The sequence below is a fragment of the Gossypium raimondii genome, chromosome 2 (genome assembly GCF_025698545.1).
Source record: "Gossypium raimondii isolate GPD5lz chromosome 2, ASM2569854v1, whole genome shotgun sequence".
Lineage (NCBI taxonomy): Eukaryota > Viridiplantae > Streptophyta > Magnoliopsida > Malvales > Malvaceae > Gossypium > Gossypium raimondii.
In genome coordinates, this window is record NC_068566.1 from 45,860,064 (window position 1) to 45,932,152 (window position 72,089).

The 72,089-nt window shown below is 31.1% G+C and overlaps 6 protein-coding genes, 1 non-coding gene and 1 pseudogene across 8 annotated transcripts; 6 read left to right on the forward strand and 2 right to left on the reverse strand.

Annotated features, from left to right (window-relative positions):
• The first annotated feature begins 3,706 nt into the window (after positions 1-3,706).
• Positions 3,707-5,572, forward strand: LOC105789161 (molybdenum cofactor sulfurase). Of its 2 annotated transcripts, XM_012616422.2 has the most exons (2): positions 3,707-4,006; positions 4,121-5,572. In XM_012616422.2, the coding sequence occupies exons 1-2, from the start codon at positions 3,854-3,856 to the stop codon at positions 5,471-5,473; spliced, it is 1,506 nt and encodes a 501-aa protein (XP_012471876.1). In that variant the 5' UTR covers positions 3,707-3,853; the 3' UTR covers positions 5,474-5,572. The 2 variants fall into 2 exon arrangements, with proteins under 2 accessions (XP_012471876.1, XP_012471875.1); XM_012616421.2 differs by having other exon boundaries at positions 3,714-5,572.
• A 992-nt stretch (positions 5,573-6,564) lies between these two features.
• Positions 6,565-9,291, reverse strand: LOC105789730 (G-type lectin S-receptor-like serine/threonine-protein kinase LECRK3; annotated as a pseudogene).
• Positions 9,292-11,292: 2,001 nt separating this feature from the next.
• On the forward strand, positions 11,293-11,364 carry TRNAH-GUG (transfer RNA histidin (anticodon GUG)). Its single transcript has one exon. It is a non-coding gene; the product is annotated as a tRNA-His (tRNA).
• An 11,774-nt stretch (positions 11,365-23,138) lies between these two features.
• On the forward strand, positions 23,139-26,820 carry LOC105789162 (hydroxymethylglutaryl-CoA synthase). The gene is made up of 12 exons (XM_012616423.2): positions 23,139-23,352; positions 23,861-23,967; positions 24,130-24,262; positions 24,570-24,713; positions 24,799-24,957; positions 25,183-25,256; positions 25,384-25,459; positions 25,564-25,619; positions 25,710-25,797; positions 25,882-26,022; positions 26,116-26,265; positions 26,367-26,820. Exons 1-12 carry the CDS (start codon positions 23,290-23,292, stop codon positions 26,571-26,573), a joined length of 1,398 nt encoding a protein of 465 aa, XP_012471877.1. The 5' UTR covers positions 23,139-23,289; the 3' UTR covers positions 26,574-26,820.
• A 5,178-nt stretch (positions 26,821-31,998) lies between these two features.
• Positions 31,999-33,905, reverse strand: LOC105789163 (bifunctional dTDP-4-dehydrorhamnose 3,5-epimerase/dTDP-4-dehydrorhamnose reductase). Its single transcript, XM_012616424.1, has 2 exons — positions 33,388-33,905; positions 31,999-32,757 (listed from the first exon to the last, which is right to left on the reverse strand). Exons 1-2 carry the CDS (start codon positions 33,835-33,837, stop codon positions 32,305-32,307), a joined length of 903 nt encoding a protein of 300 aa, XP_012471878.1. The 5' UTR covers positions 33,838-33,905; the 3' UTR covers positions 31,999-32,304.
• Positions 33,906-40,160: 6,255 nt separating this feature from the next.
• Positions 40,161-43,141, forward strand: LOC105789731 (putative disease resistance protein RGA4). Its single transcript, XM_052627651.1, has 2 exons — positions 40,161-40,769; positions 41,213-43,141. The coding sequence occupies exons 1-2, from the start codon at positions 40,468-40,470 to the stop codon at positions 42,588-42,590; spliced, it is 1,680 nt and encodes a 559-aa protein (XP_052483611.1). The 5' UTR covers positions 40,161-40,467; the 3' UTR covers positions 42,591-43,141.
• A 17,371-nt stretch (positions 43,142-60,512) lies between these two features.
• Positions 60,513-63,214, forward strand: LOC105789166 (putative disease resistance protein RGA3). Its single transcript, XM_012616429.2, has 3 exons — positions 60,513-60,673; positions 60,935-62,735; positions 63,008-63,214. The coding sequence occupies exon 2, from the start codon at positions 61,196-61,198 to the stop codon at positions 62,702-62,704; it is 1,509 nt and encodes a 502-aa protein (XP_012471883.2). The 5' UTR covers positions 60,513-60,673; positions 60,935-61,195; the 3' UTR covers positions 62,705-62,735; positions 63,008-63,214.
• Positions 63,215-68,021: 4,807 nt separating this feature from the next.
• LOC105789733 (putative disease resistance protein RGA3) lies at positions 68,022-71,135 on the forward strand. Its single transcript, XM_052627661.1, has 3 exons — positions 68,022-68,037; positions 68,142-70,718; positions 70,991-71,135. The coding sequence occupies exon 2, from the start codon at positions 68,153-68,155 to the stop codon at positions 70,685-70,687; it is 2,535 nt and encodes an 844-aa protein (XP_052483621.1). The 5' UTR covers positions 68,022-68,037; positions 68,142-68,152; the 3' UTR covers positions 70,688-70,718; positions 70,991-71,135.
• The last annotated feature ends 954 nt before the right edge of the window (positions 71,136-72,089 follow it).

A 72,089-nucleotide genomic window follows, 5' to 3' on the forward strand; every position in this document is an offset into this window, starting at 1 on the left:
GTACATATGGCAGTTGCAATTTGAAGAAACACTAAGAAAAAGCTGGCAACACATTATACCTTGCCTCATCTATAAACACTTCCGATTCAATCCAAGTTAAAGGAGTTTGTCAGTCAGACAATCTTTGCCATTATATTGAATATTGAAGACTATTTTAAATAAATATGTGATCATATTCGATTGTGATTCAACAAGCCTTTTTACTCGTATATATTGACTACTTGTTTAGGTTATATGGCCGAATGGAGAGAGCACTATCAGTTTTACTGTTTTAGAGGATTAACTCATTAGGTAAAAGCTTCACAGAAATTTTCAAACCCCATAAATAATGTTTTTATGTTGATTATTAGTGTGTGGGGATAAAAATAAATTTACGAGAAATTAATGTTATATCTTTTTTAAGGTTTTATTCGCCCGTGTGTAAAAGAGTTATTGACAAATAAACCTCGAAGATACAATGAACCCGAAGTTTTGCACTGACGAAAACAATCCACTAAGCATTGAGTGGAGCATATGGAATAATCTAAAAATATAAAAAAATAATGAAAGAACATATTTGACTCCTATTTATAAAAATTCTCATCTCTCTTAGTAGGAACACGACTATCTAAATAGATAGTCACATGTTTTAATAATAAACGCTATATATTTTGAAAATATTCCAACGATATGAGGTGTGCGAAACTATTCTTGATTCCAGGTTGAATGGAGGAAATACAACCATGGACCAACACAAGTCTTTTTCTTGGACCTTAGAGGCAAAAGCAATCACCCGAACCAATACGCAACACTACAGCTCAAACACACATAAATTTATAAATACAAAAACTTTATATTAGTCTATGGTGTATATGCTTTGGTCCTTTTCAATCTTTATTGCGTTGTTTTTACTTTCCAAACTTTTCGAGATTGTACAAATTGGAGAAGACCAAAAACTTTGGCATTGATACATAAAATATAAGTTTCAAACACGTAATAATTGATCAATTTTGAAACTTCACCATAAATCACATGACAACGTACGTAGTTTGGTGGAATTTGTGGTCTGGGTAGTTCTTGAGTTCAATTTTCGACAACCTTTTTAAATATTTTCTTGATAATCTTTTTAAATATCTGGGTCTAAATTGAAATACATATTTTTTACGGTTAAAAAAGAATTTTTTTTTATTTTATAAATCTTTAAGGGACTTCAAAATAAATAAACAATATTCATTTTGGGAGGACCAAAACCGCTAGCTGCTCCTTAAGTTCAAAATGACCATTTTCATTGTTACTGTTTCAGTTGTTAAAATTAGATTTGCTTCTCTAGGACTCGATCTTGGTATCAGCCCATAACGATCAAAGTTGAATTATGAACCTATTAATAAAGCAAATTCAATAAAGCAACAATTGGTACCATAAATAAGCGGCCATAAATTAGAGAGTCTTGACCAATTTGAAAGATCATTTAATGTAGTTGAAATAACTGGATTTTAGGTTGTTCGATTAAGTAAGGAAAATTCGATGGAATTTATACTCAATGCTATTATTATTTTTACTTTTTTCTTTCTTTTTATTATCTGAATATTTAGGAACTAAAACTATTCTAATGTTCTTTTTTGTCATGCATAAACTGAGCCAACAATTAGGATAAGCACGAAAATGAAAATAAAAACTTCTATGAATACGAGTACCCTATTACACAGGACTTGAATGGATGAAGAAGGGGGCTGATAAGAGCCCTAACCCCCTAAAATGAAAATTTGTTGCTTTAAAACCCAAATTCATAAAATCTTAAATTAATATGGTAAAATTATAGTTTGAACCCAAAAATATTAAAATTTCGATTTAACCATTTTGAAAATCATTAAATATAAGGTAAAATTATATTTTAATTTCATAAAAATATATAATTTGATGTTTAACCCAACAATTTTTCATGAATTTGCCCCTAGATGGTAAGTACAATAATGTAGCTACGTCGGTAAAAACCTCTTGGATCCAAAAAGGAAGTTGGAAATTTCTAAAGCAAAATCATGTACGATTGTAGAGGAAACCTCGTCCACAGTTTCCTATAGACTTAATTTAGAGAATATTCTTTGTACTTATTTAATACTTATATTATTATTGATATAACCATAAAAATTAGTTATTTTGACTAATTTGTGGTTTAAAAAACCGAAGTCAACTTCATAATTTGAGTCAATTTATACCAAACTAAAAATATTTTTAAAGACATAATAATAAATTAAGTCCTAAACATCTGATAATTTGACTTTTTTTTTTTAGCTAAATTTGGCCCTTAATGGTTTTTTAAAAAAAAAGTCAAATTTAGCTATCAACTTTTCAGAAAGACTTGAATTATTTTTCTAGCAAAAATACTGACTAAAATGTTAAAACCTTAAACATGATAGCCCGTTCGACGATTCACGTGTACTTTATTTTAATTTCTATGAATATTTTTATTTTTTTTGAATATTTTTATAATTTTAAAATTATTTATTGACGTGACATATAAGACAAATAATGCATGTTAGCATAAAATATACATAAATTTCCATGCAGGTTACCGTACAAGCATTTTTAAGATTTTAATGTTTAGTTAACATTTTCATTAAAAAATCAGTTTAACTCATTTTGAAAGGTTAATGGCTAAATTTAGCTTAAAAAGGATCAAATTAACAAAGGATATAAAATTGAGAATTAAATTTATCATTATGCCTTTTTAAATACAGTTATAAGATTAATATAACATTAATAATAATATAAGAGTCATATATTATACCAAATATAAGGACCAAATTATTAAATTAACTATAATAATTTAACAAAAACCCATAACTTAAACAATGTAAAAACTACTAAGACAGACTTGGGTGAAGAAGTCTTCGTTTAATATAAGTGAAAGAAAAATTGCCTATAATCGAGTGGTGGGGGCAAAGGGGCCATAATTGACCTTGACTTGTACAATAATCCAAAAGTAAAAAGGAAACAAGAGACCACTAATGTTAATAGAAAAAATATGCAACAAGTCATTCTTACTTTTCAAAATTTTGAAATTTAATTCTATTTTTAACAATTTAGTCCATCTACTTTTCATATTTTAAAATTCTAGCCCCTCAACTTTGTTGGTAATAAAAAAAGAATACTCACTTAACAGCTATGTAACTCAAAGATTGGCGTTATAACGAATCTGTATTTAACAAAATAATTTTTATAGTGTTAATAGTTATATCTAAATTTTGAAATCTAAAAAGTAGAAAGACTAAATTCTAAATTTATAAAAAACAAAGAAAATGAAGGTTTTTTGGGCCTCCATGAAAAAGCCGCCCATTTCCAAAATTTTCCCTTGCCTTTTTCTGCTTGTTGGCTTCTTCATCTTAAGAATCTTCATGAGAATTTTAAAGCAACTTTTGATCATTTTATTGAAATTAAAAACAAAAAGCAAAGTAAGAAAAGTTAATCACTTTCTTGTTGATTTAGAAAGCATGATGGAAATGCTTGACTTTGTATATATCACTATAATTACGTATTTTATCATTTTAATTTTAATTTCTTTTAACAGTTTGCCTTTAATCATTCCATATTATATATGTAAAAAGTTGTACAAAACCCCTTGTATCAATTATAAATTGTAAACAAAAACCCATGTTGGGGATTTTGGGTCAACGAGTAAATGAAGAATATTAAATTTACAAGAGGACAAATAGCATTGTAATCCATGGAAGACGAGGTCAATTCAATGGAGTAATGGTTGATGATGGGGTTTTTCAAAAAAAAAGAAAAACCTGTCCCAATGCTAATAATTGAAGACTTTATTTAGCATTTATGTTATACATAAACCAACAAAAAATATGAATTTATAGACCAAGAAATGCAATCACCTTGGATAAGAGAGGCCTCTAAAGCCTGTTGTTCATCTTCTGGTTGTTGTCCAAATCCCTTCCTTGGTTTTCCCCATTATGTTGAAGCTTCTTCTTCTTCTTCAAAACCCCAAAGTGCTGCTGCATCACGTTACCAATTCGAGGTTAGCACCACTTCTTCTCTCTACCCTCATTTCCATTTCACCAACCATGAATCTCTCCCTTCATATCATGAATCCTTTGCTTGTTTCAACAAAGTTTACCCTCACTATTCCCAGACGGATGAAGCTGATAAGATCCGAGCTAGTGAATACCCTCATTTGGATTCGAGTGTTGCTTGTTTTGATTACATTGGCCATGGTCTTTTCTCTTATTCTCAGCTTCAAGGGTCACCGTTTTTTGATATTTGTTGTAAGTCAATAAACTTGAATTCTCAGCTTTTATATGGTGAAGAAACTGAGTTTCAGTCTGGGATTAAGAAAAGGATTATGAGTTTTATGAATGTTTCAGAAACTGATTACACCATGGTTTTCACTGCTAATCAAGCTTCAGCTTTTAAGCTTTTGGTTGAATCTTATCCTTTTGGGTCTAATCAAAATCTTCTCACTGTTTATGATTATCAAAGTGAAGCTATTGATGTAATGATTGAGAGAGCCAAAAAGAGAGGAGCAAATTGCATGTCAGCTTGTTTTTCATGGCCTAATCTGAAAATTCAAACAGAGAAGTTAAGGAAGAAGATAATAAAAAAAAGAGGGTTATTTGTCATTCCACTTCAATCGAAGGTTACTGGGTCTAGATATTCATATACATGGTTGAGTTTAGCTCAAGAAAATGGATGGCATGTATTGCTTGATGCAACTGCATTAGGTGCTAAGGAAATGGAGACTTTAGGGCTTTCATTGTTTGACCCTGATTTCCTTATTTGTTCATTTTTCAAAGTTTTTGGTGAAAACCCATCCGGGTTTTGCTGCTTGTTCATCAAGAAATCCATTGGTTCATCTGTTTTGAAAGGTTCAACCACTAATGTTGGGATCGTGAGCCTTGTCCCGCCATTGAAGCTAGAAGCACCCAAAGGAAAGGCACCATTGCATGAAATTGAGGAAATAATAGATTCAAGAACCAGCAACACCCTACAATGCAAGGCCTTGGACCATGCAGATTCATTAGGTCTTGTACTAATAAGTAGCAGAACAAGGAGCTTGATTAACTGGCTGGTGAATGCATTGATGAGTCTCCAACATCCACATTCAGAAACTGGAATCCCTGCTGTCAAAATCTATGGTCCAAAAGTAATGTTTGACCGAGGTCCAGCAGTGGCTTTCAATGTATTTGATTGGAAAGGGGAAAGGATTGATCCTGCATTAGTGCAAAAACTGGCTGATAGGAACAATATTTCATTGAGCATTGGGTGTTTACAACACATCTGGTTCAGTGATAAACATGAAGAAATGAAGGAAAAAGATAAGTTTCAGCCTGGGATAGATGTTGTTACAGCTGCAATTGGGTACCTTACTAATTTTGAAGACATTTATAGGCTTTGGGTATTTGTTTCAAGGTTCTTGGATGCTGATTTTTTAGATAAAGAGAAATGGAGATATAAAGCTCTTAATCAAAGAACAATTGAAATTTAGTCCCAAAACTTGTTAATTCTTTCATTCTTTGTATATTATTGTCTGGTATGAAACCTTTGTTGTTTTACTCTTTTTTGGGGAAGCAAGGTTCTTTAATCACATCTTTATACCAGGAAAAAACAGAGAAATCCGTTAATGGATCCGACAAAATTGGCGTCAAAGCAATCACAATCCGCCATGAATGTCACTACTCTTTTTTTTTTCTTTTTTCTTTTTGAGGTAATTTTGAAATTATGAATCAGTTTTCATCTCAAATTTTTGTGTTATTCAAAAAATTTTATTTAAGTTATTAGGTTATTTAGTTTTTTTTTAAAGTTTAGCCAGTGAGTTTCAAACGACAATTCGATAATTGATATAATGAATCAATTTCCATTAATGAGTAAAAGAACATACATTAGATCTAAATTAATTTAACGATTAGTGTCGGAGATTAGAGATATAAGTTGTTTGAAATTTAATTGGTGCAGGCAGTGTGTAAACAGATAAAACCATATAACATCAATTTCAATAATCCAATGATTTAAATAAAATTTTTGAATAGTTTTATGATCAATTGTAATTTTTAATTAAATGACTAAAATAAAAACTTCCTCATAATTTAATAAATAATAATCTAATTTACGTATTACCTAAAAAAAAATATCCCATCCTTGTAAATCTAGCGAGTTGGTTACGCACGTCATGCTGACGTCATACTGATGTGTTTTAGGATTTATTAAAATATTTTTATACGTAAATTAAGTTTTATTTTATAAAATATTTTTATTTTTTATATAAAAATTTTAATAAAATTTTGTCGTAATTAAACTTAAATTTGAAATATTATGTGGATGAATTGATTTTTAAATTTTATATTAATTGTTAATAAATATATTTATTACATATTTATTTTCTATCGGTTATACTTTAATTTTCTTAAAATAATTTTGTATTTTTATGGGAACGTATCGATTAAAATGTAACGTATATATTGGATATTGGTTATATAGTTATTTTCTCTTTTAAAATATATATTATTGTATATTCAATTTTGATATGTTTGTGTATATCATTTTAACATTCACATCTTTCTCAGTTGGAAGGACATATTCTTATGCATTAAGATAAATTTTAAGTGTGCTTTGCTGGAAAGAAAAATGAGAAGAAATAAAATAGGACGAATGATCATTTTTCATCCTAATATGTAAAATAGGACGGATGATCATTTGTATTACTTTTTTCATCATAGGTCTCAAAGATGGATCTTCTTGAATACACCATATAGCAATCATCACAAATTTCTTAACCTTTTTCATATCTTTCATGGCTTCTTCATCCTTCTCCACTAAACAATGCAATGTTCTACTCTTATAACAATCATAAACCCAATCAGCCAATATCATCTCTTCTTCTTCCTCTACGTCTTGTTCGAAATTTTTTCGACAACAAATAACCTCCAGCAACAAAATACCAAAGCTATAAACATCGACTTTGATTGTAATAGCCATGTTTTTGAACCATTCTGGGGCAACATATCCTTTAGTTCCTCGTATTGCAGTTGTGGTTCTACTTTGATCGTTTTTCAAAAGCTTCGATAACCCGAAATCTGAAATTCGTGCTGAGAATGTGTCATCTAAAAGGATATTTTCCGGCTTGATATCACAATGTAGGATACGAGAGCTGCATATTGTTCATGCAAGTAACATAGCCCTTCTGCAATTCCTACAGCAATTCTTGTTCTTTCGTACCAGTTTGGCCTTGAATTTTCGAGCAAGAACTTTGCTAATGAACCATTAATTTCTCATGTATTCATAAACCAAGAGACGGTTCTGTCCTTCGTTGCAGTAACCGAGTAGATGTACTAAGTTTTTATGGTTTGTTCGTCCAATTGCTGTTACTTCGGCTTTGAATTCTTGCTCACCATGTCTCTCCATCTTGTCTAATTTCTTCACCGCAGCCGGTTCAGTGGCTAAATCTCCTTTATAAACCGTTCCGAATGCACCATGACCGAGTTCGTCCTTGAATCCATTCGTAGCTTTCTCTAGCTCGCTATAAGTGAAAGTTTCAAGATACAATGATGGCATGACCTTTTGGGATTGAACCATTGCTTGTTTCTTCTTTGATCGGTAAAACAACATTAAAGATGATAACAGTAAAAGCAAGTTTAGTAACATTGAGCCACCGACTAGAACTGATCCGACACGGATTAATGTTGATTGATCCTTGTTGCCATTTACGGATTTTTCAGATCCTGCAGAGTTGTCATTCTGTAATTTTAATAGAGCTTTCCCACCAACATCAGGATCAATTATCCCATTTGATAATGGAACTCTCTTTTTCTTACATTTCCCATGGCTAATGCACAAAAACAGTCACTTAAACAAGCTTGTCTGCACCAATCCTCTGTCACTCCTTCGAACTGTTCATACGATTTTGAATAGATTCGTTTGCTGCGAGCCCTCGTCGTCACAAAAACTGAAGTTCAGTCTACATCCCTTTCTAATATCATTAGGTTCTATGAAAGTGTAACCTGGTATGCATTGGCATATAGGTCTTTGTTCAGCATCACTCAACCTGCAATAACTGTTGTATCCACAAGCTCCGCCGCCATACCCTCAACGGATCCTCTTGCGGATATTTGATGGTTGGAAGGATAAAGCAGTCCATGCCTTTGGCCATCTCCCACCGCTTGTAGCGACAGTACTCTTCGGATACGCATATTGTCTCAACACACCATCGTAATCAACCGTGGCTCTCATGTAAAAGTCTTGTGTTGGCGTTGATTCTAATGCTGGAAACACCGTATTAAGTAAGGTGCCATTCCCTGCTGCAAGGTATATCGCGCCAGATTGGTTGAAGATCACTTGAAAGCCGGTACCTATTGAATCTTGGGTCAACCAGTAAGGTGCCACAGCATCATTAAACGGAAAGTTCGTGGTATATAGCAGAAGGTTCCCATCACGTTGCAGCATAAACTTGTACCGTCCACTTGAGTAATTCGTTTCCGTGTAGTGAGCAATGACTTGAGTGTCAAGTTTCATAGTCTGTGTTGGTAACAACGTATCGGTAGGATTCTCGAAACTCTGCCACAAAATCGTATTATCTTGACTCGCTAGCACCAAGTTCCCTGTGTCAAGCAAGGCTGCATATGAAATGCCAGTATCAGCCGAAATAGGACTCCAAATCTGCCTGCCTTTTTGATCCTTAACAACCAAGTTACCATCGGTTGTCAGTTCAACTATCGACCCTTTTTCGAGTGGATCGTTTCTATTGGCCGACCACACAACAGTTTTTCAGGTATTTTGTCGAACCATATTGATAGTAATAAGCCATCCATTCCGATTTTTCGAAAACCGACAGCAAAATCACCCGAACGTGATGCCCGCCATACTAAGTTATCATCTTGTGCGACAAAGGATAAACCCAAGCTTATCTTGCTATAGCTTTGAGCAGTGGTTGTGTATAATAGTAGCAGAAAGAACAGGAAAAAACAAAAAGGACATTGTAGTTTAAAATCAAAAGCCATGGATGGATAATAAAGAATCTGTAAATGAACATGAAGTCTCGTCCTACGCATGACCTGTTTATACTTTTAAATATGAACTTGAAACTTGGTTTCATTGACTTTATACAGGAAGAGCTACGTCCATATCTTCTCCAATGTCATCTACAGGCCGGCCTGAATGTGAAATTAATAAAAGAAATTGGAAACAAATATGGTTAGTCAAGGAAGTGACTTGCATTGCAGGCCATATGTATTAACTTTTTATAATTATAGTCTTGCTATAAATTTTTTTGATTTTAACTACAAAGAGATTCATGTTGGTGGTAGAGGCAGCAAAACATGCAGCCATCAGGAAATAGAAAGACCAAATTGGAAGTTGAACTATAAGCCAGGTTCAACATCCCAAAAAACACTAAATAATTAACTTGATATTATCCCGTTCTCAAACATGTGGCTGTAGTTTAGTGGTAAGAATTCCACGTTGTGGCCGTGGAGACCTGGGCTCGAATACCAGCAGCCACATTTGTTGAACCATTTTTGGAATGGACTGAAAAAATCAAGGAAAGGAAGTTCATCTCGTAGTTGGTTTTGCTATAATCTTATGAAGTTTTCAATTTTTAAATAAATAAATATTATAACTCAAATTTTAAATTCAAGATTCTAAACTCCACAATTGTTAATATTTATTTATAATTAATTAACATATAAATTTTTTTAAATAAAATTATTAGGATTTATTTATAAGTCCTCGTTGATATAAAGTTGAGGTTATTATGGTTTGTGGCAGTTCACTTGGTGAATAAAGAGTCACAGGTAATTAAAATTCGTGTTCATTGAGAGGATTAGAGTTGAGAGAGTGTGTGTATTCCATACTCCTTGAAACATAGGTAACTTATTAATGTCTTATCCTTGTAAGTATGGGTTATTATGTCAGGACAATGAATATATGATGTTGTAGGAATGCAAGTATTTTGTCCATGTTAGGCGTGTGGTCCTCACGATATAAGCTCGTGGGGCCTTGGCCTTGTGGGCATTCTTGTCTCATGAGAAAATTCTAGTTCGTGGTATTGACCAGTGAGGTCAACAAGACGTGAGACTAACTCGTTGAGTGTAGGTATAACAATTGTCTCATTTCGAACTGAAGTTATAAATTGACAATTTTATTATTATTTTAATTAAAAAATATTGAATACAAAGATTGAAGTTAAAAAATAATAATTATTAATTATGGGTAAAGTTACGTTTATTTAAAATTGATTTAATAAACAATTCTTAGGGGTTAGTAATTTTTTTACCAAACTTAAAAGGGATGAAAGTAGATATTCTTCAAATGATAGGGAGGTAAAAGTGAATTTTTAAAAGAACTTTGAAAAATTTGAATATTTTTCTATTGGGATAAATCTTAAAACTACACATGAATTTTGATATTATGTTCAAATTGATATCTGAACTTTGATTTGACGCAATTATACATATGTATAATTATTTATATTGGTTCAATGTATACATAAAACTTTAATTTTGATTCAATTGTACACATTTAAAGGAATAAATACATCAATTTATTTTATATTAGAGATATATAATTATTTATATTGCAATATGTATACTTAAAATGGTGTTATATCGATAATCGTGTTAGTAATTTGCGAAAATTGAATTAAATTAATACTTCATATATAAAATTGTACAAAATCAAAATTCATGTATAATATTGCACATTGAGCCAAAGTTCATGTGTAGTTTTGAGATTTATTTCTTTTCCTTTCTAAATATACTACAAAAGGTGTTAAATATTTTTAGGTATAATGATAAATTTAGTACTTAATATTTATATATTTTATCAATTTGACCCTTATTCTTTTTTAAGCTAAATTTGGCCATCAACTTTTTAAAGAGAGTCGAATTTGATTATCAACCTTTCAATAAGAGTCAATTGCTATTTTTAAAGGAAATATTGATTAAAACATTATATTTTTAAACATGGTAGCTCGGATGACAATTTCCATGTACTTCATGTTATTTTTAAAATATTTTTGAATATTTTATAATTTTAAATTATTTATTAGTGTGACATATAAAAAATTTGTGTCATGTCAAGAAAAAGTACGTATAGACTACTACACAGGTTGTCAAGCCAATATCATTAAAAAAATTAATGTTTTAGTTATCATTTCTGTTTAAAAAAGCGATTTGACTCTTTTTAAAAGGTTAATGATAAAATTTAGCTCAAAAAAGAATAATGGTCAAATTGGCTAAATTTATCATTTTGCCTTTTTCTTTCAAAGAACTTTGATTGATATTACTTATGACCCAATAACAAAGTATCAATCATGTGGCTGTAGTTTAGTGGTAAGAATTCCACGTTGTGGCCGTGGAGACCTGGGCTCGAATCCCAGCAGCCACAACTGTTTACTTTTTTCAGTGCATCTATGATTTACTTATGTAATTAGCCTTTATACCAACATTGCTCTTTCATTGAATTTATAATAACATTGCGGGTATGATTTAATTTTTTAAACTATTTTCCAAGTACAAAATATAGCCAATCATTGCAATACATAGAATAATAAGATCTCGACTAAAACTCAAACAATCATACATGCATACTTGTGAATAATGACACTTGAACTTTGGTACTCAAAACCAAGGTCTAAGCTTTTGGCAAATATGTCGAGATTTCATTTATAAATTTTTAACTTTATGATTACATTAATTAAATATCAAATTTCATTGAAATAAAAAATGATAATACATTTTAATCAATTATATTCACACACTTAACTTTCGAGATAAAATTATTTGGATACAAAAGACTTTAATGTAAGATTAATATATATTGCTGAATTTTCTTTCACTAGTTATCCAAATTGTCTTGAAAGCTACTTTGAGAAAATATCATAAGAAGTACCAAAATTGTAAATAAAATAATAATCAGTAAAGACATTGGGTCATTGTTGTTATTTTTAGAAGTTGCCATTTTTTCGCTACCTGCCACTAAATATATTTTGTTTTCATTGAGAAAAATAAATACATTTCTTTATTCATAATCAACTTATTGACACAAAAGGGAAAATAATGTTAAAATCGACAAAAAATAGCAGATCAAAGAACATGAAACACATGATGAAGCTCAACAGGAAAGATGAACGGATTAGAACATTGCCTTAACTCGCCTGAGTTATCGCGGTCAAAGAAGGAGAGGGCATCGACGCCGATGATGATGATGATCGTTTTTGGTTAAAAGTTTGAAGAGAAATTTTTGAATGTCGCCAAGTTTTGAATAGTTAAAGTTGAAAAATGTGTTACGAGATTAGAATTGGTAAGAAATTTTACACACACAAAAAAAAAATCATTTTATTGGAAAATAAGAAAAATATTTTCCGTAAAAGGCTTTACATGAAACAAAGCACAACCTAAGTTTTCTTAGCACTAAATTTTGTCTCTTTTATCACCCAATTATCTTGAATTTTTTTGTATTAGTTAGTTGGTGATAAAATAAGATAAAATTGAATAGTTGGATGGTCATTTTATAATTTTTCATAATTGGGTGACCAAAAAAAAATACTAATAGTTGAGCGATCATTTTATAACTTTGGGTTGTAAAAAATTTAATTAAATAACCTCTACTAAAATTTAAAATGTTATTTAATATAATTAGGAAAAAAAAAAGATGTTTAAAATGGCCCAAGAAGAGCATCAAGTGGGTTAGAGACAAATTCCAATTTCAAAGGCTACTTAAACATGAAGGGTCCTTAACTGGTTTAAGCATTTTAAGGCTACTTTAACTTGCATTGAAACCCCACATCCCAATTATTGCTCTCTTTTCAATTCTTCTATGATATTATTGGTTAAATTTTAGGGTTTAAACTTAAAATTTCAAACTTTTTTAATAATCTCATTATAGGTTATGATTATATCTGCTCTCTTTTTAACTATCCATAATCCTTCTCTAATCCATAAATAGGAGGATAATGCGCTTCAGAGCACTCAAACTCACGTCCTTCTGTATTGACAATAGTGTCTATACCAATCTAGCTAAGACTCCATCAATAAAAAATTTCTTAATTTTTAGATTTAAAAGTTTTAATCTAATTCGTGATATAATTTGTATTTATATCAAGATAGCTTATTGAATTCATAACAATTTTTTTAATGTGATTACATGATATATTCAAAGAGGTTGGTCCCTCCTTTCGTATTTTCTTCAGAAAATTTTGAACTTTTTTATTTTAAAAGTAATAAAATTTTACTTACTCTCCTATATTCATAATTTGATTCTTTTATCTTAGCTATTAATATGGTAAATTTTGATGAAAGATACTAATAATGGTAAAATTGGATTGGAGTTTTTAAAATTCTTTTAAGAATTTTACAAGTACAATTACATGTTCGAGCAACTACAAAATATAATCAAATCATTTCAACTCACAGACATGTGAAATATCGGAAATGATCCAAACTCTAACTCCAACTCCAACTCCAACATACATAATCGTTGATAGTAATACTTGAACTTAGGTACTCGAAACTCGAAGTCTCAACTTTTACCAGATATGTCAAGAATTCATTAACAAATAACTTTTCAAATGCATTAACTAAATACCAAATTATATTCAAACAATGCTACTTTTTGGTTAATCATTTTTCTTTTGAATACAAATAAATTATAATGTAAGATTAACATATATTGTTGATATTTTTCCTTTTCACTAGTTATCCATATTATCTTTGTTCTTACATCTTATTCAAGTAGTTTTGATCTTGCAAGCTACTTTGAGAAAATATCATACGTACCACATTGTAAATAAATGATAATCAGTCAATTGTTTTTAATTTTATAAATGATACTTTTTTCCCACCTACCACCAAATATATTTGGCTTTAATCGGGAAAAGGAAAATAATTTGAACCTGCTGGTTTGATGGTTTGAGTGTTCACTGTCTCAGATGTGGCCTGGGTTTAAGTCACGCTATTCATGTTGTTGTTAAGACTTTATCTTCTTCTTATAATTCACCAAAAAAATTATTTACCCGTTGACTTATTTGATCAATTATTTTCTTTTAATTAATTTAAATGGGTTGTTTCCCAAGATTTCAAAGTTTACCATAGCTAAAACGCCTAACAAGAAGGGCGGCTATAAAATTCATGAAAAAAGAATAAATAAATGCAAGATGGAGTAATTTAATTGGTTTAAGATTTTGTACCTCAATTTTATAATAAATGTGAGGTTACAGATAATTAAATCAGCAATTAGCCATTCGTATTATGAATTTCATATTTGATTATGACGTACAACTACAAATTTTGATATGATTTTTATAGAGAATGGACAGGTTGTCAAAATAATAACATATTTCTAGTCCCTGGTGTGGGCCGCTAGAATAATAATCCAATTTTTTTACACAATTGTCAAATTTCAGGTTTGGCCTAACTATTCTACAACTTGAGATTTTAATTTTAACATAATTTAGTCCCTCTATTTCTATAATGCCATTAGTTAATCTAAATATTTAATATTGTTAAATTTTCTTAACAACACTAATCTAGCAAGAAATATTTAATTATAATGAATTGAATAAGTATTTTCAACATTTTTATGACTACAATTTTTTTAATTTCAAAATTCAACACCACTGAGTTTAATAGAAAATTTTAAGTAAATCCAAAAATTAAAGGATTAAATTTCTAAAAGAAAAGTAATAGGACTATATTCCAAATGTAAGAAGCGAATGGAAACTTACTAATAATCAACTCAATACGAATTGAGAATATATCTTTTGACATTAGGTGTAATAGTCATAAACTTTGAAGACAAAACTATTAACGGAAATAACTACATATTCTAAAAAGATTAATCTTTATATACCGTAAAATTAAAATGGATTTTATAAAAATATATATATAACAACATGGGAATAAACCCTAATTTGTTGCGGATGGTTTAGGGATAAACTGAGTGAGTAGAATCGTAATACAAAATGTAATAATCACGTGATTGATGGACAGATTAGTTGGATTTGTTTCTGTCATATTGAAGCTTAGATCTGCAGCATGCCTTAACCTATAATAATAACACACAAAATAAGAGGATTTGGCCTTGAAAACCCAACCAAACTCTTTTGTCTGCTATTTACTTTTAGATGCCTTTCGATTCAATACATCTTTGGTCTGTTCTGCTATCTGGTTATGTGTTTTTAAAATTTTAAATTTAATTAATTGAAAAGAATGGTACAACTTATAAATATAGATGTTAGTGTACTAATATTATATATATAGTTATTTAACTCCTAATTAAAAATTAAAAATTATTAACTTAATTAACAATTCCAAATATTATAAATAATAAAAAATTTCAGAGTCATAATTAAAGCACTTTTACTATATTTGATGTACAATATAATTTTATTTAGCTTTTTCATAAAAATAATATAAAATAAATAAATAATAACGAAAATGAGATTGAGAAAATTTATTTACGAGAATCGACTGTTTGTTACAGTAACTGTTGGTGTCGCCGGTGTGCTACAATCATCCGGCAATCATTATTTTTTTTTTAAAAAAAATTTTTGGTGCCGTCACTGCGTCTGGTGGTAGCTATATGTACTTTTGAAAATAGCCGTAAAAATATGGGTATACATGGTGGGAGAAAAAAAAGAAAAAATTTTTTAATGGTGCCGTCAATGTGTCAAGTGGCACCACTTTGTTTTTTAAAAAATTGCTGTTAGCGAAAAAAAATAGAGAAACTGAAAAAAAAATTAGTGGTGTCTCCGAAGTGTCAGGTAGCACCGGTTTGAAAATCTCATCCTGCGACACTGCCAGGCGGCACTGCCTAGTATATTTACCCCTCCCTCGGTCAAAAATTTGTTTCTATTGAAGAGAAGAAGAAGAAAAAAAGAATTGTGTTTAGTAGAAGGGGAGAGAATAGAAAAAAAAAAACTAACACCTTGTTGCCGACATGATCAATCGGTCACAGGCTCCCTCCAATTAGTCTTTAATTTCTTTTAATCTTTTTTTTTCTCTTTCATGCGACTTTTTACCGGTGATGTTTAACACACTTGTGGCACCAATAAAAAAAAAATTTCATCTAAGTTTTTTTTTCTCTCTAACATGCATTCTTTTTTAAAAAAATTAACTAATCCTGCCTAACACATCGTGGCGCCATTAAGTTTTTTCCCCCCACCATGTATATCCATATTTTCACGAGTATTTTCAAAAGTATACACGTGTGCCACTTGACAAAGTGGTGACACAAAAAAATCATTTAAAAAAATGAATTATTGCCGGATGTTTGTGGGATGGTACCGCCGGTGTGTCAGGTGACATTGGTGATCATTGTAGCAAACAGCCATTCCTGTAAATAAATTTTCCCCAATCCCAATTTTTTAATTATTTATATTATTTTATAAAAAACCGTTTTACTTGGTATAATTAATACAAAAATCATTATTTAAAATTATAACTAATAAATACAATTAACATACATTAATTATTTTGACCATTTATATATATTGTTAATAAAAAATCCTAATCATTGTCAAAGCATTTGCATAAATTATAAAAAGATTGATATATTGTAAATTAATTCTTCGTTATTAATTTTTAATATTCAATAAATTGATAATAATAATTCATAGATAACATATAATTTTATATATGAGATATAAAGTTAGTAATTATATAAATAATTAAAATTTATTATTTAAACAAAATTCTTTTTACGTTTTGGTTAAAATATAATAATTTAAATATACTATATAAATTTAAACTTATCGATTTGAATTAAAAATGCTTAGGATTTTAATAAAAAGACATTACTATACTAATTTACATAGAAAAATATTAAGGGATACAAATATTTCTTTTCCTGTCGGCTTTAAGAAATTCTAGCGCTTCTCGTGGAAGGGCCTCAAACAATTGCAAAGGTTAATTTAGTTAAGTAGTCTTCGCTTTGATTGTGCTCTCTAAGAATATATCTTAATATCCACTGACTTTCTTTAGATAAAACACGATGAATTCTTCTGATGAGTAGAGTGTTTGATTTTGCATATGGATGTTTGTTGCAAATTATATTTTAATTGGATGCATTTACATGAGGATTGGCCTATCAATAAATTGAAGGAAAAAGAAAAGCACTATGTTCATTAATGATTCCGTCGGTGACTAATTGAATGAAGGCTCCATTCGCCTCAAAAAGTTAATGACATCTTAAATAAATTTGGTTAAGTAGTTATGAGTATAATCACTATATTCATTCATTCGTGGTAAAAGATGTATTATAACGCTCTAATCAACCCAATAAATTCCTAAATGATTCTTTTTAAAACATAATAAAGTTTTTATTATTACTTTTTTTTAACATTAATCTCGTTATAAATTCTCGTCATATTTGCTCGTTTTGATATAACGTATAGAACTACTCATGGCCCCTCCCCAACCCTTGAATATGAGGATAATGCGTTTCAGCACACTCAAATCTACGTCTTTTTGTACTGACAACAATATTAATACCAATCAAACTAAGAGTCAATCAGCTGCTATTATTTTCAGGATTTGATTAGGAATTTTTGCTACAGTTTGCTATTTTCTTACCTCTAAATGATTTGAGTTTTTCAAGTAAAATGATTTGGATTAACTAGAAAGGGAAATTAAAAGATAATGTGAGAATCCTTTACTTTCAACTATTATATACTTAAGGTCAAATATAGTTTAAATGTTTTCAAAATTTTGATTCGAGTTTTACCTTTATATTATTTCGTATTTACATATTTTCTGGTTTAATTATAAATATTTAGATTTGTTGAATATATGTATAGGATTTTATAATTTAGAATATTTGTCGGTCAATTAAAATTTTTAAATCTATAACTATTGATTATTCTAATACTTGTAATGAATAACATGATTGAGTATAAATTATTTATGCAATTCATGTTGCATAGATATATAACCTGATCTAAATAAATCCGACATATGTATTCGTTGGTTAAAATTAGGCGGTTTAAATTTTAATGTTATTAATAAATTAAATTCTAATTACTTCATTTCAAGGTTATTTGCTAGTAAGCAAAATAATTTCAACTACATTTCCTTTATTATAAAAAAATAAGAAGAGATTAATAACTTTAACAAATATATTAAATAAGATTAAATAAGAAGAGGTTAGCATCTTTGACTAATTTCTTAAAATTTATTTGTGATCTTTCTTTTGGTAATTTTAATTTTTAAACCCTTATTTTTACTTTATGTGTTTTTGCTAAAGAAATATATCAATTATTGTGGATATGACAATCCTTATTACTATCTATAAAACTTTATTTTCTTCTAAAACCAAAATTTCAACTATTTTTGCAAAATAGAAAAAAATACAAAAAGACTTAAAACGAAATTGAACAATCTCATTATAGTTTTGATTATATCTGTTTTTCTTCATACAATATCTAGAATTATCTATAATCCTTCCCAAACTCATAAATAGGAAGATAATGTGTTTTAATGTACTCAAACCTACGTTCTCCTGTATTAACAATAATGTCCATACTTCATATCAATCGATTTAAAACTCAATCGACAAAGATTTCCGAATCCATAGTCACGAGTTTCAATTATTTGCCTTCGCAGATATATCGCATATTCAAACAAATCTCAATTCTCAAGTCAAAGTCACCTACAATTTCCATTATTGAAAGTCTTCCACTTAGCACTATAGTGTGTTGTGATACACACGCCTTAACTTTGGCATAATGACATTTTTGGGCTTAAGTTTTATAAAAAAAATCATTTTAGTCTTTCATTAATTTTTCAACTCTTTTAGTCTTTAAATTTGTATTTTTTATCAAATCACCCAAAAATAGATGGAAAAATTAATGTTTGTTAACTTTGTTGATGTGACATACACGTGAATTGTCATGCGGATGGTATGTCAAAATTTAATTACTTTTAAAATTTAAAATATTTAAAATATTTTTAATAATTTTAATTTTTTAAAAAATTAATTAAATGCTGATATAGCATACACATGGACACATCAACAAATTTAAAATGTTAATTTTTCCATCAATTTTAGAATGATTTGACAAAAAACGCAAGCTAATAAATCATTATGCCCTTAACTTTCCATTATTATATTGCACTAAATTAGTTCAAAAATTTTCTTTTAAAATTTATTCAATAGAGTGATGAAGAATTTGTATGTAAATTTTATTAAACATATGTTTAATCCTTGAATATATGGTTTTAGTTCTTTTATTTAAAGATTATGTAAAAGTATAAAAACAAAAACACAATCAAAATAATATTAGTTATCATTTAAAAAAAGTATATTAATTTTTCTCAATTAAGTTGGTACTTAATTAACCCGAGACACTAATTCAATCAAAGTTTATAATAAGTATAGATACATAATCATGCAAACTGAATGAATTTAAAAATTTGTTTAAATTGCTAAAAATATATGTTTAAAATTGAGATCAAGTTTTACAAATACACTTTAAAAATAATATATATGTGAAATCTAATAATTATTTAGAGCTACATAAGAATAAATTTGAATAAGATTCATATATTATATATAAAATTTAAATCGAATATATTTAAATTGAGAATAACACACGTTTACATAAGCTAAGACTTAAATATAAAATCTTTGAGATTTCATTAACTTAATATTAAATTGGATAAAACTACCATGGAAGTCTTGTATTAGAAGCCAGATTTTATTATCTTCTTTATTAAAAAAAAATGGACAAATTAACCTATATACATTAGATCAAAGAGCAAACCGATCTTTTCTGTTAAAAATTTCATCCATTTGTACTATTAAAAACTGACGTGACTGATGAAATAACTAAACAGTGACACATGGCGTGCGACGCGTACCTAATGCTAATGTACTGAGACCAGTTGTTAACAACAGAAATTGGTGAAATTTTTAATAAAAGAACCAGTTTGCTCTTAGGTCTAACATACATGAACTAATTTACTCATTTTTAAGTTGGAGGAGCAAAATACAATTTAACTACTAATAAAAGATTTCTATAATAGAAGAATTCAAGAGGAAAGGAAGAAAAAAAAAGAATAAATCCTAAATCCCATAGAAAAAAAATAAAATAAAAATATGGTCAATTAATATTTTGTTCAACAAAATATGCTGAATTAGATCGTCATATGTTTGATTTTGTCGACGGCTTGCTGGACTTGAAGATAATCTATTTTTGATGCTTCCAAGTTTGGACTTTGAGACTGCGTATTTTACCAACCAAGTCAGCCGCCTTTGTTTTTCCCTCAAAGTTATACCATCCTCATCGTCTCTCTCTTAAACTTCTTCGCCATGCAATTTTTTTAATAATAATTATTAAATAATTATTAGAGTTATATGACTTAAATCTCGTTTGATCCGGTTTAAAAAATTCGAAATGTAACTCACATGTTAAAGAAATAAAATAGAGAGGCAAAATTGAGGATCCGTGAGAGACTGAAGGATCAAGGGCTGATACGGATCTTGCCGCACAAGTTGAATCCGCATAGGACTATATTTCTTTTATTAGACATTGATTATAACATGGTTGTTTAACCCTTAAAAACATGTGTAGTCAAAGACCTCTTGCGTTGTTGTTTTTCAACATTAGTGAATTTCTCTTCCTTTGATCGTGATTTTTCTCGATAAGAAATTTCCAAGTAAAATCTGCGTGTATATCTTTTTTTCTTATTGCGTTATGATCATTCCTACTGTCATTATCAATGTATAGTATAATAATATAAACTGTGTTAATTAAAAGCATATTTTTTTAATTATAACGTGAAACTATATATAATAATTGTAGGTGATATGCTGATCTTTGTAATTTAATAATTTTGAAACATCCAAGTTTTCATGTACTCTTTTCTTTTTATTTTAATTAATTAAAGTTTTAATTTCTCCTGCCAATTTGGAAAAAGATTAATATTGTTTCAATGAGAGTCAAATATATTATGCAATGATCAACATTGGTATGCTTATATAGTCATTTATATATGTGGTTGTGGAATTTCTTCCAGCCCCCCTATTCAACATATTAAATAATCAAAGCCAAAATCCAAAACAAGGTTTTGGATGTTAAGACTTCATTGTTTGTTTATTAGCTTTTTAATCCTTTACATTATATACATTTTACTTACGGAGTTTTAAGGTAATAATTTTATTATAAATTCTGATCATATCTGTTCTTCTTGACGCAATGCTTAGAACTAGTTATTGTCTCTCCTCAATCCATAAATAGGAAGATAATGTGCTTCACCACACTCGAATTCATATCCTCCTGCATTAACAACAATACCCAAACCAATCAAACTAACACTCAATCAATATTAAATCAAAATATATTAAAATAAATTTAAATACGAAATAAAGTGGCATATAGGAGAATTTGAATAAGGGACCATAATTCCCAAAATCTCTTCCTCTTTTCTTTTGGACTCGAGGGATCTTGACTTCCAAAATTTCTAAAATTTTAATTAAATCCATAAATTTTATTGAAATTATCATTAAGCCCTCAAATTTTTTTAAAAAATTCATTTAACTCTTAAAATTTTAATTAAGTCAAAATCCACCACAAAATTAAAGTTTGGTCAATTGAGTTACTAATAGATTAAGCAATATAATGATGTCATCACATGAGAAAATTCAAGATGAAATGTTAATCAAAAAGTACTAGTAATACTAGTTTAGTATTGAATGAAAATGTTGCCATTTATTATTTAATTAAAATAATGTATTTATTTACGATTTTATTTTTAAATTATTTATTTTCTATCATAGATTTTAGTCCAAAATTTATCGGAATAATGAAAAAAATCAGAAAGATTTTGTTTGAAAACAAAGCATAATGAAGAAGAATTTTTCTTCTTTTTATTTTTGGGTTTTTGAACGCTCTTAAAAATTTGGACTAAAACCTATAATAAAAGATAGTTTAGGTACTAAAATGAAAAATAAATTAGATACCAGAATTGGAAATCAGACATAATTCAAGGACTAAATCATGAATAAAACCTAAAATAATAAACATTTTAATTCTCAACACAAAATAATACTTAAAGAAACAAACAAAGCATATTTGTTATTATAATTTATCATGAAAAATAAAAAGCGATCAGTCCACGTGCAGTTTGACGTGCAGTTTGAAGCATAGTCACGTGCTGTCATGCTTGACCCAATTTTCCTAACTGCCCTCAACGGGGTCCTTCCTTTTCCCTTTTACATTAAAATAAAATTTATTAAATTGTAAAACATTCATTAATTTTAATTAACATGTTTAATAAAATTTTTCATTATTTTTAATATATTAAACGAAAGTATTTTTAAAAAAAATTTAAAATTATTTTTTTAAAACCCTAAATTTCAACACTCAACAGCTTAGTTTTGGGATGGGCCGTTCAACACTCAATAAAAAATTATTTATTTCTTAAAATAATTATTATAATGCTGTCAATTTTGAATGCCCACCAAAAATATATTTTCTTCTATATATTTCATCTGATTTACAAATTCAACCAATTTGGCTGTTATTTATTTATTTTACTATCCATCCATAAATAAATAAATGGGTTTTTTAAATATTATTATTTTAATAAGAGAAAACATTATTAATGCATATTAAATATATTAATTAATAACTTTTATGAGAACATGATTTTGGCCTTATTAATTATTTCATACTACATGATTTCCTATAAAAGATTTGGAATTAGATTAGAGTGGTTATTGTAATTAATTTTAAAATTTTTGATTTAAATCTCAACTTAAATTTATTTAACTAATTTAAAATTTATTTCACATTAAATTTTTCGAATCAAATTTAAATTCGGGTTTATTTTTGAGAAAAAATCAATCATGAAAAAAAGTAACTTTTAGGGTATAGATTCTTTTTTTTTTTTTTTTGATACAAACATATTTTTCCTTTATTTTTATTAAAATAAAAAATAAAAAAAGGGACAAAAAGACGATGAAAATGCTGGCAAAACCAGACAAACAAAAATCTAAAAAATACCATTTTCCAACCTGACATGATGGCAATCAAAGTAAATAATCAAAAGGGAAAGGGTAAAAAAGAGAAACACAATATCTTCCAACAGTGGCCAAAGGGGGAATAGTAATACGAATTCATGAAGTCTGCATTTGCCTATAAATTCCGGAAAACACCGCATCTGATTTCCCTCATCAACGGTTCTCTCTGCGAATTTCGGGGATCAAATACTCTTTCACAAAAAGGAGAGAATTTAAGTAATTAATTAACACAACTTTTTTTCGTTGTTGTTGAAAAAGCTCATCTTTTTTTTTTGATAGTTAGAGTGAGCAATGGCTAAGAATGTGGGAATTCTTGCTATGGATATCTACTTCCCTCCTACCTGTGTTCAACAGGTGAGACATCTCTTCCCTTTTTTTTCCTTTTAATTTCTTTGAGTTTTTGCGTTCTGGGTTTTGGTTGGGTAGCTGATTCAAGTGAGAAAAATGGGTCAAAGGTGGAATTTTTTTGGTTATTTATGGTGAATAAACTGATTGCCTCCAAATTTAATTTTCTTGGGTTTTTTTCTCTTGTTTCAAAATTTTTAATTTTATATCTGAAAAAGTTCATCTCATTTGAACTCTATAATTTGGTGAAGTCTAACTACAGTTAAAGTGTTATGTTTGATTCCTTACTGATTGATGTGAATATATGTACTAGCTTTATTCTTTACCTGGATCAATGGGTGTTAATTAGAATTTTCCCTACAAAAAAGTATTCTAGTTTTGCATGATCATATGGTTATGAATACTTGTTTTAGTTTATAGTAGAATGATGGCTTTTTATTTGATATGTTATTTATTCATAGATTAATGTAATATGAGATTAATTTTATGATATTCTTTTCTTTTTCCTATAAAACAGGAAGCATTGGAGGCTCATGATGGTGCTAGTAAGGGGAAATACACCATTGGACTTGGACAAGATTGCATGGCCTTTTGTACAGAAGTGGAAGATGTTATCTCTATGAGGTTACAAATTCTACATTTTATATCTACTCTTCTTATATGTTATTAGCATGACTTAATTCTGTTTTACAGTGTGTATATATAATGACTAAGATTTGCATTGTATGGATGGTTGAAATGAACACTTTCTTCGATTTTACTAATGGGGTTATGTTTGATCTGCAGTTTAACAGCTGTTACTTCACTCCTTGCAAAGTATAAGATTGATCCCAAACAAATTGGCCGTCTTGAAGTTGGTAGTGAGACTGTGATCGACAAGAGCAAGTCCATTAAGACCTTCTTGATGCAAATCTTTGAGGTACTCTTCCCCGATCATCACGATTTCTTATCTAGGATAGTTGTCCCTTGCTAGCTGCTAGCCATTATATGGGGTCATTTTGTCAATGGTGTTATATCTATCCGGTCGTTGTGACCTGAACTTTTTTCTTGGGAAAATCCATGGTCCAACCATGTTTTATTGCACCCATATCACTCGTAGATATCACCCTGTCCTGTTTGATTGCAGTTCTGTAAGGCGATTTTATTTCTTAGGACGAACTTTGGTGCAATTTATGGTCAAATGCATGTTCTTCACCTTATGCTCTTTTCTTTTGTTAAACAAGCAGAAATCTGGAAACACTGACATCGAAGGGGTTGACTCGACTAATGCATGCTATGGAGGGACTGCAGCTTTATTTAACTGTGTCAATTGGGTTGAAAGTAGTTCATGGGATGGACGATATGGTCTTGTTGTCTGTACTGACAGTGCGGTATGCTCGTTTCCTGTACTGTTACTGTGAAATTTCCCTATCTTTTTCTGGCTACGGTCTACAAGCGCTGGACTTTTGTTTTCAGGTCTATGCAGAAGGACCTGCCCGGCCTACTGGAGGAGCAGCAGCAATTGCTATGCTAATAGGGCCTGATGCTCCTATTGCTTTTGAAAGCAAATTACGTGGAAGTCATATGTCCCATGCCTACGACTTTTACAAGCCTAACCTTGCTAGTGAATATCCGGTAATGCAACTGAATTGCCCGTTAAGTTTTTCTACTTGTATGAGAAATAATTGTTCATATCATTGTCGTCATCAGAATTATGTATATGATGAAGTTCCCAGGACAAATTTCAAAAATGACTGTTTATAGCAATCATATAATTACATGATAATCAATTATGCTATTCTTGTTCGTTAAGAATTCTTGTTTCATTAAATGATTCTATCCATTGACATGCATGTCTAGGTTGTCGATGGGAAACTTTCTCAAACATGCTATCTCATGGCTCTCGATACTTGCTACAAATATTTCTGTCACAAGTAAGTCATTTTAGAAGTAATTGAAGTATTTTCTCTTTTTCCTTTTCAGCCGATATATTCTGTTTTCTTTATAAATGTGGAATTTAGACTAGTTATGCTCGGCTAAAGCCACTATGTGTCGCTGCAGGTATGAGAAACTAGAGGGCAAACAGTTCTCTCTTTCTGATGCTGCATACTTCGTATTCCATTCTCCGTATAACAAGGTAGCTAATTTGAGCGGTTATCGATAAATCAATAAATTTTCTTTCATTTAATAATGGGAATTTTGCAATATCTCTGATAACTTTGTCTGTTTCAACTGCTGCAGCTTGTGCAGAAAAGCTTTTCTCGTTTGTTGTTCAACGACTTCTTGAGGAATGCCAGGTTTTTTCCTTTTCTTTGACGAGTTCAAAGATTATACTTACCATATCATCTCTGTTCGGTGTTATTTACTCGGTTTACATAAATTTGTAGTTCTGTCGATGAAATTACCAAGGAAAAACTGGCTCCATTCTCAACTTTGACCGGTGACGAAAGCTACCAAAGCCGGGATCTTGAGAAGGTCTATTTTGAACTTTCATAACAATTCTAAGATTTGACATGATAGAACTTCATGCTGATACCGATCATTACCGTGCATTTGCAGGCATCCCAACAAGCTTCAAAGTGCCTTTATGATGCCAAGGTGCAACCAACTACCTTGATACCAAAGCAAGTTGGCAACATGTATACTGCATCTCTTTATGCTGCCTTTGCATCCCTTATTCACAACAAAAACAGTGAATTGGTAATTTATTGCATCTCTTTTCGAAAATAAAAATGAAAATCTTCAATCTCAGCTCTATTTCCATTCACATCTGATATATTTAATAACATGCAGGCAGGAAAGCGGGTGATTTTATTCTCTTACGGAAGTGGTTTAACTGCCACAATGTTTTCATTGCGATTCCATGAAGGTCAACACCCCTTTAGCCTATCGAACATTGTATCAGTGATGAATGTAGCCGGGAAATTGAAGTCAAGGCACGAGGTAAATCTTGCACTTCTGTTCTAGCCTGTATAAGAAGTACATGGTCATTATACCACCTTCATTGCCTGAGTTTTGGATTGTAACCGAGTTGTTTTCTGCAGTTTCCCCCTGAGAAGTTTGTTGAGACTATGAAGCTCATGGAGCATAGGTACGGAGCCAAGGATTTCGTGACAAGCAAAGACTGTAGCCTTTTGTCTCCCGGAACATACTACCTCACCGAAGTTGATTCCATGTACCGGAGATTCTACGCAAAGAAGGACGGGGACTTTGCTGCTTGCGATAATGGTTCCGTTGCCAACGGTCATTAGCGGACAGATTTATCATGCCCCCAATGCCATGAAGAAAGCATTTGTGTTAGATGTGTTTGTGAGTACCAAAATACTGGGTTCCTGTGAATGTTAAAAAAGCAAAAATAGTTTGATTCAGCATCAATTTCAGCTTAAATTTTCTTTTTTATTTTATTTTGTAATAAGTTATTTTTCTAGAGCCAGTTATGTTAAAACCCAAAGCTAGTTGGCAATCTCTTTGATGATAATATAAGATATTTTTATTTCAGCAGAGCTCCATAGTTGTAGGTTCAAGGGCTATATCTTGGTAATAAAAATATAGTGGTAATGTTTTTATGGGACCACTTAAGATTTCAGAATGAAAAAAAAAAATCAAGTGATTAAAACTCTGTAAAGGACTTTTCTGATACCATTCTGACACAACTCTGCAGATTTATTGGTGGAGAGTAGACCCTATCTGTGTTGTTGACAGCTGATGGTCACATGTTCATGGTCATCAAGGGGGACCCTCCACTTGTCATTCTTACACTTCCAACTCAGCTCCCATGCCATGTAAATTGTCTTAAACCAATGAAAAAAAACCGAATCCTCTCAGTATAATGAGAGTGCAATGTATCTTCAAAGAAAAGTGGGGTAATTCTATTCAAATTTTAGAAATGGCATTGTTGCGTTGAGGAAGAGGTTGCCATGAGCCTCCAAAAATTAATCTTTACAGGATACCTTAGTAAAAAAATTAAGTTAATTTTGTTCTCATAAATTTGATGATTATATCTCAATTTTGGTGGTGCATTTTAATATTTGAATATGAAAATTGTTTAATCATTAAACCCAACCATTAATACATGAAATAAAGCTTATTTATCCATCTCAGCCAATTAGCTCTTTCCATGTATAATATCATAATTGTCGGCCCAAATAGTTGTTGAGGCTAAGTTATATGCTTGGAAAAAATGGTTGAAATGGTTGGGAATATCATTTCATCAAATATTGCGATAATTAAGAGTGAATGTTCGATCGAATTGAGTTATATCAAATGAAATTGTTCGAGTGTAACACAATGTTGATTGAAACTATTCGTAATGGGTTGGCTATAGTAAGTAGTGTTGCTGAAGTCAGATAGATTCACGATTGGTGTTCCAAAAATTGGGAAGTTAAATTTCGACATATTCAATGAAATGTCAATAAAGTTGTTGATTGCATAGCTAAGACAGACGGAGGCGTAATTGAGCAGCTGATTATCCTGGAAGATCCTCCGCAGTATGTGAGATGCTGGCTTGAAGAAGATATTAGACAGTCTTCGGTGACTGATGATAATTTTCATTAGGACAAATGCTCGCTTAATTTTCTAAGCTTATGTTCAACAAAAAAAAATTGCACATGTCAAATTAAAATTTTGTTACAGTATAATTAATTTCATATTAGAGCACATAAATTTAAAACCATATATATTTGAAAATTTTTTCAAAGCGAAAAAAAAAGATACTTTAGTATATAAACTTGAATCATTAATTAACTTATTTAGGTCCCAAAATTATTATTTTAGAATATTTTAAATTTTAAATTTCTTTATATTTTTCAGATTTTTTAAAAAATTATAATTTTTTAAAATATAAATTTTAAATTTTAAAATTATTTTGATTTTGATTTTTCTAATTTTTGTTGAAAGAAAGATCAATTTGCTCATTTTCAAAATTGATAGGGACCAAAAGGATATTTATACCAATATGTTATTCAAATTGTAAAATTCAACTTGACTCGAACTCGAAACTCAGATTACTTATTCGAGTTTACTCAAATAACTCAATTTGATTAACTCAAAATTTGAATTTATTTTTATTTTTTTCTAATTGAATCGAGTTTTGCTTACTTCTAGCGATAACAAGAATAAAACAGGGACTTAAAAATTGTTTGCATAGTTCAGCTCCTCTAAATTTGTGAAGCCTAATTTAGTGAGAAATATTCACAATTTTTAACACTTACAATGACAATTTCCTCACTTTTACACCTTGAAGATTGATATAGCCATTAAATTTCCTCCTATGAACTTAGCATATAAAACCACAACATAATATATTTTACAATCACAATGCACTTATAAAAAATAAAGTTGCTCACTTGAACAGATTAAGTGTTTTATATTTCTGAATAATAACCTATATAAGTCTATCAATTATATAGAACATTTCAAGACTTGTTAATATAGGGGTAAGCAAAACTCAATTTGATTCGAAAAATCTTTTTTTTTTGAAATTTTGAGCTAATCGAATCAAGTTATTTGAATTATTCAAGTCAACTCGACTAAGTAATTCGAGTTTAGAGTTCGAATCGAGTTGATTTTTACAATTCAAATAACATATTGGTGTAAATACACTTTTGATCCCTATCAAGTTTGAAAATGAGCAAATTCGTCTCTCAACAAAAATTACAAAATAAATTTTAAAATTCAAAATATTTATAAAAAAATTCCAAAATTTATATTTTAAAATTTTATAAAAATTTCAAAAAGAAAACCTAAAAATATGTAAAGAAAGTAAAAATTAAAATTTTCTAGAATAATAATTTTGGGACCTAAATAAGTTAATTAATGATTCAATTTTATCAAACTATAAAGTTTTTTTTATCATTTTGCTTTGAAAAATTTCAAATATATTTGGTTTTAAATTTATATGCTATAACATGAGATTAGTTATCTTGTAATAAGATTTTAATTTGTCATGTTTAATTTTTTAATTTAACTCGAACAAATTCACTCAATTTGGTTCGACTCGACTCAAATTTCATTTCATTCAGCTAGACTTGAAAAAATTTAAAATCAAGTTAGGATGATAAAATAAGATTTGTCAACTCGATTCGAATGAACGTTCACCCCAATGCTAACAAAAGAAGACCTACCAAGCTGAATACAATATAATAATAACAAACAATATATATAAGGACTCTTGGCATCTAAGATATCAAAGTTCCAATCCAATATCTTCAATCCAAAGCAATTGATAAGTATGATCCAATGTGATCCGATCCCCCATAAATATTTCTTTAAATGATACGATTTTCATTGATGAGCTAGATACATTTCACAATGTCAACATAATCCAAAAATCGGTTCAAATAAATTGCCAATAACACAAATATAGGAACAATTTCCTTCATTCTTTCCATATTTTTCAACAATAATCACTAAATTTTAAATAAAAAAAGACTTTTGTTGCAATTGTTGGAGATGGTTACGATCGGTTTGGTAACGGGATGACAAGCTTTACGTTGGTTTTGATGGAGCCCCATGTTGTTGATACGAGAAGCTTTATCTTGACAAAAATCACTGCACTTTGATAAAATTTAATTGAGTCACATTGCCTGGAGGCCATTTAATGCTTTGGTGATGCCTAGCATAAATCTGTCGAAGTTTGGCTTATTAATTAAGGATTACATTGAAATCTGATTTTCTTCGTATTGGGATGCTAATAAGACGGTTCACTTCATGTTTAGGGTAGCTTAGTTATATACAAACCATCATGATTGGAACACTATTCCCTCTAATCTTGCCTTTGGTTTAGGTGTGCTGATATTTCTGCTACACAATGAGCAGCAGAAGTGAAAACAAGAGTCCCATTCAGATGAAAGGCATCAAAATCACTGACCCAATCACAGAAAACGAGGAAAATTGAGAACAGAAAAGAAACCCCAAAACAATATTACGAGGTTTTCAGCAAATGACAATAATTAATCATGATCCGATGAGTCTTTGACTTTGAAACAAAACATGCAATGAAACCCTATATAAATTCAAGTTTTCATGGAAACTCGACAGATCATAAGTCGCTGAGGATTAAGAGAAAACGAGTCACTATAGGACTCGGGCATCACGGGCAATAGGCGCAAACCTAATTTCTCAATATTTATAACCAGGTAGTTAGTATTATACCGGCAGACATATTATATTTGTACTGATATTAGTACGTACAACTACCAATATATTTGAGTGTACTATTTCAAATTTAAATATCAAATAATGAAATTAAATAAATTTAAATATAAAATACTCATCAATTATATAAAATATTCTTTAATAAGGTTTGCAAATACAATTCATCATTAAACAAATTCATAAATAAACAAGTAAAACATATTCCTCAATAAATCCAACGTAAATAAAAAATTATTTTACTTGTCTTGATTGGTAGATCATATTTCGATTGGTACAGTAAATCAATTGATACATACCGATACAATCAATACCAATCAAAATTTTTTAATCTGACTTTTGTATAGAATTTGTAAATTTTAATGATAATTTTGATAATATTTGTAGTTTAATTTGGTAAACTAATACAAAGTAGTATTTAGATAAAGTCGGATTCTCTATAACAACCACTCTTTGTAGCGACATTTTATTATAATAATTAAGTTTGTTGTAGAATTAATATTTTATGTTTTATTTTTGTTATCTATAACAACTTTTCATCTATAATAGTAACCACCATGTGAAGCACACTCTTTATTAAAATAGTTCTTTATAATAACCTCTTGTCACATGTTTTAGTAAAATTAATTTTATTTCTTAAGTTAAATAAAATAAATAAATTTTAGTTGAAATGCTATTTCAATAAGAATTTTAAAATTTATATAAAATATATAAACAATATTTTATTAAGTAAATATAATATTTAATAAATGAAATTATATTTATAAAATTTATTAAAGATTTGATCTAAATCTCACTAATTATTATTATTATTAATATATTATAATTTTTAGATTTGAAATTTTAAGAAAATTTAAATATGATCTAAATATTAAATATAGATGCTGTTATGGGTATATAACTACCTCTCTATAACATTCAAAAATTTGAGCGATAAAATATTAAATCAAATAATTGCATTATCTAATACAAATTTATTCTATAATGTCATCTTCAAAATTGAACTTATGTCCTCTCATTGAAAATACAATGTGTATTGAAATATGACTTTTGATGGTATTTAAATAACTGTTAAAATATGCCATATTATTTATAAATTTAGAATTTTATTTTTATTTTTATTTTAAGAATTCAATCATTTTACTTTTCAAGCTTCAAAATTCAAGTCCAATTGTAAACAATATTAAAATTATTTCATTAAATTTAAAAATCACATTCTAACCAAAATTAGAAAAATAAAGAGGCTACATTCTTAAAAATAAATTTGTGAAGAATATAAAGAATGATGGCATAGTTTAACCTTGAATAAATCTATAAATAGGCAATTTCCATAACCTTTTTGGAAAGTGGTTCTAGTTTATGGTATTAAATTGGGTATTTTGCAAACCCAATTTCAATTCAAAATGAAACTTTTTGACCAAAATATCTACCACATTAAGGTGTTGTGCTAAATGAAACAAGAAAAATAGAGTAAATTGAACATGAGCCAAAAGATGAAGCCAAGCAAAGGAGGCAAATACCAAATATAAAACTCAAAATGCATATTCATAACCAGATAAAACCATTTCCAACTGACTTATTCAAATGTTCATATATGAATACAACATTCAAATACAAAATACCAGCGATCTTTCGTGTCATCTGGGAAGAGGCATGCGTGCGTATTGGCCGAGGTTATCACCATCCATATCGACCCACACGAACCAAATTCATAAACAAGATGATAAAAAGAAGAGGAAATCAATGAATTCATAACCTAAAATCTCAAGCTCAAATAGTCTCACATAGTCTACCTTTGAAGACAAACTTTTTATCAGGCAAAGTAACTGATCAAGCTCCACCAGTCTTCTTATTCGGTTCGAATACATACTTAATAAGAGACTCTTTAATCGAAAGGAGCTCAGGGAATTCTGTCTTCAATTTGGTGGCATCGAGTTCGTTGTTGCTTCTCGGGGCTACGATAACTTTGGCCTGCTCCTCGAGATTGAAGTTCTTCCAGGTGAAGTTAGGGTCAATGTAGTCACGGTACATTTCTAATATCTCATTGTGACTGACCACTCCCGGGTTTGTAAAGTTCCAAATTCCGGTCAAGTTCCTCTTTCCCATCTCGATGGAAATCGGAAGAAGCTCATCGAGGATGGTCATCGAGTTAGGAATGTTAACCACTTTATCGTACCGAGTGATTTTTGTGATGAAGTTTCGGGGATTGGCTAAATCCGATGAAATAGGCATCCTAACTCGCAAGGTACATACATTTTCATAATTCTTGAGCAATTCCTCCACCTTTTTTTGAATCATTAACAAAGATCCCATTATTAGAACAAGAGCACAATTCAGATCTAAATACATTAAACTACAACAAAAGGAAGGCAAAGGTAAAAATACCATAAAGGCCCCTGTACTAAGAGTCGAGTTGCATTTTACCCCTTTACTCAAAAAATGACAAATTATTCCCTATATGTTAAATTAAAGAGCAAACTGATCTTTTTGTTAAATTAGTTTTTATGGTTAAAAACTGATCTTTACAATACAAATAGATGAAATTTTAACAAAAAAGACCAATTAGCTTTTGATCTTATTTACAAGGACTAATTTGCCCATTTTTCAAATAGCGGGGCAAAATGCAATGTAACTCTTTAGTATAGATTAATACAGGGCCTTGCAATGCAGATCCAAGTGAGATCAATACCGATAGATGCAATAAGCAAATATGAATACTTTGAATGTGAAAACAATGAAATTATCAATAAAGATTAGAACTTTCTTGCATTAAACAAACAAATCGATCAATCATAAACAAAACCCAACAACATTTCAATGAAATCACAAGATCTGAAAGGATACCCATATGAAAAAGAACAGATCAAATAAACAAATTATCAGATCTAATAACATAATTGAAGCTTTGCTTACCATAGCCTTGGTCTTAGAATAAAAGGAACCGGTGAAATTCGGAGTATCCTCTTCCTTAAACCCGAAACCCGTTCCGATCTGATGAGCCTCATCGTACTCAAAGATGCAACCTGTAGCATAATTAATCAAGATGAGGCCTTTGTCTCTGCAAACGTCAGCGAGGGTAAGGGTCCCGACCACATTGGTTCTGATGGTCTCCACCTTATGGGATTCGCACCAATCGACATTCGGACGACCGGTGACACCGGCGGCATTGAATACATGGGTCGGTTTCACGTTGGCTATGTCGGACTCAAGCGAAATCCGGTTCTCCAAACGGCCGGAGCCGTACTCGTAATCGATTCCCTGGGATTCGCAGAGTTTGCCTAATAAACCACCGATCCAACCAGTTCGACCGTAGATCAGGAACTTCAATGGTTTGTCCGATGAGCCATTAGCCGGAAACCCCATCACTTATTTAGAATTTTTTTTTTGAATTTTTGGGTTGAAAATGCAGGGTTTGAATTTGAGGGAGTGGGCACTTCACAGATATATATTTATATACACAGAAATGATGAGGCCATTAACTTTTTACTTAATTTTTCTCTTAGTTCCTGTACTCTTTATAATTTTAAAATTAGTCCTTCTTTTTTTCCAAAAATTTACTCCCTCCCTACGCTGCTTACTAATTTTCATTAAATTTAAATATGTATAGATTTTAAATTTTTTAAATAAGATATTTAAATTTAAAAAATCAATTAATAATTCTTTCGACCAATTGGGCGGATCGAATATCAAATCAGACTTTTATTGTTTTATAAATATAAAGAATTTTAGTTAAAATATACTCTAAATCAATTTTTTATTCCAAGTATTTAGTTTTTTATTTTTAAAATTTAAAATACAAATCTAATTATTAATTTTATTTTCGTTATTTCAAAATGTCATGTCAGTAAATTTAACAAAAATTTATTCCGTTACCAATTAAATATTCTATAAAATAAATAAATCAAATTCCTAAAAATAATAATAAATTAAATTTCAGATAATAAAACGAATTTTAGTATAAAATTGTAAAGCTCATCATGATTCATGAGCTTAAAAGTCGCTTCCACATTTGTGTTCTGTTATTGGTTTTTCTTAATGGAATAAAAATATCCTCTCTTTTTCTTTCAGAATATTTTTTAAGATTAATCCCATTATAAATTGTTATCATAATTACTATTTTTTATGTAATACCTAAAACTGTATATTTCTCTCCTCAACTTTTAAATAAAAAAAATAATGTGTTTCAACACACTTAAATTTAAGTCCTCCTACAATCGACAACAATATCAATATCAATCAAATTAAGACTCAATGATAATACACAAACTTTATTTATCACTTACTAATCATAATTAATTTATATAAAAGAAAAAGAAATACTAATATTTGAGTTGATATTTGCCTTTCTACCTCTATATTTTAATTTTAATTTTGTTTTCGTTTTCTTTTTCTTATTTTCTCTAATAAAGTTAATAATATGAGGTAAGGAGGACGTAATTTGTAATAATTTTAAATGTGATCATTACATCATGCATTATTAATAGAGTAAATTATATCATTAATCATTAAATTATAGGTAAGTTTTTATTTTAGTCACTTAAAAAAAGTTACAATTTTGTAATTAAATTATTCAAAAATTTTCATTTAAGTCACAGACGGTTAAAATTACTGCTATATGACTTTCTTTATTTGCATTGTCTACATAAATCAAAAGCTCTATTTCTCCTCCTCTTTTACAATTCAATTTTTTTCATGAACTTTAGAAGTCACGGATCTGTAAACCAAAATTGAAACAACTTTTTTCTTCAATTTCCGACACTGACCGTCAACTCAACTTAGATTTAAGGTATGTTCTTCTATATACTGATCATTGAATCATCCCTTAGAGCTCGGTCATGAAACTTTAAAAAGCAAAAACTTAACATCCCAATAATTTAAATAAAATTTTTTGAATAGTTCAGTGACTCAAATAAAATTTTTTGAATAATTTAATAACTAAATTATTAATTTTTTTAAAATTAAAAGATGAAAATAAAAATTTATCTATAATTTAGTGACTAATAATATAATTTACGATAAAAATTTAAGATCGAAGATTCATATTTTTGTTAGATTTCATATCGTACACAACAACAAAAAAAAAGGTCATATAGTTAATTAATAATATATGTATAGGTTGTTGGGTGTCGGCTTGGAATGGTGCCTTTTTTGTAGTTTTGTTTTGAAACCTGGTCTATAAAACATATGAAGACATCAGTGATCAGACACACATGTTCAATGTTGTTTCAGCCGTTGATCTCTTTGTGGTATATATGAGCTTAACTACTGCATGACACTGGAATATAACCCAATAGCGATCTCGACTGGGTCCAATTATGATTTTGAAGATTTGATTTTGTACTTTAATTTGATTTTGAGCTGAACTACTTTAATTGGGTTTAATTGCACCATATGTTTCTAAATTTTGACTTTTTTGAAATTAGTCCCTAAATTTTTTTTAAAAAAATTTAACTATTAATTTACACATCAAATCTCATATAACATAATTTAACTATTAATTGAAAAGCTTCTGAAAAATCTTGAAAATTTTAAAACAAAGATTTTTACCACATTCATTTTCATAGTTTTTTTAAAACATTTTATTTTAAATTATGTCGCATAAGATATGACGTCTAATTTAACAGTTAAATTAATGATTTTAACAATGGAAGGAACTTATTATATAATCTCGATAGTTTAGAGATGTAATTAGAATATTTTAAAATTTTGAGATTAATTTAAAATAAAAGTAATAATTTGGGATGTTTTGTGTAACATAATACAAATGTGAAAAAATTTTAAAATTTTAAAATATATAAAATTAAAATATAAATAGGCAAATTTCAAATCAAGGACAGAAGTGATGTAAAAACAATAGGTGGTTGAAAGAGCTTATACATAAAACAAGGCAGAGCAGGTTGAGTTGGGACCAGCACCTGCTTTTCAAATTCTTGGTGTAACTTATATATTTCATGCATATCATAAATATATTTAAGCCACCTTTTTAATATTTAGGTGAATTTGGTTAATCAGATTATGTTTGGTAATAGGGTTACAAGAATTTAAGATTACAAATGAAATACAAGATTATTTTATTCAGTTCATTTGACTGTAACGTAAGTGTTTGGTTAGCGGGATATAAAATTATCTAGAAGCACATTTTACTCAATTGTCATTATTATAGAATTGTTTTTAACAAGTTTAGTTCCTTTAATATTTTTTAGTCTCAATTTCTATAAATTTTGATAAATTATTACAATTCTTAATTTTATTACAATTTATATATTAATAAGTAAATATATTATGTTGAAATAAATTTATAAATCATAATTATAATAATTCATAAAAATAATTGCAATATCAACCGTAAATATGGTTATAACCATAATTAATATATTATTAAATAAAATAAAATAATTTTAATTTTAGTGTATGATATCTACTAGTTCAATATTAAGAAAAATATAATTAATATATACTTTTGAATAGTTTAATGACCAAATTGTAACTTTTTTAGTTAAGTAACCAAAATGAAAACTTACTCATAATTTAGTGACTAATGATGTAGTTTACTCTTATTTTTTATACAATATCTATTACTACTTATAATGCACCCAAATTTTGTTGGTTAAGGTGGAGGCCCTAAGTCTTACTTAAGTCTCACCGTACGCAATTACAATGTGTGAGTCTCCACACCACTTTATGCATGTGCCATGTGTGGGTTTTCTTCGACTATTTTCAGTTCTTTATCTGTTGTGCTTTGTACTAGATTGATTCTACATGCTATTGTAGTTGGTCGGATATGTATTTGTGCTTGTACTTACAATTTGTTCCTATGTTATGCTTGTAACTATACCTTCTCATATTAGTGAAACTTTCAAAAAAAATATTTAAATCAAAGGATAACATGTATTTAAGCGTGATTAAATTTACATCTTTCTACATATTACAATAATAACGATACAAATTAAACTAAAACTCAACCCGTGTGTATTTTTTTTTTACTTCGTATCTCTATGTTATTATATCTATTGTAAATAAAGATGTACTAATATAAAGCTCATAAATCATAAATTATATCATTATGTCTAGTAATGCTCAGTTAAAATTCCATTCTGGTTAAAGTTAGTACATACTGATTTGACAATTATAAAGAAAATATGTTTGAATTAGTACATAGACGTATTATGAAGGTCTTTGTATTAAAATTTAGATTATATTTTTATTTTATTAAAAAAATGGTCAAATTTTCCTTTGTACATAAGATCGAAGATCAAACTAGTATTTTTATAAAAAAATTCCATACATTTTTACTGTTAAGTGTTGATGTTGCTGATGGAACTAAATAGTGGCGCTTGGCATGCCACATATACCTTATACCAATATAGAGGGACTAATTCAAACAAAATGAATGGAAAATTTAACAGAAAAAATATATGGAACTTTTTATACATAGTAGAATGGATGAAATTTTGACGTAGAGAGACTAATTCAAACAATCAGATAATAAGTGAATAAAAATTTTAATAGAAATATCAATTTACTTTTTTTTATCTAGCTTACAAAAATCAATTTATTATTTTTTAATAAAAATAAATAAATTTGACTCTTAATATAAAAAATTTCACCATATTATTACGGGATTAATGATTACAAGATATAATTACATAGGATTAATTGAAAGGGCAAATTACAAAAAATAGTCACTTTTTTTTGCCTCAGATTACATTTTAGTCACTTATATTTGAAATGTTATGTTTTAGTCACTTACATTATCGTTTTGTTACGAAGTGGTTACTCTGCCGTTAAGCTCCTTTACCTCCCTAACGACAATCCCATGTGACAGTCCAAATGAGTTTTAAATGTCAACTTGAATGTCTAAGTGGGACGAGAATATGTTTTTAATTAAATAAATTTAATTAATTAAAAATTTTAAATTAATTACACCTTAAACTAAAGAAAAATTGTTAGTCTCCTTTTTCTTTTAGTTTTCTTTTTCATTTTGACTGGAAAATTATTCTCATCCCAGTTAGACATCCATTTTGACTGCCACATAGGATTGCTGTTAGAGAGGTAACGGAGCTTAACGGCAGATTGACCACTTCATAGCAAAAAGATAACGTAAATAACTAAAACGTAATATTTTAAATATAAATGACTAAAATATAATCTGAAACAAATAAAAGTGATTATTTTTATAATTTACACTGAAAGAATTGGCATCTTATAGCTTTATTTATTTAAATAGAGAGAAAGAGGGGCTCTTAAATGCAGTCCAAATCTGATAAATTATTATATGGTTTATTAGACAAGCTTGGGTTTTAGTCATGTGAAGTTTCATGGGAAAACGTGGCCTCCACAAATCACCACTTTTTGGGTTTAAATCTGAGGGCCTTTCATTAGAATATTAAAAAAATATTGTGCCCGAACTTTATGGTTTTCAAAGAAAGATTAGAGATTAATTTAGATTAAGAAAAAGTTTAAGTCTTAATGTGAAAATAATTATCAAGTTCTAAGACTAGTTTAGACAAAAAAAATTTAGACCTCAATCAAAAACTAGTTACCAAATTCAAACCCAAAAATGATTTAACCCTTACACTTTTAAAAATAGAATTAAAGTTAGAATATTAAAATAAAATTATTGAATGAAGTAATCCTAAACTTTTAAAAAACCACTTAATAAAGTTAATAAAGTAAAGATGAATCATACCTTAATTATATATAGAAAAACAAAACATGTGTTAATATTTAATTCAATTAATTTATTTCGTGATAGATTGGTCCCCGTACAATGAGTAAAATAATCAATATTAAAATTATGATGTTAAATGCTTCTTTTCACGTTTTACATATAAGATAAGATAATATATCTAGCTCTTGACTTTCATAATTTTATTCGATTTGACCCTTACTCTTTTATTTGGAGTAAATTAACTATTTATCTTTCATTGTCGACATAATATCATTTTGTTGCTACACCAACAAATAATTTAAAATTATGAAAAAACTTTTCAAAATAAATAAAAAACTTAAAATTTTCTTAAAAATAAAATAATTATAAAATTTTTATTATTTTCAATCAAAATCTATTTCCTTTTATAAAATAAAATTGAAAAGAATTTTTTAAAATTCCCAAACGTTATTAGAATTTAAAATTATAAACTTTTAGATTTATCATGTGTATGCCATGTTAACAATTAATTAATTTTTTTAAAGTTACACATAATTTTTATACTTTTTATTTTTAATATTTTATAATTTTTTGAAATTTTGAAATTTAAAAATAATTGATGATGTAATATCCACGTGGTAATCCATTGTATACTACGTTAGCAATTAATTAATTTTTAAAATTAAAAATATTTTTAATAATTTTATACTTTTATTTTTAATATTTTAAAATTTTAAAATTAAAAATAATTAATTGTTCACATGACATTCATGTGACAATTAATGTATATGTCACATATTGATGAAGTTAACTTTTCTATTCATTTTAAGGTGATTGAACAAAAAAATATAAATTTAAAGATTAAAAGAGGTAAAATTTAAAATAGAAGATTAATTGACTTTATTTTAAAGTTAAAAGATCAAATAAATTATTATGTCAAGATTTTAATTGAAGAATTTTAGGTAAGAATTTCTCGAATATAGTTTTATATTTATAGTTAAAATCTTAAAGTGTGTTCAAGCAGGAAAGCTTGATGAATAAAATCTTATAATTTCATGAATTCAGGGTTTTGTAATTTTAGGATGCCCCATCCTCGCCAATGAATAAATCCCTTACCCAACCATCACTTCAAACCTTAATTTCCACCAGAAGGAAACGTTAAGAACATATACTTCACAAACTCGCAATCTACGCTAGAAACACACACAACCCATATCATTCCTTTTTATCTTCCTACATATACCTTCAACAATGGCCCCATGTCCGCTTTTATTACCTTCTAATCCCAAAATTCATACCAAAAACAATAACCCATATTACTTCTATTCCTCCACCTAAAGAAAATGGCTCAATCCTTTGCATTCGGGATTACCGGAAAAGTATTGGAGAAACTAGGCAATGTTGCCTACGAAGGAATTTGCTCCGCATGGGGTGTTCGAAAGGAGTTCGAAAAGCTTAAAGACACGCTAGCTGCTATCAGAGCTGTGGTCCTGGATGCTGAACAACAACAGGCTCGTACCCAGGAGCTCAGTCTTTGGATACAAAGGTTCAAAGATGCTTGCTACGACGTGGAAGATTCGATAGACCAGTTCGAGATCGAAGCATTGAGGAGGCAAGTCCTGGAATGGGAAGTACCGGAAAGAAGGTACGCCATTTCTTTTCTGGCTCTAACCCTTTAGCATTTCGTTTTAGGATAGGCTATAAGATAAAAAAGGCAAACGAGAAGTTGAATGAGATTGCAGCTAACAAGGCCAAGTTTCATCTCACTCAAAAACATGAAACTAATGTCATACACCGTGAGGGGGAAACCTACTCCTTTGTTAAGACATCTAGTGTCATCGGTCGAGATGAAGCTACACAACACCTAATAAACTTCTTAATGAATCCAACTGATGGGGAAGATATCCCTGTCCTTCCCACAGTTGGGATCGGAGGTATTGGGAAAACTACCCTTGCCCAATTGGTGTTTAATGAGGAGAGAGTGAAGTCGCATTTTGAATTGGGAATCTGGGTGTGTGTTACAGAGGATTTTGACATCAAACAACCGATGATAAAAATTATTAAATCTGCCACTGGTATGAACTGCAGGGACATGAATAAGGAGGAATTACATAAAGTTTTACAAGATTGTTTGAATGGTAAAAGATTTTTGATGGTACTAGATGATGTCTGGAAGGACAAGAAGAAACGGAGTGAGCTGAAAGATTTGTTGTGTGGGGGAGCCCAAGGGAGTATAATAATTGTCACAACTCGTAGCCGCAAAGTGGCTACAATCACAGGCACAGTCTCTCCATATGATTTAGAGCATCTTTCTTATGAGAATTGTATGTCATTGTTTCTTAAACTTGCCTTTAAAGAAGGCGAAGAGAAACAGCATGTCAATCTTGTAAGAATAGGGGCAGGAATTGTTAAAAAATGCGAAGGGGTTGCTTTGGCCGTGAAGACTTTAGGCAGCCTACTCTGTTCAACAAGGGTACAACATGATTGGGAACTTGTGAGAGATAGTGAACTATGGAAGTTGAGACAGGAGGAAAATGACATCTTGCCTGCTTTAAAACTATGTTATGATCAATTGCCCTGGTATTTAAAGCAATGTTTTGCCTTCTGTTCAGTTTTTCCAAAAGCTTTTCAATTTAATGATCACTTTTTAATCTCGGTGTGGAAGGCAAATGGCTTTTTGCAATCACCCTACGAAAATGAAGAGCCAGAAGATATTGGGAATCGGTATATACAAGAGTTACTATCAAGATCTTTCTTCCAACAAGTTGAAGAGGAGCTTTGTAATTCAGTCTTCAAAATGCATGATTTAGTACATGATCTTGCATTATCAGTGGCGCAAAATGAGGTGAATTCATGTAACCATTATTCGACTGGGAATGTTCGACATTTATGGTTTGATCTATCAAAGCAAGATGCTTCCCAGTTGCCAAATAACTTGAGCCGTCTGCAATCACTTTTCTTATTAGATAGAGAAGGCAAGGCTGATAGCGAATCTCTTATTGCAGAAGTCATCTCAAGGTCTAAACATCTGAGGGTGTTAGATTTGGGTGACTGGAGTTTTGAGCATTTTCCAAACAATATATGTTATTTAAAGCAGTTGAGATTTTCGAACCTATCCTCCAATGGAAATATAAGAAGACTTCCAAATTTCATTTGCAATTTGCAGAGTTTGCAAACACTTCACCTTGGTGGATGTTGGGGAATTGAAGAGTTACCAAAAGACATAAGGTACCTGATTAGCCTTAGAGAATTAATGGTAACAACAAAACAGACGCGTTTGCAAGAGAATGGAATATCGTACCTAACTTCTCTTCGACTGTTGGGTTTTTGTAGTTGTGAAAATTTAGAAAAATTGTTTGAAGGCATTCAAAACCTAACAGCCCTTCGAATATTGTGTATCGAAGATTGCAAAAACTTGGTTTCATCGCCGCAAGGTTTAAAATACCTAACTACATTAGAAGTTTAGGTAATTTCCGATTGTGAAAAGCTAGATCTCACTGTTTTGGAGTTGGAACTTGAGAGGAAAGAAGGTGGTAGTCTCCGGAAACTGGCGATTTGAGGAGTGCCAAAGCTGGAGTCACTACCCCAATGGATTCTTCTAGGATCCACCAAAACTTTGCAGCACTTGTATATTATAGAATTGGAGAATCTCTCGACTTTACCAACTTGGTTCCAAGATCTCACATCCCTCAAAAGTCTTTACATTAAGGTTACAACACCTCACTGCACTCAAAAGGTTAATGATTGAGGAGTGTCCAAAATTAAGCAAAAAATGCACCGGTGAAGACTGGTCTAAATTTGCTCATGTCCCTGAGATATATTGTGACCAAATAGATGACAAATAGATAAGGTAAGTTACGTTTGGTACTCTGTTAAAGTCTTGTTCACGAGTCGATTTGTATCAGTAACAATGTTATACTAATTTGAGTGCTTCATGGCTTGTTGTGTCTCTTTTCTTTTCCTAACAGCATTAGGATATTATTTTGAATATAAAAACTTCAAATGTTTTTCCATTTATTTTGAATTTTCTTTTACTTATACTCTATTTATTTGATTTGGTCATCAACTTTGAACCGAATTTCTATAAAATTATAAGCCCAATAATTATAAACTAAACAATTGTAAATTAAAAAAAACGATTATATATGACATATAATAATTGCCGCAAGATTAATTAAAAACAACATATAAATATTAAGAAATTGGCAAAGAAATAATTAAAATAAAAAATAGGTGGATAAAGTACCATATTTGCATCTCTGCTACTTTCCCATTTCTACCACCAATTGATTCATGAAACGAAAGCAAAGTCAACTCCCCATATTTGCATTTATAGAATAAAATTGAGTTAGAGTTATCAATTAAACCGAATTTGAGTGATGTTCACGGAATTAATTAAAATTTTGATTAAGGCAAGTATAGTATAGTTATAGTGAGTAAAGATATCGTTCCTACAAAGACTAAAAGTACTAATAATTACTTTCTTTTATTATTTAACTAAATAATTAGAGTGATTGATTAAAATTAAAATTAACTAAATTAATTAACTAAAGAACACAACAAAGATCAAATCAGAAAATAATCGAGTAAACAATCAAGAAGCGAAACAATACCCAAGAAAGAATTCACCTAGATTTCATTTGTCATTATCAATCTAAATTACACAATTTCTTCACTTAGTAACTTGATCCATAGAAATATCTAAATTATGCTAATATCTTTTTCAAGAATAAGAGCAATTAACTTTAGATTGATTAAGTGAAATTTCTTTCTAACTAAAAATCTTTTTATTGCATTAACTCGTTTATGGATGCCCTATTAGATTTGACTCTAATCGGGTAGATTTATATCATCCTAATTTTAGGATTGCATACAACTCCACTTAATTACTCAAGATTTACTCTTAAATAGGATTTATTCCTCCTCTAATTTAAGCACATTAAATATGGATCAATAATCTAGAAATATTAAATCAAGAATTGATAAGCTATAAAAGTAACATATTTTAATCTCATTCTTAATGCGTTCTTGGATGATTAATTGTGTAAATTAGTGAATTTGATGCTCCTAATCCTTTAAATTCATGTTTCTATACTTGGAAGAGCACTTGGGAGTGGAAGGAGCAAAAAAGAGCCAAAATCGAATAAAGAGAGCTATTTTCAGGAACCACATGGCCTGAGCATTCCCACACGGGCTGGCCACACGCCCATGTGCCAGCCTGTGTCGATAACGCATCTTGCTTCCCAAATACGCGGGAAAACCCAATTTTTAGGCTTTTTGAGCATTCTAAAGTCTATAAATAACAATTAGAAGAAGTCTAAAGGGGGGAGGGAGAGAAGATTGAAGAAAGGACTTAAAGAACGCCATCAGAATCAACTCGGAAGCGGATCTCCTTCAAGATTGAAGATCTCCATTTCATTTCTTTAGAAGTTTTATTGGGTTTCTTTATGTCTTGTTGTTGTCCTAATTTTGAGATGTTTCTATTTAGAATTATGAACTAAATTCCCTAAATACCTAGGGAAGATGAACCCTATGATGAATCTTATTATTTGATTTCTGATTTACATGATAAATACTTGATTCTTATTCTAAATTTTGTGTGCTTATTTCGTGTTGTAATATTTTCAGGATATTAATTCATGTTTAATGTGCTTATTTCAGTGAAGCAAAAGTCCTTATTTAAGAGTAGATCTAGCATAATTGAGTGGAGTTGCATGCAATCCTAGAAATAGGACGATATTAATCTACCGGATTAGAGTCAAATCTAATAGGGGAATCCATAGATCGAGTTAATGCGATAATAGGGATTTTAATTAGAAAAGATTACAATTAATCAACCTAGAGTCAGTTGTTCTTACTCTCGAAAGAGATATTAACATAATTTAGGGATTTCTACGGATCAAGACACAAGTGAATAAATCAATTAAATTCAAATTCATAATAATAAGTGAAATCTAGGTGGATTCTTTCCTGGATATTGTTTATCTCATTGATATCTTCGATAATTTTCTTATTTTATTCTCTGTTGCTTTTTTAGTTAAATTAGTTTAGTAATTTTAGATTAAAAACAATCACTCCAAATTGTCGGCTAAATAATAGAAAAACGGTAATTACTAGTACTTTTAGTCCTCGTGGATACGATATTCCCTACTTACCTTAACTATACTATTGTTCGATAGGTGCGTTTGCCTTAGTCGTATTTATAGTTAGTTTAGTGACTATCAAGAATCAAACACATATAATTGAGAACAAGAAACTAATTATTTACTGCGTGAATTGAAAATCAAAAGAAAGAATACATTATAAGGTTCATCTCCCTAAGTATTTAGAAAATTAGTTCATGCTTGAAAATAAAAACATGCGAGACATAGTATAACCAAAAGAAATAAAGAAACTCATGATAATCTCCTAAGATACATTATGACAGTTTATTTCCTTTTTTTTATTTTTGTCATTTATACGTCTTAGAATATTCGAAAAACTTAAAAATTGTGTTTTTTTTCAAAGTTTGGTGTGCAATACCATGAAAATGAGATGACCCACCACATAACCGTGCGGCTAGGCCGTGTGGAAGGGGTCAGCCCCTGTGACTCCTATAGCTTGCTCCGATTTTTTGGATTTTGTTTGTTTTGCCCTCAAATGCTCTTCTAAATAAAAAAAAACATGAATTTAAAGGATTAGGAGTATAAAATTCACCACTAGCATCGAATAATCACCCAAAATCACATTAAAAATGATATTAAAACATGTTACTTTTAGCACTTATTATCAAGTTTAATAATACCTGAATTTAAAAATAAATAAAATGTAACACTTTAGAGGTTAAGTTAAATAATAGATCACGTGAAGGTATCACATCAATTAAAAATACAAAGTCATATATAAACTAATCACACATCGTTTAATTAAAAATCTCATAAAATTAGCTAGTTCATTGCTTAAGAAGTGAAATTCTTCCGTTCTATCTTTTGGGACCCAGTGGTTACATTAGTCAACCACGAGAGCACACTGACCCACGCGAAAACCATTGTTGTCTTCATGCTGAATTTCTTCATTAAGAGCATTCCAGGGAACACCCTCGAAAAAGGTTGAGGGTGAGATTGATGTTATGCAAAATCTAAATGGGGGTGTTTCCAAGGATGCTCATGTATTTCCAACTTTTCTAGGTTTTTGCATTCACACTCATTTATATCAACAAAATTTTGGATTGGGTAACTTAAATTGGATCTTTTTGAAGGTTTTTCACTTTTCGTTGAAGGTCTAGTAACCAATATTTTTGTTAGTTTTAATGAGTTTCTTTTTATGAGAGATTGCATGTTTCACCTCTGGTCATGGAGTGTTCATCTGCACCCTTATGCTGTTCATTAACGAGTTATTTTCAAATAGTTAGTTAAATTTAACTATTGATCTGATTCAAATTATTTTTTAATGAAATGAAAATACTGATTAAAACATTAAAGTTTTAACAATGTTGACATGATATTTATATGGTAGTTCACATGTACTTTACATCAATAAATAATTTAAAATTTATAAAAATATTCAATAATTATAAAATGTAAAATTCAAAATTCAAAAATAAAAAATTCATAAAATTTAGCATGAAGTACACGTGGATTGTCATGCGAACTAACATATTTAAAAATTTAACGATTTAGCTGGTATTTACATTAATATAACCTAGCAAATCAACCTTTTTTATAGGTTAATGGTAAAATTTGAATCTTTCTAAAAGCTTGTGGGCCAAATTTAGCTGAAAAAAGAATAATGATCAAATTGATAAAAGATTTAAACATTAAGGACTAAATTTTTCATTATGCCTATTTTTCATACAAATCATAAACTACCCTTAATCTTTTCGAACCCTTAAATTGAAAGATAATATGCGTTTAAAGGTGCTTGAACTTACGTTCTTTTGCATATTACAACAAAAACAATATCAATCAAATTAAGGTTCAATCGAGAAGATTCAATAATCTTTTACCCTTTGCTTATATAAAAAATTATTATTGACTTTTTATTTTACCATATCTATAAATTTATAACTCGAAAAATTCAGAACTGAAATCATTTTAATTTTCATATTCTTAATATAAAATTTTTCATTCACCAATAAAAACATTAAAAGAAGATAAATTTAAAATAGTGTGAGAAATTGGACTCAAAATTATAGTAATATATTATGGGTAAGTGGTCCAAGGAAATAAGTAATTATTTAAACTGTTCAAATCCCCAAATCTCTACATTCTATTAACTTGTATTTGTATTATTATTTAAGGATGAATTGATGTTACGGTGCAGCTTGAGATGGTGGCCGGTTGATAGCAAGGCATAGAGATGAAGCACCATTGCAGTAAATGGGAAGGGCTGAAAGGCATTCTGGCTTCTTCTTTTTTAAGCCTTGGACTTAAATTATACGTAATATATTGTGGCAAGTGATCCAAGGAAATAAGGAATTAGTTAAACGGTCCAAATCTCCCAATTTCTGCATTTAATCAATTATTATTTAAATTTCTGATTAAATTGATGTTGCGAGTTAATTAAGCAGCATCTTGATTAAACTTGATGGTGGTGGTATAGCTTGAGATGGTGGCCAGTGGTAGCAAGGCATAGAGATGAAGCAGCATTGCAATAATGGTGAAGGGCTGGAAGGCATTCTGCCCTTTTTATTTTATTTAAGTTTTTTTTATTCATTCGGACTTATTTTTTGAGCTATGAATAGTTTTTGGGCCAGTTTCATTTATTAAAATTAGTTTAGGTTTTTTTTTTAGGTTTAGGCTCGTATAATATAACCAAAACATAAAAATCAGTTTAACTAATTTTTTGGTCTATCTAATTTTCGGTTTACAGTCTAAAAGCGATTCTCACCTATTGGTGGCTTAAATGGTTATATATAGCTTACTCCGAACTGGTCTATCTGTTGATTTTTTTATTAAACCGATTCGATCAATTAATTTGATCCGATCCAGATCCGAAATTATTGAATTATACATCATCATTGAAGATAGTAAATAAACTGTAATTTAAATGGTAATAAAATCATATTTAAAACTTAATTTTGCAAATGAGATAAACTTTAAATATAATTAAAAATAAACTTTTTGTATTTTTTATATATATATATATATATATATATATATATATAGATATTTTTGTATAAAGTAGGCCATAATTCAAGCAGCAGTCATGATTCCCATAATTGACAATATTTTCTTGTGTAAAGCTTCAAGAACTGCCCTCGTTGGCATCACCTTGGAATCCGAAAATTATTACTAAAATTCATACAACAAACAATTACGATGGCTGAATCCTTTGCATTCGAGATGGCCGCAAAAGTATCGGAGAAACTAGGGAGTGCTGCCTACGAAAGAATTAGCTTGGCATGGGGTGCCCGAGAGGAGTTTGAAAAGCTTAAGCAGACCCTACCTGCTATCAGAGCAGTGGTCCTGGATGCTGAACAACAACAGGCTCGTAACCATGAGCTCACTCATTAGCTGAAAAAGTTCAAAGATGCTTGCTATGAAATGGAAGATTTGATAGACGAGTTCGAGATCCAAGCGTTGAGGAGGCAAGTCCTGGAACAGGGAAGCATTGGAAGCAAGGTACGCCGTTTCTTTTCTGGCTCAAACCCTTTGGCAATTCGCTTTAGGATGGGCAATAAGATAAAAAAGGCAAACGAGATGTTGAATGAGATTGCAGCTAAAACGGCCAAGTTTCATCTCACTGAAAAACATGAAATTAATGTCATACATCGTGAGAGGGAAACCTACTCCTTCGTTAAGACATCTAGTGTCATCGGTCGAGATGAAGCTAAACAACACATAGTAAACTTCTTAAGGGATCCAGTTGATGAGGAAGATATCCCTGTCCTTCCCATAGTTGGGATCGGAGGTATTGGGAAAACTACCCTTGCCCAATTAGTGTTTAATGAGGAGAGTTTGAAGTCGTATTTTGAATTGAGAATTTGGGTGTGTGTTACCGAGGATTTTGACATCAGACAATTGATGATAAAAATCATTAAATCTGCCACTGGCAGAGAGTGCAAGGACATGAATAAGGAGGAATTACATAAAGTTTTACAAGATTGTTTGAATGGAAAAAGATTTTTTATGGTGCTAGATGATGTATGGAACGAGGACAAGAAGAGATGGAGTGAGCTGAAAGATTTGTTGTTTGGGGGAGCCCAAGGGAGTAGAATCATTGTCACAACTCGTAGCCGCAAAGTGGCTACAATCATAGGCACAACACCTCAGTATGATTTAGAACATCTTTCTTGTGAGAATTGTCTATCATTGTTTCTTAAACTTGCCTTTAAAGAAGGTGAAGAGAAACAACATGACAATTGTTGACACCATTTTTTGGATGAAAACGGGGTCGACTTGGGTTTTGAAAATAAAAACGAAAAAAACGGGAGTCGCCACCAATCCTTTTTTATGAGGTGTGATTGGGTCACCTCGTAAAAGTGGTTGTTTTTAATAAACAGTTTGATTTTATTAAAATAACAAGTTTGGTCCACGAAATTCAGAAAAACGGGTTCGGGAGTCGGTTACGCACGAGGAAGGATTAGCACCCTCGATACGCCCAAAATTGGTACCTAGTTGATTACTTAATGTCTTAGTGTCGAAGATTGAGAAGTTTGAAGAATTTAAAAAAAAACGATCCTTGTATTAAAACATTGAAAACTTTCAGAAAAAGGGGCATATTTCACGTTATTCGAGAAAGAGAATCATATCCAGTGAGTTAGGACACAATGTCTCGAATTTTCGATACGCGAATGAATGCCAAAATTTTATTTATTTAAAAGATATTTTATTATCTCAGGTTTAGGAAAGGGATCGTGCCCAGTAAGTTAGGACACGATCTTTTCTTAATTCCGGAGATCATTTAAAAACTTGAATTTGAAAAGATTCGTATATTTAGATTTATTGTGAAAATCGAAACCCAGTAAGTTAGGGTACGATATTCTCGAATCTAAACACGAAATATTATTAATTCAAAACGAACTTGTTATATCAAATAAAATGAAATACGAAAATCGTAGGAAAAATACGAAAGCCAATAAAATCATAATGCATAAAACTGTAAGAATAATATGAACAATAGGAACAATATAATAAAAATCATACTTACAATAAAAAAAACAATACATATACAAATAAATTAAAATATTTATTCAAAATAATAAAGAAAATTAAATAAATAAGCAATAAATACAAAATAAAATAATAGTAAGGAATAGAAATATAATACACATATATATACGTATGTTGAAATTATAAAGTATAAAAATACATATAAGCAGGTATTAATGTGTTTACGAAAATGAAAATATGGATATATACATATATATATACAATTTAAAAAATAGAAAAATATATAAGTACATATAAGTTGTAAAAATAGGTACGTACGTATATATATAGATTATAAAAGGTGGGTATATATATAGGTATGTATTTAAGTTAATATATATATATATATATATATATATATATATATATAAGTATGTATGTATACATACAAATATAAAAAGTTACAGGAATATATATGTACATAGAGCATAAAGTATCAAATATAAATAATATATAAGTATATATATACAAAAAACAAATAAAAATATGTACGGATACATTATAAAATAAATGAAAATATGTGTAGATATATGTAATATAAAAACCTGTATATTATAATAGACATATGTATATATATATATAAATAGCAACACCTGAAGTTAAAAAAAGTATAAGTAAATGAGTAATGGTTACTAGTAATAATAAGGTTAATAATAATAATGATAATAATAATGATGATAATATATTAAAATAATGAAGAGAATAATAAAAGTACTCAAAAGGGACTAAATCAAAATAAAAACAAAACAAAAAAAAAAAAAAATGGTAATTCAAAATAAAAGGACCAAACTACAACACGCGTCAAAAGGAAGGGACCAAATGGAAATAACCCAATCACCCCAAAACGCAGCAAAGAAAGATGGGCCGATTGAAATAAAAATAAAATTATGGGGTAGATTAAAAATAAGAGGAAACAATGAAAAAAGATCAAATTGTAATACGCAAAATAAGGGATCATGCACGCAATTAATCCATTCGAAGAAAAGCGGATCCTCCCTTGGTCGGTCACCGCAGGGTCAATGAGTCTCAAAATAGCGCCGTTTAAATGAGGGTATTTAAACCCATTTGTTTCAAAAATTCATTTCAGATCCCCAAATTTAACAAAAAAATCTAAAACCCTATTTCCTCTCAAAGGTCCGACCTTTGGGACTCTAAGGCCCCTTGTTGCGCCGCCGCTCTGTTTGTCAGACGGCCACCGCCTCCGACGGTCGACGAACACTAGATCGGCGAGGGAAACCCGTCCGGTGAGTTCTCCTCTCTTCTCTTTATGTTGTTATATATATATTATATGTATATAAATAAAAGGCAAAAAAATGAAGAGAAAAATCAAAGTATGCGAAACGAAAATAAAGAGTCAAGAATCACCTTCAAATCTTGTTTTTTTTTTTATTTCGAAAGTGTTAGTAAAGAGGGAAGTCCGAATCCCTTACAATGGTTTTGAATGGCTTTTTATAGCCATTTTACAATGTTTTATATTATTTCTTGTCCTTTCTTGCGTGCCATTTGAAGGCGGTGGAGCGGTGGGTAGAGATGTGATGGAGGCATGGAAGGGACGGTGGCAGCGCCATTTGCGGTGACGGCGGCGAAGTCGAAGACCCTAGGTGCGGCGCACCTAGGGTTTGTTTTTTGTTCATTTTTACGATTTTGTTGGGCTAGGGTTGTTAGGTTATTTGGGTGTTGGGTGCATTGGGTTTTAGGTTTGTTGTAATGGGTAAATTTGGGTAGATTGGTTTGAAATGGGTTAGGTCAAAATGGGCTCAGATGTTGCCCTCTTTGCTCGTTGTCGTGTAACGATAATAGAGCAAAGACTAAGAAAGGCCCATTTTGCCCGGTCTCGCCATATCTTGACTTCTTCTGGCGCTTCCCTTCAAGTAGCTTTATTCCAATCCACTGTGTCTTGTCGCTTCAATCCACTCCACTGCAGTTCAGGGAGATCTGACTTGTAGCTTCAATCTTTCTTCGCAAGAATTTCAGGGGGACAAGATTCATGGTTTGGTTCATTATTGTTGATCTGCTCCACTACTGCTTAGGAGGACAGCATCTGCAATCTTCAATCTATTCCACTGCCAACCAGGGAGATAGAATTACTGGCTTCAATGTACTCCACTGTAACCACAGGGAGGTAAGACCTGATACAATCTACTCTACTGTAACTTCAGAGAGATAAGATCCTTTATTTTAATCCGCTCCACTGTAATCTCAGGGAGATAAGATCTCTGGCTTCAATCTGATACGATCTACTCTGCTGTAACTTTAGAGAGATAAGATCTTTTATTTCAATCCGCTCCACCTTAATTTAGGGAGATAGGATAGTGTCTTTGATTTGCTCCGCTGTAATCTTAGGGAGATAAATCTCTGGCTTCAATCTGCTCCGCTGTAATCTCAAGGAGATAAGATCTGAAATTCTTCGGTCTGTTCCACTGTAACCTCAGGGAAATAAGACTTGACACGATCTACTCTGCTGTAACTTCAGAGAGATAAGATCCTTCAATCCGCTCCACTGTAATCTCAGGGAAATAGGATTACTATATTTGATCTGCTCCGCTGTAATCTCAGGGAGATAAGATCTGCACTTCTTCGGTCTGCTCCACTGTAATCTCAGGGAAATAAGATAGTGTCTTCAATCTGCTCCACTGTAATCTCAGGGAGATAAGACCTGATGCGATATACTCTACTGTAACTTCAGAGAGATAAGATCCTTTATTTTAATCCGCTCCACTGTAACTTCAGGGAGATAGGATTATGTCTTCGATCTGCTCCGCTGTAACCTCAGGGAGATAAGATCTGAAATTCTTCGGTCTGCTCCACTATAATCTCAAGGAGATAAGACCTGGTGCGATCTACTCTACTGTAACTTCAGAGAGATAAGATCCTTATTTTAATCCGCTCCACTATAACTTCAGGGAGATAGGATTATGTCTTCGATCTGCTCCGCTGTAATCTCAAGGAGATAAGATCTGAAAGTCTTCGGTCTACTCCACTGTAACCTCAGGGAGATAAGACCTGATGCGATCTACTCTACTGTAACTTCAGAGAGATAAGATCCTTGGTTTTAATCCGCTCCACTGTAACTTCAGGGAGATGATTATGTCTTCGATCTGCTCCGCTGTAACCTCAGGGAGATAAGATCTGAAAGTCTTCATTGATCTGTTCTCTAGGGAACATGACCTGTATGTTCTATTTTATGAACCTAATTATGCCTAGTGATTAGGATGACATGATCAGAACGAATCAAATGCTCCTAACTAGATGTGTATGAATGACATTTGAATGTATGCAAAATGTCATGAAAATGATTCCTTAATGCTTAGGTTATCATCACGCAAAAGCTTATTAAGGCTTTATCACTGACGTGCTACAACGGCTTCTTGCTCAGCTGGCATATCCAAAGAAACACTTAATCTGATTGCCCCCCACTATGAACGTCAAAGTTTAATCCACTGGGACATAAAATTTGTACCATCAATCTCCTACTGTAACCTAAGGGTAGAAAGATACGGCTTTTCTCAATCTTCTCCTTTCCCAATTCAAGGATACAGAATATGAAGCTTTTTGGTTCTTTTACCCCATTCCCAAGGTGTCATACCAAATGCTCATGCACAATTGCAAAATTTTCTTCTCCAAGAAGACCTTTTCTTTTTGCCTGGTAAACATCGCTTGTTGGTTCATTGAAGCTTTTCCACCAACACGACATCTTGTCATTTTGTTCAATCAATGTTTAGACAACAAAATCTGAAAGGATAGTCTTTAACTTAGACTCTTCCTTCTTAGATATTTCACCCTTTAAACTTGGTGTTTTCTAAACAATAGTCCTGTTTCAGGTCCCTATATTATTTAGAAATTTCTAGAGTAATATGCAAAACTTCCATTGTGAAAGTATTATTAGTCCATTAATCATTATTCTAATGCAACATGCTTGCAAAAAAAATCATAACGATAGGTAAAATAGAATTGATTTGAGAGCATAGCTCGAAATGAATAAATTAGCAAGGATAGCAAGAATAAAAAGAGAAATTGATTAGAACATGTATCTTGAAAAAGAATGAAGTATTCCAAGAACAACAACAAATTCAATATATAAATAGTATGAAGGTTAGGTGCCCCAGATATCGCAGCTTGAACTTCTCTGTACAAACTTTCTGAAGATTTTCCTGAGTTTGACATGTGTTTAGGAGATCTACAGGACTCTATCGATGCCCCAAGATGTCGCATTACCCTTTCAGGTATAGCAAGATCACCACATGCCCCTAATCTGATCACTTCATGCCCCATTCTGATCAATATTTGAGCTGCCCTTTTCGGGTTTTCAACTCAAATCCCCTTTGGCCTAAGGTGTCCTTTGCGGGTTTTCCCCTTAGCCTCTCCATTTTTACTTTTTCATTTTTTCATTTTTTTCACCTTTTTTTTTTGACTCAAAGTGCCCTTTTGCAGGTTTTCACCTTGGTCATTCCTTCCTCTTTAAACGAAGTGTTTCTTGACTGGATTCGAGTTTATAGGATTAGCAATCTCACTCAGGATCAGTGCTCCTCTGAAAATGGTCTTCTTTACAACATAGGGACATTCCTGGTTTGGCATTCATTTCCCTTTGGAATCATTTCCTTAAGGAAGAATCTTTTCAACATCCAAATTCTCTCGTGGAATTCTCGAGACGGGCCTGTTTATTATGGGCTCATATTATTTATTTATGGTACATCCGACCCTGATGAATAGCCTTTTAACCCGTTTCCTCGGGCCAACTAATCATATCGCGATTGGATTCCTCCAACAAGCAATGAGGGGATTTTAATAGGTAAAACTACCTCAATCCTGTAAACCAAAAAGAGAGATGTTGCCCCAGCACAGATGTTTGACAAACAATGAGGGCAAATGGTAATTTCTCACGTCAATCCTTGTAAGTCTCAGTCATTTTCCTTCAATTTTCGATGTTCAACTCTAGGAACTTCAGTGACGAATCATGGTGTCCACTTTTGAGTTAATTTGAGACCTCAGCTATCGTGCTATTGTTTAAGCTCAATGTATTCTCCAATACCCTCTTCTCTGAAATTCTATATCGGTATACGATGACTTTGGCTCATGAAGTAGCCTCTCAAAAAATGAAGTAATGCCCATTAGAAGTCTTCGATAATGGTGATGTCCATGCCCCATTTTGTTTAAAATTTGAGTCGCCCTTTTTCGGGTTTTCAACTCAGATCCACCTTTGGTCAAAGCGCCCTTTGCGAGTTTTCGCCTTGACCTCTCCTTTTTCTTTTTCTTTTTCTTTTTTTCATTTTTCATTTTCTCCTATTTTTGACTTTGATTTTTTTTTTGATTTTTTGATTTTTTTTTGAGTCTAAACTCATGAGATCAGACAAGTCCTGGTCATGTTTTTCGACCAGAATCAGTGTTATTCTAAAGTCTTCCACATAAGATCTTCCACTTTCATCTTGTATGTGAGAAACCTTCTTTGGTACCAGATTTCTTTCATAGAGCCCTTTTGGGACGCAACTACGACAGAAAAATTTGGATCTTCCTCTTTAATCAGGACAAAATCCAATAACATCTGGAAGGGATGGAAACTCGACTTCAAATGGGCAAAGCTATGCTAACTCAACGAAAGAGGCATTGCTCCGGTAAATAATTGCATCGTTCGTACTTGTAAATTTCTGACATCGTGCGGTTGTGCAGGTTTTATTACAAGAATCGAGGCATACCCTGGTATGATCATACAAAGACATCTTTGAATTCTTCGTCTCTATGGGCAGGTCAATTCTAGTCTTCACCAAGCTCACAATTTCTAATGATTCATTGAGAGGTAGGATCCGTTTATTCTCTTGTTCTACCATCCTTCACAAGTTTGGAGATAAGCTACGATCTTTGTCATCTTCAAAGTCGTGAGATCCCTCTAAACCCATGTCTCGCTCAAAAGGAGATTCTAAGTCTGTAGCAGTGTCATTCATATCGTTGATATCCAGTGACCTATTGTAGGTACAAAAGAATATACAAAGAATGTATGAATTTAAGAATAATTATCTGCACAATATGATTATGAATGAATGAAAGAATGATTTGGATGAAAGAATAAAAGAATAAAAATAATCATTCATAAGAAATGAAAGAATATTGGTTCAAAAGATCGCAAAGATGCATTCCATTAAAATAATGACGTTCAGACATGAGCCTATTTCACAAAAGACTTCTTGTTGCCTCTAGGCTAAAAGCAACAAGTGTGTTTTGAATATTACTCTGAGTAAGCTCTAAATACTACAGGGGTTCCTTTAGAACACTCTCAAGTTTATAAGGGCGAACATCTAATAAGATCTCTTCTCCGATTGCTTCTTCGTATTCGGCACTGATGTGAACGTTTCCCAACATTTCTTCATTCATCGCATTCCTTTCATTATCCGTATGATTGAGTAGCGGGTTTTCTGTACTAGATAAATCGTCCAATTTGACAATGCCTATACCGATAAGCCTTTCAACCACCTTTTTAAAGGCGATGCAATTTTCTATGGAATGCCCCGTATTTCCCGCATGCTATTCGCATTGTGCATTCGCATCATGCCATTTGGGGTACGGAGGCTGTGGAGGTTTTAAGTAGAAAGGGGAAACGATGTGCGCATCGAATAACTTTTGGTACAACTCCTTATACGTCATCGGAATTGGCGTGAACTGGAGGTTCTCAGTACCTTGTTTCACTCCTGATTCTTGCTTTGAAGACCTCGATGGCTGGTGGTTTCGTCTTTGGTCGGCCCGCATGATTGGTTTTGAGTGGCCCTTGTTATACCGCCGCATTATCCCATTTATTCCCTCCTTCCTTGGGGCCTTTGTGGTACTTAGGTATTCCACCCTCGCCTGCTTTGTTTCAGCCAGGTTGTCGAGAGCAACAGGAAAATTGTTCCTCACTTTGGACCTTGGGTCCGTCAAACAACCCACTGGTGTTGTTGTACCAGTTTGATACCGTTGTGATCTGATAGTAAAGGGTGCCCCGTGTGAACGCCCATCTGGCTGTATCTGTGCACTAATCGGAGTACAATCTATGGAATAAGCAAAATCCTCATTATCAACCCCAAAGTAAACAACCGGGTCTTTCACTTCTTTTGACTTTCTAGCTAGCAATCGGTTGAACTGGTTTATCATAGTTCTCCGTAATTCTAGCATATGATCTCTCATCTCCTGTTGAAATTCAGTCAATTGCTCCTGCATCTGAATCTGCATTCGCTCTAATTTTTCTAACCTTCGTTCCATTTCTCTAGTCTTTGCTTGGATATCGTAAGGGTGTTTGGTTGGTTGGTTTTCTAGGTTAGCTGAAATAAATTTACTCGTTTAGACTCTTTCAATGGATTTTAATGCATGTAATGCAATGTAATGCAAATGCATGAAATGAATGCCTAAAGAGACGTTGATTCTGATTCAATTACATTTAGGAAACTTTTCTAGAAAGCAAATTCCCTTACATAAAACGGATACATGTACGGCCTCACCCTCATATTCCAAGAAACAACATCGGTCTTCTTCTTCATCCGCATGTTTGAGGTAATCTCGCCAATAGATGCCATTGCTAGCTCATTTTCTTGATCTTGGTCGCGATCCATCATCTGCCTATCTTCATAAGGCTCATCAACTTGTCGAAGGCTTTTGGACAATCGTCTCGAACCCTTAGGTCACGAAGTAAAGATCACGAACTCTTCTATCGCCCTTCTTGTGTTTTGGGAAGTTGTATTGTTTTCCATTTTATCAAGGAATCCGTATTCCATGACAAGCTTTCTAATTTAGTAATCGGACTTGAATCAATATCTCTTTCTTAAGATGCAGATGCGATGCAATCATAATCAAAGCACAAAAAGAGGGGTTAGTACAAAAATAAACAAGGAAAACAGAAAGTACCTAATCGGGTGACTACTAGAGGTTTGGAGTGGCTCTATCTAGGCTAAGTTCCTAAGTCCACTATATGAGGGTTGGTTCTAAAGATAAGGTACCTGAACCAGCAGATTCCTCGATCTTCACCCATTATAGGCTCATCTGCATCGAGTTCGGTTCGGGGAATACATTTCCCTATGGCTGCACGGAGATGAAAATCTCACGAAGACATAGGTACGGATGTATCCCGAAAGCGATCCACTATCCTGCACGGAGGTGAAAACCTCACGAAGGAGTAGCTTCTCACTCCCACTTAAAAGGTGTGACCAACGGTCATGCAATGCAATGTGCAGAGATATATAAAAAATTTAAAATACAAAACATGATTATAACTCAAAACAAATTTAAACCACAATGAGAGGATCGTATATTTAAACCAAATTTTCAACTTTCGACAAAAAGACAAGAAATAATCAACTTGTGGCTTGACTCTCAAATTTTGCCTCCCCAGTGGAGTCGCCAAGCTGTTGACACCATTTTTTGGATGAAAACGGGGTCGACTTGGGTTTTGAAAATAAAAACGAAAAAAACGGGAGTCGCCACCAATCCTTTTTTATGAGGTGTGATTGGGTCACCTCGTAAAAGTGGTTGTTTTTAATAAACAGTTTGATTTTATTAAAACAACAAGTTTGGTCCACGAAATTGAAAAACGGGTTCGGAGTCGATTCGCATTTAGGAAGGATTAGCACCTCAATACGCCCAAAATTGGTACCTAGTTGATTACTTAATGTCTTAGTGTCGAAGATTGAGAAGTTTGAAGAATTTAAAAAAAAACGATCCTTGTATTAAAACATTGAAAACTTTCAGAAAAAAGGGCATATTTCACGTTATTCGAGAAAGAGAATCATATCCAGTGAGTTAGGACACAATGTCTCGAATTTTCGATACGCGAATGAATGCCAAAATTTTATTTATTTAAAAGATATTTTATTATCTCAGGTTTAGGAAAGGGATCGTGCCCAGTAAGTTAGGACACGATCTTTTCTTAATTCCGGAGATCATTTAAAAACTTGAATTTGAAAAGATTCGTATATTTAGATTTATTGTGAAAATCGAAACCCAAGAAGTTAGGTACGATATTCTCGAATCTAAACACGAAATATTATTAATTCAAAACGAACTTGTTATATCAAATAAAATGAAATACAAAAATCGTAGGAAAAATACGAAAGCCAATAAAATCATAATGCACGCAAAACTGTAAGAATAATATGAACAATAGGAACAATATAATAAAAATCATACTTACAATAAAAAAAACAATACATATACAAATAAATTAAAATATTTATTCAAAATAATAAAGAAAATTAAATAAATAAGCAATAAATACAAAATAAAATAATAGTAAGGAATAGAAATATAATACACATATATATACGTATGTTGAAATTATAAAGTATAAAAATACATATAAGCAGTATTAATGTGTTTACGAAAATGAAAATATGGATATATACATATATATATACAATTTAAAAAATAGAAAAATATATAAGTACATATAAGTTGTAAAAATAGGTACGTACGTATATATATAGATTATAAAAGGTGGGTATATATATAGGTATGTATTTAAGTTAATATATATATATATATATATATATATATATATATAAAGTATGTATGTATACATACAAATATAAAAAGTTACGGGAATATATATGTACATAGAGCATAAAGTATCAAATATAAATAATATATAAGTATATATATACAAAAAAACAAATAAAATATGTACGGATACATTATAAAATAAATGAAAATATGTGTAGATATATGTAATATAAAAACCTGTATATTATAATAGACATATGTATATATATATATAAATAGCAACACCTGAAGTTAAAAAAAAAGTATAAGTAAATGAGTAATGGTTACTAGTAATAATAAGGTTAATAATAATAATGATAATAATAATGATGATAATATATTAAAATAATGAAGAGAATAATAAAAGTACTCAAAAAGGGACTAAATCAAAATAAAAACAAAACAAAAAAAAAAACTGGGCGAATTCAAAATAAAAAGGACCAAACTACAACACGCGTCAAAAGGGAAGGGACCAAATGGGGAAATAACCCAATCACCCCAAAACGCAGCGCAGCAGTGGGCCAGATTGAAATAAAAATAAAATTATGGGGGTAGATTAAAAATAAAAGGAAACAGCGAAAAAAAGATCAAATTGTAATACGCTGCAAAATAAGGGGGACTGCGCACGCAATTAATCCATTCGAAGAAAATGCGCGGATCCTCCCCTTCGGGTCGGGTCACCGCGCGGGTCAATGAGTCTCAAAACAGCGACGTTTCGTCAGGGGTATTTAAACCCATTTGTTTCCAAAAATTCATTTCAGATCCCCCAAATTTAACAAAAAAAAATCTAAAACCCCTATTTCCTCTCAAAGGTCCGACCTTTGGGACTCTAAGGCCCCCTTGTTGCGCCGCCGCTCTGTTCGTCGCACGGCCACCGCCTCCGACGGCCGACGAACACTAGATCGGCGAGGGAAACCCCGTCTCGGTGAGTTCTCCTCTCTTCTCTTTATGTTGTTATATATATATTATATGTATATAAATAAAAGGCAAAAAAATAAAGAGAAAAAATCAAAGTATGCAAAAACGAAAATAAAGAGTCAGCAATCACCTTCAAATCTTGTTTTTTTTTATTATTTCTGAAAGTGTTAGTAAAAGAGGGGAAGCCCGAATCCCTTACAATGGTTTTGAATGGCTTTTTATAGCCATTTTACAATGTTTTTATATTATTTCTTGTCCTTTCTTGCAGGCCATTTGAAGGCGGTGGAGCAGGTGGGTAGAGACGTGATGGAGGCATGGAAGGGACGGTGGCAGGTGCGCCATTTGCGCTGACGGCGGCCGAAGTCAGAAGACCCTAGGTGCGGCGCACCTAGGGTTTGTTTTTGCTGTTCATTTTTCTGATTTTGTTGGGCTAGGGTTGTTAGGTTATTTGGGTGTTGGGCCTGTTGGGTTTTAGGTTTGTTGTAATGGGTAAATTTGGGTAGATTGGGCTGAAATGGGTTAGGTCAAAATGGGCCTGTACAACAATCTTGTAAGAATCGGGGAAGGAATTGTTCAAAAATGCAAAGGGGTTGCTTTGGCCGTGAAGACTTTAGGCAGCCTACTCTGTTCAACTAGGGTACAACATGATTGGGAACTTGTGAGAGATAGTGAGCTATGGAAGTTGAAACAGGAGGAAAATGACATCTTGCCTGCTCTAAAACTAAGTTATGATCATTTGCCCTGGTATTTAAAGCAATGTTTCGCCTTTTGTTCAGTTTTTCCAAAAGATTTTGAATTCAATCCTCTCTATTTGATCCCGTTGTGGATGGCAAATGGCTTTTTGCAATCACCATACGAAAATGAAGAGCCAGAAGATATTGGGAATCGGTATATACAAGAGTTACTATCAAGATCTTTCTTCCAACAAGTTGAAGATAAGTTTTTAACTTTCACCTTCAAAATGCATGATCTAGTACATGATCTTGCATTATCAGTAGTGCAAAATGAGGTGAATTCATGTAACCATTATTCAACTGGGAATGTTCGACATTTATTGTTTGATCTTTTGAAGCAAGATGGTTCCCAGTTGCCAAATAACTTGAGCTGTCTGCAATCACTTTTCTCATTAGATGAAGAAGGCAAGACTGATAGCGAATCTCTCATTGGCAAAGTCATCTCTAGGTCTAAACATTTGAGGGTGCTACATTTGTCTGGCTGCAGTTTTGAGCATTTGCCAAATAATATACGTTATTTAAAGCAGTTGAGATATTTGAATCTGGCCTACAATGGAAATATAAAGAGACTTCCAAATTCCATTTGCAATTTGCAGAGTTTGGAAGTACTTGACCTCGGTGGATGTACGAGAATTGAAGAGTTACCAAAAGACATAAGGTACCTGATTAACCTTAGAAAATTAATGGTAACAACAAAACAGAGACGTTTGCAAGAGAATGGTATATGTTGCCTAAGTTCTCTTCGGATTTTGGCCTTCTTTGAATGTGAAAATTTAGAAAAATTGTGTGAAGACATTCAAAACTTTACAGCCCTCCGAGAATTGTACATCGAAGAATGCAACAACTTGGTTTCATTGCCACAAGGTTTAAAATACCTAACTACATTAGAAAATTTGGCAATTGTAAATTGTGAAAAGCTTGATCTTACTATGGAGGAGTTGGAACTTGAGAGGAAAGAAGATGGTAGCCTTCGAAAATTGTGGATTGGAGGAGTGCCAAAGCTGGAGTCACTACCCCAATGGATCCTTCTAGGATCCACCAAAACTTTGCAGCACTTGTATATTGGAGAATTGGAGAATGTATCGAGGTTACCAACGTGGTTCCAAGATCTCACATCCCTTCAAAGTCTTTACATTAAAAATTGCCCAAAACTGTCGTCTCTGGCAGAAGGGATGCAACACCTCACTGCACTCAAAAGACTAATGATTGGAGGGTGTCCAAAATTAAGCAAAAGATGCATTGAAGAAACCGGTGAAGACTGGCCTAAGATTGCTCATGTCGTTGACATTATTGTGGAGTCTTGAAGGCCTCAATAACATATGATGAAAAGATAATGTAAGTCACCAAACACTAATCTATTTGATACAGACATCTTATTAACTTCTTAAAATACTACTTTATTTCTCATTAAGATAATTGAATTTTATCTACTCTAAAGCAAATAAAACTTCACTCATAATTAGTATTAAAATTTTACTCAAAATGTTAGTAAAAATATTATCTTGTACTTCAAAATTAGGTTTCTTAAAAGAAAATTGCATAATACTTCAACTTGATGTTCTGGTAGAGTTTTTCTAACAGAACTTGTATATCTATTAAAATGGCAGGTCAAATTTGATGATGTTGAAGATATTAAAAGACAATGATATGGTAGAGTTTGAATTGTTGGTTCCAATGTATATATGTTTGTAATTTGATTTGTATCAAAGAAAATGATGTAATAATTTTATTTTTTATGTGTGTAAGTGTAATCATGCTTCTTATTTATTTTGTTATAAATAAATACACTCAAAAAGTTTTGTTGCTACTAAAAAGTGTTTATAGGCCTGACGAACAACCATATTTTCCTATTCATGGTATGTGTTTTTTTTATCAACACAAAAGGGAGATAGCATTATGAATATCGAGAAGTGATTGTATGAAAGCGTGATTCTATATCATCCTTAATTATCCCTTTTAATAGGAGAATGACAAATCATATTTTTCTCCTAATTTTAGTATATTTTTGTTGAATTTGAATTTTTTAGGAGGAAAAATCTAATTTGCCATTCTCCTATTGAAAAGGGATAAAGATGATGTAGAATAACAATTTCATATAATTCTTTCCCATGAATATAATTTTAGATTTAAATAAATGTTAAAATGTTTTTATTTTGAAAAAAATTGAATTTTTTATCTAGAGCTTGAACTTCTACGCCTATTAAAAGAAATAAAGAAAATACAAATTTGGGATTGATATGAGTTCGAATATGACATGCATGTAAATTTACACGTTTAATTTTTAGTTAGGTTTTCAATAATTTATTTTGATTATTGTTACCTTTCATTGAAAATGATAACTTTTCTTAGTTTTAAAATAATATACAAATTTGAAATTATATATACTATAATGTTAATTTGAAAAATTTTAAAAAAGAAGAAGGTAAAACAACATGCATCAATTATAATAATAGTTCTTAATAAATAGGAAAGTTATTTAAATTAAAATAATAAACATATTTAATTAATAATAGTGATTAAAAATAATTGTTAAAATATAAAAAATTTTAAAACAAAACTACAATATATATATATATATATATATATTTGCCTAAACCAAACAAATGACATATAAATAAAAAGAAATAGTTTGAAGAGAGCTTATTTCACACAACTGAAATATAACCTTCCTAGCTCGGAGTTTATAAAACAGTCATTTTAAAACGCTTGTTTATCTTAGAAGAAACTTATTCTATTTTCGAAAAAACTCAAAATTAATAAAAAGAAAAGATTATATAAGTAAAACATTTTCCTTGTAACGGTGGCTACTTTTGAAAACTTAGTTAATTTCTAATTTATTGATTCTTCCAAAATTTATTTATAATCTAATAGCAGAGAAGTGATATTCAACTTAGTTTTAATTAAGAAAAATCAGGATTTATTTTGTGCATATTTAATTCTCAATCCATGTTCAACATCCTGAATTCAAATCAAATAATATGCACGCTAAATAAACCCAAAATCGAAGTCACATGCCACAGTTCAAATAAAGCGATTTAGCTCCAAAATAATAGAAATTTCATATGAAAAGTCTAAAAAACTTTCTAAATAAATGATCAAAACGATTTTGAGCCCTCCGAGTATCGCACTCGCATCCTAACCTGGTGGGTTATCTGTAATGATGAATAAAGGGGGTGAGCTTAAGAAGCTCAATATATGCCCAATCACAAGAAAATCAATGGGGAATAGTAAGCATAGCATACAAGATAACAATTCTTAGGATAAATACATTCGTATAGCAAATCACAATTTCACACTATCGGTTTACCAGAATAACACATCACTATAATGCTTTAGAATTTATAACTTTATATGTATGAATGAAAATGTAATTTTAGTTTATAAAAATAGGTCCTACCCCATCGCTACACACCACACTATGACTTCCACATAACTAATCCAACCTTTTAACTCCAGGTTGTGGATTAACACTGCTAGTTTGCAGATAAACTGTCACTTGTTATAGATACACAACATGATTGAAGATAAAAGCTACCACTGGGTTTGTAAAAATTGTGGGGAAACCACTAATATTTTTAGATAAAAACATTTGAAGACAATTTGCCACTTGATTTGTGATCGAACCACATATTTGATATTACTGCCATATTTGCAAATTAAAAAAAAATTTTGCCATTTGACTCATGAACAAACCACATTGTTTGCAGATTATTAAATTGTCATTCTTCCTTCATACATATCATCTCACCTTATACAATTTAGTATGACATGCTTTGAAATTGAATAAATCAATACTAGCAAGAATCATGCTTAACATGCATTCGTTCATTACTAGCAATTAACATGATTTACGTGTATTCGATTCAACACAAGCAAGAAACATGTTTTAACAAGTATTCAATAGGGTGGTGACAATATTAACACTAACAGTTTATCAGTTTTTCACAATGACAGTAGCATGTACTATACACTTCACATACGATATAGACTTAACACTTCAATCATTAAATCACAAATGCCAGAAAAATACAATATCAGTGACTTAATTGAACAAATAAAAACTCTAAAAATAATTCAGAACATACATAGGGACTAAACTGAACATAATGTAAATTTTTGGGCAAAACTATAAAATAGGGGTCACATGGCCGTTGGAGATGTTATATGCCGTGTGGAAGGGTTACATAGCTGTGTTGCTGGGCCTTGTAACAGGCTGTAGTCATGTGTCAAACGTTAAAATTACCCTATAGGAAGGATACTACCGTGTGGTTCACGAACTATACTAGGGTTTTTAGGGTACATGGTCATAATTTTGAGAGCATTATATATGTGTTGTGTTTGTCATAGCCCGAATATTACTCTTAGTGATATGAAACATTCTTGCATTAGGTCTTGCATTATATATGTGTTGTGTTTGTCATAGCCCGAATATTACTCTTAGTGACACATTCTTGCATTGTTAATTACTAGCAATTAACATGCTTTACGTGTATTCAGTTCAACACAAGCAGTAAACATGATTTAACAAGTATTCAATAGGGTGGTGACAATATTAACACTAACAGTTTTTCAATTTTTCACAATGACAATAGCATGTACTATACACTTCACATACGATATAGACTTAACACTTCAATCATTAAATCACAAATGCCAGAAAAACACAATATCAGTGACTTAATTGAACAAATAAAAACTCTAAAAATAATTCAGAGCATACATAGGGACTAAACTGAACATAATGTAAATTTTTGGGCAAAACTATAAAATAGGGTTCACATGGCCGTGTGAGATGTTATATGCCGTGTGGAAGGGTTACACGGCCATGTTGATGGGCCGTGTAATAGGCTGTAGTCATGTGTCAAACGTTAAAATTACCCTATAGGAAGGATACTACCGTGTGGTTAATGAACTACACTAGGGTTTTCAGGGTACATGGTCATAATTCCGAGAGCATTATATATGTGTTGTGTTTGTCATAGCCCGAATATTACTCTTAGTGATATGACACATTCTTGCATTAGGTCTATTTCATTTTTTGGAATTGTTCAACACATATATTCATTATTTTCAACTTCTACAAAAAGATGGAAAATTTTGCTTGACAATGTCCCTGAATTAATTGTGAAATTTTTATTTATTACATGTTGGGAGAGTCAAATTAAAAGTGTTAAAGCTATTAGATTTCAAACTCCCCAAATAAGTTTGGTTTTCTCTAAATTATATGAATCTTGTGATGATGCAAAGTCAAAGAGTGAAGCAGAGAGTTTGGTCAATGCACTTGGGAGTTTTGAGTTTTTACTTGATATGGTAATTTGATATGAAATTTTATTTGTTATAAATATGGTTTGCAAGAAATTGCAATCTAAGTCTATGTGCACTGACACCATCATAAAGCAATTAGAAGGTGTATTGTTATTTTGAAAAGTATAGAGATGAAGACTTTATTTCTAGTATGAATATTGCTAAAAGTATTGCACTTGATATGGATGTAGAGCCTACCCTTCCAACAAGGCATCGTGTTATTAGAAAAAAAATAATTTGATGAGAATAACCAAGAGGATGAAGAAATACGATCGGCTGATGAATTATTTAGAGCTGATTATTTTTTAGTTATTATAGACATGGCAATTACTTCTTTGAAGGGCAGATTTGAGCAACTAAAAACATTTGAAAATATTTTGGGGGGTTTTTGTTTGATTCAAACAAGTTAAAGTCATTGGATGGAAATGAATTGAGAGAATATTGTGCTACTTTTCACTTTACCTTTTCTCATGGCAATTCATAAGTTATTGATTTTCTCTGAATTGAAAATGTTGCAATTTACTTTACCGAATGAATTAATGTTAACCACTAAAATTCTTGAGTTTGTAAAAATCTGCAAATTGCTAACCGAATGTTTCAATTGCTTATAGAATTTTTTTAACGGTCCTTGTAACTGTGGCATTAATGTCACAAGAACGATTGAATGGTCTAGCAATTTTATCAATCGAGAATGATTTTTTTTGGAAAATATTGATGTTGATGTTATCATTAATGATTTTGTATCTTGGAATGCCTTAGAACCCCTTTTCTATAATTTTTTGGGTTTTTGTAGTTGATGACATAGGAGTAGGTTGAATGAAAATATATTTTTTAAAATTTTGTTAGAAAATATCTTATTTGCTTAATGTAATAAAATATATTATTTTAATGGAATTACTAGAATATGTTTTTATTTTATTGTATTATATTTTATTTTATTTTAAAACAGATTTCAATTTATTGTCTCGCCATGAATCTCAAAAATATCAAAAACGAATCTAGAAATTATAATTTAGATAAAAATATTATTTCAACTTCAAAAGGAATACTTTCAATCAACTTTCTCAAATTCGAAAATATAGAACTATTTTAAATTGGTGGAATTAGCCACAGCATAAAAGATAGGACCACTAAGGTTCAAACAAACCATTTTCAGACACATCAAACTATTCAAGTTTACGTTTATTGCTTTGCAAGTCAAGGTCTTCCTTCTATCTTTTGGAGCCCAGTCACCCACGCGGAAACCATTACTGTCTTCGTCCTGAATTTCTCCATTAAGATCATTCCACGAAACACCCTCAAAAAAGGTGGTGGGTCAGATTAAATTCCAAAGGTGCATGTCTTTCTAACTTTTCTAGGCTTTTGCATTGGGGTTATGCCACTTCCTTGGCATCTAATACCTTGGTATTCGAAAATTATTACTTTAATTCATACCAGAAACAATTACCATGGCTGAATCCTTTGCATTCGAGATCGCCGGACAAGTATTGGAGAAACTAGGGAGTGCTGCCTATGAAAGAATTAGCTTGGCATGGGGTGTTCGAGAGGATTTTGAAAAGCTTAAGCTGGCCGTAGCTGCTATCAGAGCTGTGGTCCTGGATGCTGAACAACAACAGGCTCGTACCCAGGAGCTCAGTCTTTGGCTACAAAGGTTCAAAGATGCTTGCTACAACGTGGAAGATTTGATAGACGAGTTCGAGATCCAAGCGTTGAGGAAGCTAGTCCTGGAACGGGGAAGCACTGGAAGGAAGGTACGCCATTTCTTTTCTGGCTCTAATCCTTGGGCATTTAGCTTTAGGATGGGCTATAAGATCAAAAAGGCTAACGAGATGTTGAATAAGATTGCAGCTGAAAAGGCCAAGTTTCATCTGACTGAAAAACATGAAACTAATGTCATACATCGTGAGAGGGAAACCTACTCCTTTGTTAAGACATTTAGTGTCATCGGTCGAGATGAAGCTAAACAACACCTACAAAACTTCTTAATGAATCCAACTGATGGGGAAGATATCCCTGTCCTTCCCATAGTTGGGATCGGAGGTATCGGGAAAACTACCCTGGCCCAATTGGTGTTTAACGAGGAGAGTGTGAAGTCGCATTTTGAATTGAGAATTTGGGTGTGTGTTACAGAGGATTTTGACATCAAACAACTGATGATAAAAATCATTAAATCTGCCATTGGTATGAACTGCAATGACATGCATAAGGAGGAATTACATAAAGTTTTGCAAGATTGTTTGAATGGTAAAAGATTTTTTATGGTACTAGATGATGTCTGGAACGAGGACAAGAAGAAATGGATTGAGCTGAAAGATTTGTTGTGTGGGGGAGCCCAAGGGAGTAGAATCATTGTCACAACTCGTATCCGCAATGTGGCTACAATCACAGGCACAACACCTCTGTATGATTTAGAGCATCTTTCTTATGACAATTGTCTATCATTGTTTCTTAAACTTGCCTTTAAAGAAGGTGAAGAGAAACAACATGACAATCTTGTAAGAATCGGGGAAGGAATTGTTCAAAAATGCAAAGGGGTTGCTTTGGCCGTGAAGACTTTAGGCAGCTTACTCTGTTCAACTAGGGTACAACATGATTGGGAACTTGTGAGAGATAGTGAGCTATGGAAGTTGAAACAGGAGGAAAATGACATCTTGCCTGCTCTAAAACTAAGTTATGATCATTTGCCCTGGTATTTAAAGCAATGTTTCGCCTTTTGTTCAGTTTTTCCAAAAGATTTTGAATTCAATCCTCTCTATTTGATCCCGTTGTGGATGGCAAATGGCTTTTTGCAATCACCATACGAAAATGAAGAGCCAGAAGATATTGGGAATCGGTATATACAAGAGTTACTATCAAGATCTTTCTTCCAACAAGTTGAAGATAAGTTTTTAACTTTCACCTTCAAAATGCATGATCTAGTACATGATCTTGCATTATCAGTAGTGCAAAATGAGGTGAATTCATGTAACCATTATTCAACTGGGAATGTTCGACATTTATTGTTTGATCTTTTGAAGCAAGATGGTTCCCAGTTGCCAAATAACTTGAGCTGTCTGCAATCACTTTTCTCATTAGATGAAGAAGGCAAGACTGATAGCGAATCTCTCATTGGCAAAGTCATCTCTAGGTCTAAACATTTGAGGGTGCTACATTTGTCTGGCTGCAGTTTTGAGCATTTGCCAAATAATATACGTTATTTAAAGCAGTTGAGATATTTGAATCTGGCCTACAATGGAAATATAAAGAGACTTCCAAATTCCATTTGCAATTTGCAGAGTTTGGAAGTACTTGACCTCGGTGGATGTACGAGAATTGAAGAGTTACCAAAAGACATAAGGTACCTGATTAACCTTAGAAAATTAATGGTAACAACAAAACAGAGACGTTTGCAAGAGAATGGTATATGTTGCCTAAGTTCTCTTCGGATTTTGGCCTTCTTTGAATGTGAAAATTTAGAAAAATTGTGTGAAGACATTCAAAACTTTACAGCCCTCCGAGAATTGTACATCGAAGAATGCAACAACTTGGTTTCATTGCCACAAGGTTTAAAATACCTAACTACATTAGAAAATTTGGCAATTGTAAATTGTGAAAAGCTTGATCTTACTATGGAGGAGTTGGAACTTGAGAGGAAAGAAGATGGTAGCCTTCGAAAATTGTGGATTGGAGGAGTGCCAAAGCTGGAGTCACTACCCCAATGGATCCTTCTAGGATCCACCAAAACTTTGCAGCACTTGTATATTGGAGAATTGGAGAATGTATCGAGGTTACCAACGTGGTTCCAAGATCTCACATCCCTTCAAAGTCTTTACATTAAAAATTGCCCAAAACTGTCGTCTCTGGCAGAAGGGATGCAACACCTCACTGCACTCAAAAGACTAATGATTGGAGGGTGTCCAAAATTAAGCAAAAGATGCATTGAAGAAACCGGTGAAGACTGGCCTAAGATTGCTCATGTCGTTGACATTATTGTGGAGTCTTGAAGGCCTCAATAACATATGATGAAAAGATAATGTAAGTCACCAAACACTAATCTATTTGATACAGACATCTTATTAACTTCTTAAAATACTACTTTATTTCTCATTAAGATAATTGAATTTTATCTACTCTAAAGCAAATAAAACTTCACTCATAATTAGTATTAAAATTTTACTCAAAATGTTAGTAAAATATTATCTTGTACTTCAAAATTAGGTTTCTTAAAAAGAAAATTGCATAATACTTCAACTTGATGTTCTGGTAGAGTTTTTCTAACAGAACTTGTATATCTATTAAAATGGCAGGTCAAATTTGATGATGTTGAAGATATTAAAAGACAATGATATGGTAGAGTTTGAATTGTTGGTTCCAATGTATATATGTTTGTAATTTGATTTGTATCAAAGAAAATGATGTAATAATTTTATTTTTATGTGTGTAAGTGTAATCATGCTTCTTATTTATTTTGTTATAAATAAATACACTCAAAAAGTTTTGTTGCTACTAAAAAGTGTTTATAGGCCTGACGAACAACCATATTTTCCTATTCATGGTATGTGTTTTTTTTATCAACACAAAAGGGAGATAGCATTATGAATATCGAGAAGTGATTGTATGAAATCTGTGATTCTATATCATCTTAATTATCCTTTTTAATAGGAGAATGACAAATCATATTTTTCTCCTAATTTTAGTATATTTTTGTTGAATTTGAATTTTTTAGGAGGAAAAATCTAATTTGCCATTCTCCTATTGAAAAGGGATAAAGATGATGTAGAATAACAATTTCATATAATTCTTTCCCATGAATATAATTTTAGATTTAAATAAATGTTAAAATGTTTTTATTTTGAAAAAAATTGAATTTTTTATCTAGAGCTTGAACTTCTCGCCTATTAAAAGAAATAAAGAAAATACAAATTTGGGATTGATATGAGTTCGAATATGACATGCATGTAAATTTACACGTTTAATTTTTAGTTAGGTTTTCAATAATTTATTTTGATTATTGTTACCTTTCATTGAAAATGATAACTTTTCTTAGTTTTAAAATAATATACAAATTTGAAATTATATATACTATAATGTTAATTTGAAAAATTTTAAAAAGAAGAAGGTAAAACAACATGCATCAATTATAATAATAGTTCTTAATAAATAGGAAAGTTATTTAAATTAAAATAATAAACATATTTAATTAATAATAGTGATTAAAAATAATTGTTAAAATATAAAAAATTTTTAAAACAAAACTACAATATATATATATATATATATATATATATTTGCCTAAACCAAACAAATGACATATAAATAAAAAGAAATAGTTTGAAGAGAGCTTATTTCACACAACTGAAATATAACCTTCCTAGCTCGGAGTTTATAAAACAGTCATTTTAAAAC

Excerpts from the sequence above, each read along its gene's own strand:
- LOC105789161 (XM_012616421.2), top strand. The coding sequence starts at position 3,854 with ATGCAATCACCTTGGATAAGAGAGGCCTCTAAAGCCTGTTGTTCATCT.
- LOC105789162 (XM_012616423.2), top strand. The coding sequence starts at position 23,290 with ATGGCTAAGAATGTGGGAATTCTTGCTATGGATATCTACTTCCCTCCT. Across the intron at positions 24,958-25,182 it reads ACCTTGCTAGTGAATATCCG|GTTGTCGATGGGAAACTTTC; the intron begins GTAATGCAACTG and ends ATGCATGTCTAG. Across the intron at positions 25,798-25,881 it reads AAAGCCGGGATCTTGAGAAG|GCATCCCAACAAGCTTCAAA; the intron begins GTCTATTTTGAA and ends GTGCATTTGCAG.
- LOC105789163 (XM_012616424.1), bottom strand. The coding sequence starts at position 33,837 with ATGGGGTTTCCGGCTAATGGCTCATCGGACAAACCATTGAAGTTCCTG. Across the intron at positions 32,758-33,387 it reads ATTCTAAGACCAAGGCTATG|GTGGAGGAATTGCTCAAGAA; the intron begins GTAAGCAAAGCT and ends ATTCAAAAAAAG.
- LOC105789731 (XM_052627651.1), top strand. The coding sequence starts at position 40,468 with ATGGCTCAATCCTTTGCATTCGGGATTACCGGAAAAGTATTGGAGAAA. Across the intron at positions 40,770-41,212 it reads TGGGAAGTACCGGAAAGAAG|GGACATGAATAAGGAGGAAT; the intron begins GTACGCCATTTC and ends TATGAACTGCAG.
- LOC105789166 (XM_012616429.2), top strand. The coding sequence starts at position 61,196 with ATGGGCCTGTACAACAATCTTGTAAGAATCGGGGAAGGAATTGTTCAA.
- LOC105789733 (XM_052627661.1), top strand. The coding sequence starts at position 68,153 with ATGGCTGAATCCTTTGCATTCGAGATCGCCGGACAAGTATTGGAGAAA.